The following is a 72,089-nucleotide window of genomic DNA, read 5'->3' as shown; positions in this document are numbered from 1 at the left end:
CTCGACTGGGAATTTATTTATAAATAAATTGTATAGCCGTGCGGCTATACGAGTTTTTATTTTTATTTTTTAAAATGAGTTGAGCTGGCGGCTGTACCGCCTTTTTTAAAAAATATAATAAATAGTTTAGCCGTGCGGCTATACTCGATTTTTTATTTTTTTAAAAAAATAGTATAGCCGAGCGACTTTACTGAGCTCTTTTTCTTTATTATTTTTTTTAATAAATAGTATAGCCGATCGGCTATACACTTTATATATATATATATATATATATATTGGGATCCTTTTCTTCGTTTAAATTTTTCCCTCGATTTTTGTTTATCGATGACAATCGCTTAGAGTATTATCCATTATGATTTGGCGATTACCCCAGTCTCTATTGTCCCTTTTGGATTTTTTTATTTTTCATAGTTATTACCCGTATAAAGAATTTAGCACTTTCACCTTTAATACTATATTATATGCATACGCACTTATTTTTCAATAATTGTAACACCCCGACTCCAAATTTAATCCCCTATTTAACTTATTTAAGTGAAATTACGAAATTGCCCTTGAGGTATGTGTAATTTGGTCATTTCTTATCCGGAAGAATTTTGGGACCACAAGTGGTATGGCTACGTAGGTCGTACTGAGATGAGTTCGTAGCACGTAGTGGACTCAAATCGGAGTTGTAACGAGAGAGTTACGATAAAATGAAACTCAGTGGCACAATCGTAATTAATTCAAAAAGGGATTTTTGATAAAAGTCAGAAATGCCCTCATTTCTCTCTCTCTCCTCCGGCGCTCTCTCTCTTCTCCGCGAAAACCCCTCCCGACTCTAGCGACCACGCGTTGGTGGCCACCTCCACGTCCGGCCACCACTTGGGCGGGACTCCCAAAATGATCGGCTTGGCTCCGCCGTCCTTCCCCACCGGTTCTCCGACGCGGCAGCGATACCGCGGATTTTGTAGAAAACGGCCGGATTTTGTAGAAAACCGACCGATTTTTGGAGGAAACTTCCGACCACTTGTTTTCCCTCCTCCGGTCACCGTTTCTAGTGATTGAGGTATGCTTTCTCACCTATTTTTCATGATCTAGCTGATGGTTGCATCGAATTTGAGCGTAGGATGTCTGATCTTCGAATTGGATTTTGGCCGGATTTCGGGATGAGATTCCGGCCACTTCCGGTCAGTTTTTAGGGTAGGTCTGAATAAAAGTGGTTCCAAATAGGGTGTTTTACTTAGGGTAGGAGTCTTGAGTCATGATTCGTAGTTTTTCCGGCAATAGATTATCGCTTTGGACACCCACGCGATGCCAGCGCATGTGGCGTTGCTTGGGCACTGTAGCAGAGGGGCATTTTTGGACCGTTGGATGGTCCTGAGTTTATAATATGTTAATCTAGACATCCTTAGAATCATGTAGGATTCAACGGATCGTAAAATGGTGTCTCGGATACTCCGAAAATGCCAACCCTATGTTAGGTTTATAGTAATCGTCTGATCGTGCGATCGTGAGCGATCCGACCTTTCGATCTGGACTAAACTTGTAGGACATGTGTCCTAAACTTTGTAGAACCTATAGGAACTGTCATATCATAATTTGGAGGTCGTGGACCCAGCAGGCCCGTTTGACCAAGGTTGGGTAGTTTGACTCTGGGTTGAGTGTGAGACTTTTGAGATAGTTCTACCTTCCCATGAGGGTTAGAATGACCGTAGAGACAGGTCTTGATCGATAGTTGAGTTATGTGGATATTTTGGGTTTAGGATATTAATTGATGATTTTTAATGGAGGGTTTATCGGATGCTATATTGTGTTGAGGTCGCACGTGTCGTAGGAGTAGCCGGCGTGTTGACAGACCCCATACGTGGCGTTGGTATATTCGGCATATGGGGAGATATGTGATATTGTGTTGAGGTCACACGTGTTGTAGGAGTAGCCGGCGTGTTGACAGACCTCATATGTGGCGTTGGTATATCCGACGTATGGGAAGATATGTGATATTGTGTTGAGGTCGTACGTGTCGTAGGAGTAGCCAATGTGTTGACAGACCCCATACGTGGCGTTAGTATATCCGGCGTATGGGGAGATATGTGATATTGTGTTGAGGTCACACGTGTTGTAGAAGTAGCCGGCGTGTTGACAGACCTCATACATAACGTTGGTATATCCGGCGTATGGGGAGATATGTGATATTGTGTTGAGGTCGCACGTGTCGTAGGAGTAGCCGGCGTGTTGACAGACCCCATACGTGGCGTTGGTATATCCGGCATATGAGGAGATATGTGATATTGTGTTGAGGTTACACGTGTCGTAGGAGTAGCCGGCGTGTTGACAGACCCCATACATGGCGTTGGTATATCCGGCGTATGGGAAGATATGTGATATTGTGATTTAAAGTAAAAGGTTTTTTTAGGAAGAACTACGTGTGGCTTGATCCCTCAGTAAGGATACGTAGGCAGCCTAGGATTACTAGGTGCAGCCGCGGGTTAAACCTCGGTCCTTGTCGATGGTCCTGAAACTCGGATGGAAACGAGGCTTGATTGAATAAATATTTATTATATTGTTAATTTATGGAGGTGATCGAGTTAGATATTTGGGGGAGTTAGATGATAGTGGATGCATGCTAAAAATTTGGGAAGTTAATTTATGTTATGTGATGGCCGGAGGCCGATCATTTGGATTGCATGAAATTATAGTGCATGCTGTCGGTTGGGTTATAAAAAAGTATTTTATGCAGGTTGAAATTCTGGGAAATGATCAACAAGGGAGACTCTGCTGAAATTTTGGTAGAAAGTCTCATACCCTTACTCCTTTTAAGGAAAAGAAATCTGATTTGAGTGGGCCTGACATCGAGGTGATGTCGGAATTTCACAAGATTCGTCTTGGGTTTCCAGAAATTCGGGCAGGTCCTATCAATAATAGATTCCTATTCTGTACGTGTCTTAAAAACTCAGTAAAATTCACGTTTTGAAAAAATCAAACTTACAATACTCGTATTGTACATGTACGAATATATTTTTGATGTAAATACAAGTATTTTTAATAAAATTTTCAATAATACACGCAAAATTCACATATTATACACATAATTCACACATTTTTTTTAATGTATTAATTATAAGTCAAGACAGCCTAAGATGCAATCCCGTTAGAACTATATTGGTGTGTGATATATATATATATATATATAGTTGGAAATCTAAGAGATAAACTACGTGTCTCATATTTTTCCAGAATTTTATAGGAAGTGTAACGATCCCAAAGATTCCGTGCAAGTCAACTGACGTGTGTCCTAGTCAAAAAAGGATTCTTTCCTAGTTTGTTTCCATAATTGTTTAGGGTTTTGTTTTGTTTTAGGAGAGTTTTTCCAGTTCTTTTGAGATTAGAGTGTAGTTATGTTGCAGTGTAGTTATTTTGCACTATATAAGGCTAGCCTAGCTTTCTGATGGTTGGAGGCATATGTTTGGTTAGCTTTTTGCTAAACGCAAACGGCAATCATGGAAGCATGAAAGTTATATGTTCAGGATTGAGGGTTGGAAGGGTTGCATGACTGTGTCCAGCCAACCAATTTGCTACTGAGTTTCCTTCCTTCACGAATTGTTTTCATGAAACAATAATGTCATGCTCAACGGCTACATGTGTGCTCCCAATTTAAGACTTTAGTGAACTAATTATATATTTGTATTCTCTTGACATGAACGAACGGAACATTGAAAGTGCTTTCTGGAGTGCTTCTTCAGGAAACACTTGAATTTTTAATAAAAGTTTCAATGTACTTCTAATAAAAGCACTTATAATAAGTAGAAGTGTTTCCTACATAACCAATATTTAACTAATTTGAAAAGCTGTCATTATTCAGCATAATGAACTAATAAAGTTTGAATATGATTCTGAAAGTGAACTTAGTTACCACTTGGGTCGATATATTACATTTATTTCTTTACCAAATCCATATGACATGCCAGTTATAGAAAATAATTCCCAACTTCAGGTATATATATATATATCTATATCTATATATATATATATATATATAGTAGGTTTTAGTTTGGGGAGGCGCTACAACCCTCATAGTTTCTTCCCTCTAGCTATCAACAAATTGAACAGATATGGAGAAATAATCACTAAAGTTAACTTTCCTGGTTGTGCTCTTGGTTGTTGCCTCTTCTGGTAAAATACTTTTCCCAAATAATTTTACTAAGTAGCAACAATATACATGTATGTATGTATGCAAATATTTTTTTGGGAGTGGAGTGAAATCTTTTATAAACACACCCAAAACCCATCATACATCTTTATAAACAATTTTTATTTTGGGTGTGTTTCATGTATTGCTAAGTAGTTTTGTATACAAGTATATTTAGATATAAATAATTGAAGGAAAATTTTGTGGTAGGGATACAATATGGAGCTGAAGCAAGGTATAAAGTAATTAGATTTCCCTGCAAATCATCATCGTCTGAATGCCCTGACCCAAATAGATACCATTGCAGCCACACTCTCTGCATCTGTAAGCGAGAAAGACTACTGTACTTCTTTTCTCAAGCCTTCTCTACACACTCGTAAGCCTACAAAGACATTCCATAAGGAATATGTTAGACATTTGCAGGTGTCATAGCACCAAAAAAAATCTTGAAATAATTGGGACTTCAGTAAACGCACAGAAGTCTGAGATGTGATCAAAACTATTTGAATAAAATAAATAAATAACATCAAATTATGTTTACCAAAAGTAAAATAAAGATGAACTTATATGTCAACAGGAGTGCATGAAATTTATATGTCCAGGATTGAGGGTTCTGCATAAGAACAATGTCATGCTCAATGGCTGGGATGTCAATGAGTGTGTTGAGCGGGGCGTATCCCACAGGAGAGATGTAAAGTCATGCGCCTTACCGAGGTTATAATTTCTCAGTCCTCGTGGATTATTGGTCTATCTAAAATCACTTCCAAACGAGCCCTAAATCTGTATATACTTTCCCTGAGAAAGATATAAACTAGGGTTCAATATTTTTATTGTTGGCAAGATCTTAGTTTGATTGAGAGATTTATTTCCTATTTTATAAAGATTTTATTTCTTTCTCTTTTATACAAATCTTGTGTAATTAGGAGTTTATTGTTTCCTTGTATAACCCTGCTATCTTTTTCTTTTAAACCTATCTTTGTTGTGTGTTTTATCTTTCTTTCTTTTAATTCTTGCAATTTAAGTTTTCTTGAATTCATCACTCAAATCAATCAATCGTTCGTTTAATTGGGTTTAATGTGATTTAATTAATTAAGTTCTTTTTTTTAAAAGTAAATTTAGATTTTTATCAGTCCTTGTGGATTCAACCTCGTACTTACATATCTCCATACTATATTATTGATTTGTGTACTTGCGAGTAATTTAATTTGTGATTTTTGAATACTTGTGTTCGAAAATCTACATCAATTTGAACCCATCCCTATAAAAGTTCTCTTTATTCCATGCAGGGGATGTGAAATGGGCCCAAACATCTTCTAATATGGACCTGAGTTTGTTCTACGAATCAGATTTGGAAGGTTAACGTTCCTGGTTGTGCTCTTGGTTGTTACCTCTTCTGGTAAAATACTTTACCCAAATAATTTTACCAAGTAGCAACAATATACATGTATGTATGTATGTATGCAAAAAAAAAATTGTGTGTGTGTTTTTATCTAATCTCAATTTTTACTTGTCTTGTTAGTAGTTTTGTAGACAAGATATTTAGTTAATAATTGAAGGAAATTTTTTTGGTAGGGATACAATATGGAGCTGAAGCAAGGTATAAAGTAATTAGATTTCCCTGCAAATCATCATCGTCTGAATGCCCTAACCCAAATAGATGCCATTGCAGCCATACTCTCTGCATCTGTAAGCGAGAAAGACTACTGGATTTTTTTTCTCTAGCCTTCTCTACACACTCGTAAGCCTATCAAGACATTCCATAGGAATATGTTAGACATTTGCAGGTGTCATAGCACCAAAAAAAATATCTTGAAATAATTGGGACTTCAGGAAACACACAGAAGTCTGAGATGTGATCAGAACTATTTGAAAAAAATAAATAAATAAATAACATCAAATTATGTTTACCAAAAGTAAAATAAAGATGAACTTATATGTCAACAGGTGTGCATGAAATTTATATGTCCAGGATTGAGGGTTCTGCATAAGAACAATATCATGCTCAATGGCTGGGATGTCAGTGAGTGTTGAGGGGGGAACATCCCACAGGAGAGATGTAAAGTCATGCGCCTTACTGAGCTTATAATTTCTCCACCAATTTCAATTAGTTTTGAGTTGAATGCTACGATTTTATCAACCACAAGGCTCTCACAAAAGGGAAATCGCCGAAACACGTTATGATTTAACTCCTCCAGCTGCTGCAGACAGAAAACACAAGCAAAAATTTGCATTAGCATCACAGTTATAAAGTAAATTCTTCCCACCCTCTCCAGTTGTAGACGTTGGTCCTTGAATCTCACATGAGAGAAAAGAGAGCAAACGTGAACCAAGGACAGCTTGCCAGAAGATAAACAAGTGGAAAGGCCATATGCTTTTGGCAAGTCATCCTTGGCTCATATCTACTCTCCATCTCCTCATGCAAGACTCCTGAACAAATGGTATTTTTATTAATCTGAACCACTTCAGTTCATTTACATAATGCAGCATTGTCATCCTATTTATAGCCATAGACTGCATGCAGACAACTCATACCTCAAAAATTAAAGGTATGATTCTATTCCATCGTGTGACAGTTAAAGCTCTTCCACTTTTGGAATATATGTACCTTTTTTTTTTGGGAAGCTCATATTTTACATAATTTTCCTTCTATATATAGTTGGAAAGAAAAGAAGGGCGTTGACTTGTTCAGATTGAGTGCTTGAGTTGAGTGGGAGCCATGCATGTGCATGTAGTTGTGGCATGATAAAGTCAATGAGAATTTGTTCTTAAAATATGAAGGTTAATCATCTGAGCCATAATTTCTCGACACATGCTGCAGGTTAAGGCATCTCTGTCTCTGCAGAGGATAAGTTCGATTTTCTCTATTTCTTTATGTTGGTTTTCTACAAAGACACTACGTACAGTAGTGCCCCGAATCATATTCTATTTAAATCTTATTAAAGTGTTTGCTAAGGATTGTATTTTTTTTTTTCATTATTTTCTTCTTTCTTCGGTAGGGTCATGATCGGGACTTTGGCCACTATTAATACATGATGTTGTGATTAATTTTGCAAGACCAGCAGCTTCCAAGTCACGTATTTTCTTAAGATGCTGCGTGGAGCAGGGTCACGGGACTACTAACACATAATGTTGAGCTATCCGCAAAGAATTCACTGCTAATATAATGTAGCTTTAAATGTATATCCTTGACCACACATAACATAACCGCTAAAAATATATAAGGTGAGAAATCGTTTTCATGTGATCAAGAGTATACATCTATACGAACACGATCAGACACAATTATATATGTGTAACACAAAACATATAACCCGTATACTTATCCTGTACAACATAAAATATTTAGAGAAAAAAAAAAGTTTGACAATCCTCACATCATTATAATGAGAGTGAGTCAAACTTGGCTATGTTGGGCTCTCTTCGTTCCATGCAATGCCATGACATACGAGATGTGGAATTCGCAGACAAATTTCTTATTAATTAGTTGTAAATGTCCAGAGGTAGCTACCTGCTCACTAACAGTATCATTTAGATCAATTGGTAAGGTTAATGCTAAGATGTTTTGGTGAAAAACCATTGTGAAATTTGTGATATAGAAAGTCAATTTTTGCAAACTAAAGGCAAAAAATGATACATTAAAAAAATGATTTATAGGCTTATGATATTATTTCATTTATATATATAAAGCAAAAGGCGAGAATGGTGAGACATGATAATTTACAGGGAAAAACATTATAAAAGAAAAGGGTCATGACATAAAATGAGATTCATAAAATAATTTGGGTGGCAAAATAATAATTAATCCAAAATTATGGTGTAATCTTGTTTTTTGTTGGAGCAAATGCTCTATAAAATATAAGCACCCTAAAAGAGTATAAAAGATAACAAGAAAACTGTTTAAAACTCAAATGTGAGAGGTAGGGACAATAACATAATCTTTATAAAAAAAATTGTGGACTGAACCAAACACATGGAAACAAGAGAAAGAGAGAAAAAATAATAATAATAATAAAAGAGGAATCTTGGACACCCATTTAATTTGCACATAGAAATATGTCTGTGCTGTTGCGTTCTTTGCCTCTGCTGGGAATTCAATATGCTCATTGGGTAAATATTATTTGTCGTTTATTTAAAAGTATTAATGTAAATTCATACTAACGGTATTAATTTTGTTCTCATTATATATATTTGTAATTTGCGTTTGTGAAGAACGATTGAGAAGGTATGTTATTCATTTTATATTAAATTATTTACATTATGTTGAACTTAGTTTGTTATATTTATATTTTTTGTTGTGAAATTATATTTATATTATGTTGTTAAATTGTGCGTGTCGTAGCACAATGTATTGTGATGTACGAAGTTAATTGAAATTAACTTCGTACTTTTATTATTATTTTTTAGTAACACTTAGTTTCCCGTTAGAGATTAGTTGGATTTCGTGCATGAATGCGTAAAGCATGACTGCGGTCCAATTAATTCTTGAATTGTCCCATTATTTGGACAGTTTGGTAATGCATAGTGTTGTCACGTAATCTACGGCTACAGGATTAGGTTTCGATTGTGGAGATTTCAGTGTCATCTCAGTATGTTCTTCAAGTGGTACGTAGGTATTTATACCTATGGCCATCTCAAGAACTGTATCGAGATGCTGGCGAAATTCATCCACGTCGAAATCTAATCTCATGTAGCCGTAGGTTATGTGGCAGGACTATGCATTCCCGAATGGGATAGGGCCCTTACAGGAGGCATAAGGTGACATTATAATTTCGTATGAAGTTGTTGTGATTGTTGTGTTGTGATTCTAGTTTCAGGAATTATGAGGAGAAGGTGGATACAAAACCCGAATAGATGCGCAGACGAATACTTGGATGGAATCGAGGATTTTATTGAGTTTGCAACCTGGGTGCAACTAGAATCCGTTGTCCTTGTAGGAGGTGTAACAACACGTTGTGAGAGACAATTGAAAATGTTAGATTTCATTTAGTAAGGAATGGAATGATTGAGACATATAGCATTTGGAACCTTCACGGGGAACAATTAGACCATGCTTCGTCTTCAAATGCCACAAGAGTAGACAATGTTGAACCTATTGTGGATCCTAATGATCAAGTCATGGATATTATACAGGATGCTTTTCCATTTGCATCGACCAACATCAATCAAGAAGGGGAAGATGATGTGCCTACACCAATAGACAATGCGGAGTTTGAACAATATGAAAAATTGTTAAAAAATGCAAACCAAGAGTTATACCCGGGGTACGAGAGCTTTTCCGTTCTTACGGCCATTGTAGAGCTAATGCACAGAAAAATAAAGCATCGTATGTCGAACCTGTGTTCCGATTACTTTTGGGGGTTTTCAAGAGAATGCTTCCGACGGACAATTGTTTGCCAAAAGATCCACAAACATGCGCAGAAGGTGTTGAATGGTCTGGGATTGGGTTATGAAAAAATTCAGGCTTGCAAAAACAATTGCATGTTATTCTACAAAGAGCATGAAACGTTGGATACATGCCCTATATTCAATGAGTCGAGGTTCAAAATGACATCTCAGAATAGAACGACTAAGATCCCTCAAAAATTCATGCATTAGGTTGCAGCGATTGTATATGTCGACGCATATTGCCACAGACATGAGATGACAAAAGGAAAAACGGGAAGACGATGATGTGATGCGGCATCCTGTAGATGGGGAGGCATGGAAAGAGTTCCATCGAACGTTCCCGAGTTTGCTGCTGATCCCGAAATGTTAGATTGGGACTTGCCGTGATTCAATTCGTATGGGGTTCTAAACCAACACCACAACAATTGGTGACAGGACCGTCCCGAATTTTTCGGAACCGAAGCGAACCTGCGGAGACCGGCATCACACCCACGCCGGGTTCACTCCTTAAATCTATGTCCTCGTTTACTAGAGAGGATTAAGGGCACGAGACTTTCTGCGAAATTTGTGAGTCTCCCCTGTAAATTGAACATTTCCCAAAATTTCCACCTGCATAAAACACATTTTATAACCCAACCGGCAGCACGCACAATATAATCTCATGCAATTTACAAACAAATGGCCTCCGGCCTTCAAATGATTCTAGCAGAGCTGCCCACAATGTTTTTAAAATAACTTAATGCATCAAACATGCATATAATGAATTCAAAATCTATTTATGCACACCTTCGCTCTCTTAGTCCCCAGGACAAGCCTCAATTCAACCAAGTTTCGGGACCAACAACAAGGTCCGAACCAATCTCAATAAGACCACCTAAGTGGGGTCTAATCTGTGGCTGCACCTAGTAACTTCAGGCTGCCTACGTACCCTACTAAGGGATCAAGCCACACGTAGCTCTTTCATATCTATCCTGGCTCCTAATATCAAATAAACCATTACCGCCATACAATTTCATACATTCTAGGATTTATCCATCACAACACACCAAACACAATCATATCTCCCCTCATACGTCGGAACGCACCCGGCCACATATGGGGTCTGTCAACACGCCGGCTAATCCAAAGACGCGTGCGACCTCACACCGGGCCTGGCTACATTCTCACCAGCCCTCACACAATCATATCTCCCCTCATACGTCGGGACACACCGCCACGTATGGGGCCTGTCAACACGCCGGCTAATTCAAAGACGCGTGCGACCTCCCGGGCTCGCTACATTCTCACTAGCCCTTACACAATCATATCTCCCATCATCGTCGGGACGCACCCGCCACGTATGGGGTCTGCATCAACACGTCGGCTAATCCAAAGGCGCGTGCGACCTCCTGGGGCCGACTATATTCTCACCAGCCCTCACACAATCATATCTCCTCATACGCGGACGCACCCGCCACGTATGGGAGTCATCAACTCGCCGCTAATCCAAAGACGCGCGTGCGACCTCACACCGGGCAGCTACATTCTCACAGTCCTCACACAATCATATCTCTCCTCATATGTCGGGGCGCACCCGCCACGTATGGGTCCGTCAACACGCGGCTAATCCAAAGGCGTGTGCGACCTCACACCGGGCACGCTACATTCTCACCACCCTCACACAATCATATCTCCTCATCGTCCGGAAGCACCCGCCACGTATGTGGTGCAACACGCCGGCTAATCCAAAGACCCGTGCGACCTCACACTAGGCCCGGCTACATTCTCACCAGCCCTCACACAATCATATCTCCTCATCGTCGGACGCACCGCCACGTGGGTCCGCCAACACGCCGACTAATCCAAAGGCGCGTGCGACCTCACACCGGGCACCGGCTACATTCTCACCATCCTCACACAATCATATCTCCTCATACGTCGGACGCACCGACCACGTATGGGGTCTCTCAACTGCCGGTTAATCCAAAGACGCGTGCGACCTCACACCGGGCACAGCTACATTCTCACCACCTCATCATTCACTTTGGCTGGCTACATTCTCACGACCATCATACTGTTCACTTTGGCTGGCTACATTCTCACCAGCCAGACGGGTTTAAAGGCCTCAACATGATCACAATATGGACGTGGGGTAGTGCGTATAGCACTGTAAGCTAACATTCAATCGCTTTATTTACCTTTATACATCCACACAATTTAATATATAATGTATAATTTCTACTCCTATACAAACCTCAACCCTGGCATAGCATCTGATAATTCCGCAATTTAAATTATATAATAATATCCTAAATTCGCATAATAACCATTTAACTCGACAACGCTCAAGACCTATCGCTAAGGTCATTCTAACCCTCCTGGGATGGTAGAACTACAACGAAAGTCTAGCGGTCAACCCAGGGTCAAACTACCCAAACTCGGTCAAACAGGCCCGCGGGGCCCACGACCTCCAAATTATGATCCGAAAGTTCTTATAGGTTCTACAAGGTCTAGCACACACGTCCTGCAAGTTTGGTCCAGATCGGACGGTCGGATCACTCACGATCCCACGATCGGACGGTCACTAAAACCCTAACCCTAGGGTTGGCATTTCTGGAGTATCCGGGACTCCATTTTACGATCCGTCAAATCCTACATGATCCTGGTAATGCCTAGATCAACATATTATAACATCAGGACCATCCAATGGTCCAAACCTAGCGACCCCGGAAAATACGCGATATGCGATATCCGTTCGAAACTCTAACGGTATCCAAATGAGATCCGAGCACACCTACGCGCTCGTGACATCGAGAGGATCACAGTGGGACAAAAATACCCTCAGCCACGGTGCCCACGCGCCGCCACACGTGCGGCGTGGGTGTCTAAAGCGATATCGTATCGCCGGAAAACTTCCAAATCGTGAGCCAAGACTCCTACCCTAGGTAATACACCTAATTTGGAGTCACTTTTGTTCTTGGGCATACCCCAAAAATTGACAAGAGGTGGCCAGAATCGCGATGGCAAAACCGGCCGAACCCTAAATCGAAAATCGGATGATCTACACTCAAAATCAATGCAAACCTACCCAACCATCAGCTAGAGCTCGGAAAATAGGTGAGAAACCATACCTCACTTGCCGGAATCGGTGGCGGACGACGGAGAACGAAGCCGGCGGTTTCGGGTGAAACAGAGCTGTTTTCTTCGATTTTCGATGAAATCCCGGGTGGCGGCGAGACTGGGAGTAGGAAGAGGGCGGTGGCGGTCATTTTGGTACCGGCCCATCAAGTTTGATGGCGGACGAGAGCACGGCCGCCAAAACGTGGCGCCATCGTGGTTGTCGCGAAAACCAGGAGAGAGAGAGAGAGCGGGGTAATTCCGTCTTTTAACCAAAAACTCATTTCAAAATATTTACGATTATGCCACTGAGCTTCATTTGATCATATCTTTCTCATTACAACTCCGATTCGAGCCCACTCGTGTCTACGGACTCATCTCACCGTGCTCTACGCATAGCGGTAGCACCGGAATTTCCAAATTCCTTCCAGATAAGAAAATGACTAAAATACCCCTATCCCACGGGTAATTTCTCAATTCCACTTAAATCAATTAAAACATGGGATAAATTTGGGGTCGGGGTGTTACACTTGGCCAATTTTTGTATTCCCATATAATTTGCCGCCTTGGAAATGCATGAAAAAGAATACATGATGATGACTGTTTTGATAACTGAGGATCCTAGCAGGTCAATCGATGTTTACATAAGGCCGCTGGTTGATGGCTGAAGGATATATGGACAAATGGTGTTCTCACGCACGATAAATCAATCGGGAAGATGTTCACTTTGCGGGCAGCAGTTATGTGGACTGTGAATGATTTCCCAGCATATGCAATGGTTTTTAGGTGGAGCACAAAGGGTTATATGGCATGTCATGTATGCAAGGAAGATGTAACTTCTGGCTGGCACGCTGGAAAAGTTTGTTACCTTGGTCATCGGAGATGGTTGCCATGGGACCACGAGTGGAGGGAAAAAGATAAAGAGTTCGACGAGAACACAGAGCGTCGCCTCAGACCTAGAGAATGGTCCGGTGATAGATATTGGACCAGCTTAATCGTTTGGATTTTGCTCCGTTCGGGAAAATAATTAGTCAAATTAGACCTTCTACACATATGAACTGGACGCACAAGCCAATGTTTTTTGAGCTCCCATATTGGTCGAAACTCAAATTGAGGCGCAATCCAGATGTGATGCGTGTTGAGAAAAATGTATTCGACACATTGGTGGGCACGATTCTAGATATCGAGGGCAAGACAAAAGACACAATCAAAGCTTGTCTTAATTTGGAAAGAATGGGCATACAAAGGGGTTTATGGATGAATAGGGACAGTGATAAAGCTAGAAGGGATCTTGCATTCTTTTCTATGAAACCGAATAACAAGAAAGAGTTTCTAAAGTTTGTATCGTCTATAAAGTTTCCCGATGGGTATGCTTCTAATATCGCACGTTGCATGAATGTTGACGGGGGTAAATTTACTGGACTTAAGAGCCATGACTGCCATGTGTTTATGCAACGCCTACTTCCTATGGGTATTTGACACCTATTACCGGAAGATATAGTGAAGCCAATCATGTTGTTATCCATATTTTTTTCCCAAATGACGGCAAAAACATTGCGAAAGACGGACATATTTCAGTTGCGCCATGACATTGTCCAAGTCTTATGCAAGTTTGAGATGATATTTCCTCCAGCTTTCTTCACAAGTATGATGCATGTGATGGTTCACTTGCCAGAATAGGCATTGCTTGCAGGTCCTGTCAACTATCACTGATGTATCCAATAGAAAGGTATATAATCTTTATCGTTTGTGTATGCATCATTATCACATGCTTGCTAATTTGTATCATATCGTTTTATTTTGGCAGGCTTCTCGGAGAGCTGAAAAAAAGTGTACACAACAAGCGAAGCTCAAAGGATCAATTATAGAGGCTTGGGTTCAATATGAGTCGCTTACTTTCTGTGGAATGTATTTAAAATATGTGGAGACGTCTTTCACTCGTCCTCAGCGCAATAATGACAGAGGTATGAGAAATGAAAAACTTTCTGGTTTTGCCCAAAGCACACGACCCTTTGGAGATCCTGGACGAGAAGAGTCGTTTTCTAGAAATGACATGGAGGTAGCTCATTGGTTCGTACAGAACAATTGTGATGAGATCATGGCATACTTATATGAGCATGAAGAGATGATGAAGCGAGAACATCCATCACATTTGATTGCCCAGAAAGACCGTGAATTGTTTCCACAATGGTTTTTGGATTCTGTAAGTTATAAGTGTTTTTTATTTGAGAAATATAAATTGTAGTATTTAATTTTGTCAGACTAACATGTGAATGGTTTTGTATAATATTAGGTGAATAAGTTGAAATCATCGAATTTCCCCACTTACAGTGATGAGTTATATAACTTGGCGTTCGGCCCGATTCGCACTGAATTGTTCTCGAGTTGTAATGTTAACGGCATCAAATTTTTGGGGGTTGCACAAGATGACAAGTTGTGTATGTAAAACAGCGGTGTTCATTTCCCAGGTGGAGGCGAAAGTACAGACATTGATTTCTATAGCAAACTCACAATTGTCGTGCAATTCCTTTACAAAGATCGATACCAAGTGATCATGTTTAAGTGTCGATGGTTTGACACCAACCCAAATAGGCCGAGAAGTGTTAAAATTGATCATGGCTTACTATCTGTGAACATTAACATAACTTTGTATGATGACGACCCTTATATTTTGACAAACATGGCAACACAAATTGTGTATCTAGATGACCCTAAAGCCAGGAGCGGTTGGAATGTTGTTCAGAAGATGGATCATAGGAACGTGTATGCTATACCAGAACTAGACCCAACTGACAACGACGTCGACAATGTGGCTGACCAACGTTTAGAATCTTCAATGGAAAATGATGCGGAAATACTTCGAGATACAAATGTTATATAAGAACCGTTTCAAATAAAAGGAGTGTCTTCAATCGAAATACCGATTCAGTCAATTACAATTGACCTCGGTGATCTTCCACGATATGATGTTGCAGTGGGCCCGAGCAACAACAATGATGTAGTTATAGAGTTGGTGGAGGAGGAGCATTGGGAGATCGAAAGTGATGATAGCGACGATAACGAAAGTTATTATAAGGAGGTGATGACTACACCGAGTTCGGAGCCCCGGCTCGGCCGGCATCGATTCTGCTCCGAAAGATCGATGGACCAGGACCACGTGCTAGTTGGTCCCGGGATCGAGCGCTGCATCATCGCCTTCATCGGTGGTGCAGCATGTTAGTGGTAGGCGGCGGCACCGCCCGCTAGCACCGCCGACACCACATCGACCGACTGGGTGCCTCGGGTCACAGTATATATATCCTTCAACTGTAGTTCTTTTTTTAATTTTTTTAATTGGGAATTTTATAGTTAAATTTGTCATTTATTTAACATTATTGTCATATCTCTTTGCAGCCAAGAAGAACACCCGAGGGCCGTGTCGGCAGGTGAAGACGCCAAGGTCACCCGGGTGACCAACAGTCGTATCAAGCATCGGATACGATTAGCGCCATCGGACTGCACCTATGGCGGAGTTGCATAGCTCCTTAGCCCACGACATTGGCCAGGTCGTTCGGACCCATTGCCCGATGCAATAGAAGTCTTGGAAGATCATGTCTGACGAGATCAAGATAGAGGTTCAGGCGCCCGATTATGTGGTATTTTTTTAATAATATTTGTTTAATTATTACATATTTCTTATTAATGTTTATTTTATTTTTTATATTTCATTATTATTTAATTTTTTATATTTCAACTAATACGTTTTATTTTTTGTATAACAGAATAAAGCCCAAGTGAATAAGGGCAATAGGAAGAAGAAGACTCTTCTCCACCATTCCGACTCCAGGCCATTCTCATATAGGATGGATGCACGGCGGCGGGTAAGAATAAATAATTTATATTTAATTTTTAATACGTCATTACTATTAATTTATTTTGTTCATACTAATATTTTTTTTTCTCTTGTTCAATTTAAGAGGGGGTCGAAATTCCCGGAGATCGACGTCTTTGCTGACGTTTATGTTCGACCTAGGAATGAGTTGGCCAAGTCCCTTCATGGAAGTATTATTTAATTTTAATTCTTATGTTACGCATTCAATTTATATGCATGTTTTAATTTATATTTTATGTAATGTTAAACAGACGACGATGGTGGAGAGGAGCCAGTTGGTTCTTTAAGAGTTCGCCTCCCAACTTCCTCCCGAGACTCTGATCGAGTTTGTGGATCCTCCACAGGATGCTGGATTTTAGATTTTGACGGAGATGTTAGATCAGACTCTCGGGAGGAGGCCGGGACTATATTGTAGGGGGATGGGAATGCCCGATAGAGGGAACCTCGACCGCGGTCATCGTCGCAAGCAAACAGCGATTAGCGACTATTTTGACATCGCCGGTTGCCGAGCTTGAGGGTCGATGTCGGTGATTCTGCAGTCCCTCGCGCGGTCCGGCATTCCAATCCCGAATTTTGGTGAGCTGACCATCGAGCCCGTCCCCCCGAGCATCCCCACCAGACCATGGCCCCTGTAGACGCCCAAACCTCCGAGCCACATGTGGCAGAAGACCATGTAGATTTTGGAACATTATTTGATTAGTTTTTTATTTTCATAATTATTTTTAAAATGTTTCTTTTGTATACATTTATTTTATTTTGTATAATAAATGTTTTCTTTACGATTAATCTTTTTATTGCAATTTCATTTTAATTAAAAAAAAATTATTTTTTTTCAAAATTAAAAAATATATATTAATTTTGCGCGACGAAATGTATCTCGTCGCAAAAAATCACTTTTAGAAAAAAAACTTTAAAAATTATTTTTAAATACACTTAATTTAATCATGCGCGACAAAGTCTTTCGTCTCTCAAAATGTGTATGCGCGACGATGACTTTCATCGCGCAAATAGTAATTGCTCAACGAAGGACTTTTCGTCGCGCAAATGTCTGGGACATGAATCTCGCGCGAAATTGTCCGTCGCTCGATCTTCTTGAGACGAATACCCTTTCGTCACGCAAAGTTTGTCGTCGGACATTTGTGTCATCCCAAACATTTTCTGTAACGAAGGTGCTACGTCGCACTTTTTGCGCGACGAATGAAATAAATTGGTCGCGCAAAGTCTTTCTTCACGATATTTGCGCGATGGAATGTGCGCGATGAAACTTTTGTCGCGCAGAATTATGTGCGACTAAAGTTAACTTTGCACGACGAACTTGCCTTCGTCGCGCAAAGCCTAAAATGTAGTAGTGAGTATCATTTAGATCAATTGGTAAGGTTAATGCTAAGATGTTTTGGTGAAAAACCATTGTGAAATTTGTGTTTTAGTCTCTTTTTTACTGAAAATGATTTTAATCCAAGGAAATGAACCCTATAAATACAAGTTTTTAAGAACATAGAAGGGACCGCACATCACGCTTTCTTTATTAAATTTTACTGCTTTCTATGAGTAGAAGTAATAGGTTTTCAACGTATCTTTCCTTCGAAGAAGTAATCCATTTTGCTTAGGGTTTTGCTAGTCATGGCACAATTAGGGCATGTCCATTGATTTTGAAAGCCCTGTACAAAGAGAAATATTGAGACCCCACCCCCCGGCACCCACCCAGGATTGAACCCTAGGTGGGGTTTCTTTCTCCAATGTAATAATAACGAAGCTTATGTCTTCGGTGAAAAGATAATAATACAAAGTACATCAACATGGTATCCATAATCGATGAATGAATTAATGGTGGTGTATCAACAGCACGCTAGAACCTCTTTTTCTGGATTTAATATTATATTTGGACTTTCATATTTTATAAGATTTTGTTAGGGAATTGAAAACAAAAAGAAGCCCATTTCTTATTTTCTTTTGTCAAAAGGCCTTTATTTTTCAGAAAGTGAAATATGGATAAGTAAAGGGCCTGTTTTGGTTTCTTTTATAAGTGGGCTTTAAAAAATTTAGAGACTCATAAAATAATTTGGGCGGCAAAATAATTAATCAAAAAATTATGGTGTAAACCTTTTTGGAGCAAATGCTCTATAAAATAGAAGCACCCTAAAAGTTGATACATAAGTACTTACAAATGCAGTTGCCTTCCCCTTACTGTTTCGATAGCCTCTAATCAAACCAGTGAATAGTAAACAAGACTGCAAAATAGAGGTTATAAATTGACAAAATGGAAAGCATCATCTAAACCTGTTTGAAGAAGACCTAAGAAGCTGCCACCGATACCAACAACAATGACATCCTTCAGGGCTTTTCCTGTGGCACCAACAACAATGACATCAGACCATTGCCAATTACTTCACAATTCAGGCAATATGGACCCAAAATGGATACTAAAAACAATTGTAGTGATTATCCAAAATCTACTTCGAATACTCTCGGAAAACTTTTGGATCTTGTCCAGAACTTCCCAAACCTCTGGGACCACATTTTTCCCATCACTCTGTATAACTGCATCCCTTGGAGCATGAAGAGCTACATGAAGCACTGATCTATTTTCTGTGCTGTTTATCTGAAGGCACCACACAGAAAAAGAAAAACAGAATGCAAAAGAATCACATGATAATGGTTTCAGAAATAAGCTGGTCTCATCTTTACAATAAATCCTATAAAGCTATCAAATACAAGTTTTTTGTGATTTCAGACAGTTAAAAGGTCAGATATTTGGGCATCCTAATTTTAATTAGGAGACACCAACTAGCTATTGTTCTACTGCTAGTTCTCTCCACTTTGTTGGAAGAGGTTCCAAATTTTAATCCCTTCCCCTAGATCCGAAAAATAAATAGGAAACACATCTTGCTGATTGCAGATAAAACGTGTTTAAATTAGCATTTTAATTCCATATTTATCCACATAATACTCGACCAAAGGAAGATAAACGGTTAATCTTTTCTTTGAGGGATGCAGCCTGCATTGTGGCATAGACAGCATCAATTAGAAAACACTATATTCACCCAATCCCTCCCCCCACAAGACAGGAGTGTGAAATTGCCTGAGAGTGGGGGTGCATTTGTGGATGGGGACATGAGCCTTGAGGCATGTAAAGAGAAGTGTTTGGAGAACTGTTCTTGCACTGCTTATTGTTACATGGAGATTTCAAACGGAGGGAGAGGTTGCGTCATGTGGTTTGGGGAGCTAATGGACATGAGGGTATATGCAGATGGTGGCCAAGATCTCTATGTTCTAGGCTGGGGCTAGGCTCGCTAGGAGGTCTAGGCGGCCTCTAGGCGGTCTAGGCGGGCGACATTAGGGTATATGCAGATGGTGGCCAAGATCTCTATGTTCTGGGCGGGGGTTAGGCGGGCTAGGCGGTCGCTAGGCGGGGTCTAGGCGGTCTAGGCGGTCTAGGCGGGCGCTGCGCCTAGAAAAAAAAAACGCCATTTTGGAATCTCCAAGGTCAGGGAAGAGATCACGATGGTGCTATGAGCGAGAGACAGAGAGATGAGGATTGAAGAAGAAGTCTGAGCGAGAGAGAGGGGCTGGAAGACGCCTCTTGTTAGAGTTAGGGTTTGAGAAGGAAAATTGCATTTATATGTTGAAGGAAAAAAAAAACAAAAGAAGAGATGGGCCCCGATTACTTCTCATTCTGAAACCCCTTTTATTTTTCTCTCGTGTTTTGTTCCACTATTCAGTTCTGTCCTCTTTTATGTTGGTTGGTAGATCTTCATCAATCATCAAAGTTCTTTTTTCTCGTGATATTTGTGTGATCTTTTTTTTTCTTTTTTTTTTCTTTTGTGTGTGTGTATGCAGTGCAGTGCAGGTGCCAAAGACTGGAAAAGGCAAGAAAAAAGGCTCGACCCGTTAACAAGGAAGGATAGATTCTCGTGATACCCATGTTTTTTTTTTTTTTTGGAGGACCTAAGAAGCTGCCACCGACAGCAATGACATCCTTCAGGGCTTTTCCTGTGGCACCAACCTACCAGAATTGCCAATTACTTCACAATTCAGGAAATATGGACCCAAAATGGATACTAAAAAAATCGTAGTGATTACCCAAACTCACAAGGTTCACCCTAATTTATGGAAACCAAGGAGTGGCTTAGAGCTGATGAACAATGACCTTCCCAGCACCAACCCTGAAGAGGCTATGTCCTGCTTTGATTTGTCCAAGAATGATTCATCTCTCATATCTGCAACAGGAGGGATGATCTCCATTTTTGACATGACAACATTTAAGGTAAACCCAACACAAATAGTATTCTTGAAATTTTCTTTTCCCATCCAAAACTTCCCAAATCTTGTTTGTCAATATGCGTAGGTTCTGTTTGCAAATTTCTCATGATCTAACTCATTGTACTCATAAACATCTGTTGCGTAAAAATGCAGACAATGAAAAAAGTCATGCCACCGCCACCTGTGGCAACATGTCTTGCTTTTCACCCCTGAGATGACAGTATAGTTGCTATTGGCATGGACAATTCCACCATTGTAATATACAATCTCCACTCAGACGAGGTAGTTTGTTTGTTCTTGTAAAAAAAACAAATCATGCTCGATGTTGTGATGAAGCAAACCTGAAAAGTTTGTCATTGCCTTGATTTATATATTTTGCAGGTTACAAGGAAGCTTGAGGGTCACGCCAAAAGAATCACTAGCCTTTCCTTGAGGCCACTGACAAGTGAGAACATCATTTTTTTTAAGCTTCTTATAATCTATACATAAACAATCTCTTAAAAAATAACATGTTCTGCAAGTTTTTGGTTCATTCTTGACAGCAATTGTCACGCCAAGGCATTAGATATCCTCATGAAGGATCTCAAAATTTTTGGCGAAGGTAATGAGGAGCTGTTCAAAAAAATGCATCACATGTGTACGGGTTCAATCCAACAGGGATCATAAGACACCCTCTATATGCGGAGATATAATGTCCATGAGGAAGACTATGATGAAAGAACTGAGGCAAATCCAGTTTTCCGTGGCAAACTGAAGTATCCTAGCATCAAAAGTCATAGATTAAATAATCTCATTAACCAAAGGTAATGCTTCCTCCTAGTTTTTGTCTTCCTTTCTATTTTGTGATTGCATATGTTCATACATATTTAGTAAAAGATTTAGTCACTTTCCAGTTTTTGTAACTGGGAGAGAGACTGACTTGTGTGTTTAACTTGACAGCTTGAATTGGCAGCATAAACAGTGTAAAAACCCTCGTCCAAATCCAGTCATTAATACTCTTTTCGTTGATCATGTTTGTGAACCACAGGATACCAATTGAAAACAATTTGGAAGTAAGATATGTTCTGGTGACATAAATTTATTTTTCCTAAGTATTTGTCCTCATTAACCAATGATCCTGCTCAGTGTCTACACTTACTGATTTTTGTCCAAATCCAGTTATTGTTGAGAATTAAGCTGCATACTTAGCTTAAATCAACCTGCAGATGACAATCCTGCAGATTGGAAGTGAAGAGAATGAAGTATTTGCCTTTTTTAGAAATAGCCGTTAGTTTAAATTTGTAACAGCTAGCTTTATTTCTGTTTTTAGAAACCTTCACAGCTGTTATTCTTATCCCATTTAGATTGTACTGTGCCATCCGATCTTTCTCCAAGTGGAAAGATCGTAGCCTCCTATGGTCTGTATGGCTGGAGATGAGTCCATGCTCCCTAAAAAATAGGATCTGAATTTTGACTGAGAAGAGGAATATAGTCATGTCTCATGTAATTCCTCTGTGTTTTTTTATAGTGAAAATATACTGAACATTTCAAAATACTCTGCTTTCTATCCTTCTTTCTCTGCAGTTTCAGCTTTTGTTTTCAACCTAAAATATAAAGGTTGATACCGATTCAACAGTAATTGAAACCCTTTTCATTGATCATGTTTGTGAATGGCAGGACTGTTTGTCTTTGTCTCTATCGACTGGGAACAGTTTGCAAGTAACATATGTTCTGGTAAACTGAAATTCTTTTCTTGTTGGTCCCCATTAACCAATGCTTCCTGCTCATCAGCCACACTAACCTTCTGTATTATCCTTCACAGGCAACACCAAATTCAATTCCAACTTCTTCTGCTGAGCCAAAAATTTATCTGTAACACAAGATGCGCTCTCTCCGGGAGCAGTATCTCTCAATGCTGCAAAGAGCCCAGGTATTTTATTTTAGTTCTTCAAGTGATGTTGTTGGGTACTGGTACCCTCTAATTTATGCTTGAAGTGTGTCGTACGTCATTTTATACTTTGCATAGTTGTTATTATTAACTTTTGGTTACATTTTTGTGGCTACAGCTATAGTGGTTATTGACTATCCATGTTTGTCCAAAAAAATCTTGTTTCCGATTTCGGATGAGGTAATCTGAATCAAATTTATGTACAGAATTACATAATAGAACTTGTGTTTCTTGACCTTGGTTTCCTTTCATTCGTTTAGGTAAAATCAACTGTTACTGATCCTGGCCAAAGTCACATGTCCACAGTTGCCATACCCAATGGTTTGCCCACTACTGTTGCCCTGACACTAAATGAGGGCTCATCTCCAATGAGCACGGATTTTCATCCCATTTGGCAGACAATTCTTCTATGTTAAGTAATGAGAAACTATGTTCTTTTTCTTTTTCCCATCGTTATAAATTTCTTGTCTTTTTAGGATGATCGTGTGCTGTAACTTCTTTTGATAGTTCACTCATGAATCCTGCTAATGTGATTCTTCAGTTGGAACTTGTGTTGGAGACATAGGACCACCATGGGATGTTAGTTCCGGGGAATGCTTTTGAGAAATTTTAGAGTCTGGAATCTTGACACAGGCCCGATGGCCTTAAAGGTGCGTCTACTTCTGGATTATGCACTACTCTTTCGACCTTACTGATATGATCCGAAATTTGAACCAATATCAATTATTTCAGGAAGCTCTGGTCAAAGAGTCATATGTATTTGTTAAATATATCCGATGGAGTCCTGATGGCACTGGCGGATCCATAAATTTTTTAGCGGAGGTGCAATATTGACTAAGTAAGAAAAATGGTTTTTCGGAATAATCATTTTCTCAAGACAATTTTTGGCGGCTTTTATTCCTTACACATCAAATAAGAAAACTTGATTTTATGAGATTTTAGTATGAAATATATATTGACTTAATGAGCCATCATTTTTTGCCTAAATCGTATTTTGCACTAAAACCGAATTTTCATATTTTGATTTGGTAGGAATTTGATTTTCTAGTATTTTTATTTGAATCCAAATATGGGGTACTTCCTTATTTACATTATAAACTTAAGTAAATGAAGTAATATAAAAATAAATAAAAGTAAAAGGACAAAGATTTGAAGGTAATCTATACACTAGTTGAGCAAATGAGCAATTTGAAGCATCTACAATGATTTTTCTGGTAAGGGGAGATGCAGCTCCTTGTGCCTTACTAGATCTGCCAGTGCGGATGGTTCTATATTTGGTGAGAATGTTCTCATACTTAAATGGCATGTAGTTGCTGATTTTCATTTCTTGTAGTTCATATTCACTGCCGTCGTCTTCTTCATTGAACAGGGGTTACATGTGCAATTATATTCTTATAATGGAGGCAACAACATTTTTGTAAAAACAGTATAGCCGGGCGGCAATACCTGCCTTTTTTAATGTTTTTGAAAATAGTATAGCCGGGCGGAGATACTTTTTTTGACACGTGAGCGTCTAATAGAAGCGGGTCCTCTTTCTTTTACATGTATAAATAGTATAGCCGATCGGCTATACTTGGGTTTTTTGTAAAAATGGTATAGTCAGGCGGCTATACTCGCTTTTTAGTATAGCCAAATCCGTTATACTTATTTTGACCGGTGGCGCAAGGGGTCCACTTTTTCACATAGTATAGCCGCACGACTATACTCGGTTTTTTGGCTTTTGTTTTAAAAATAGTATGGTCGGTCGGCTGCACTCAGTTTTTCTTTTTAAGAAAATAAAAATACAAATTTATAAATAAACTCAATCCTAGACATGTATTTATAAAAAAACTCAAGCACTATTTAAACATAGAAACACACCCAAAATCAACCCCAAAGTCAACTTTTTGGGTGTGTTTATAAATGGGTTTTGAGTGTGTGTAATGATGGGTTTTGGGTGTGTTTATAAAGTGTTTTGGGTGTTGGGTTTTTTTATAATTTCAACCTCCATTTTGGGTGTTTTAGTGAAACTCCCAAATAAAAAACCTCTCCCAACGAACTATCGTCGGCAGAGATCTATGCCGGCAAAGTTTTGCCAAATTAGACATCTCCTGACGAAAGTTACTTCTACCAATGAAGTTTTGTCTGGAAATGTCTAATATGGCAAATTTCACCGGGATAGAAATTTGCCGACGAACTTTCATTGGAACAGATTTTTAAAAATTTAAATAAATATAAACTTAGTATGTTTAGGTTAATTAATTTTTTAAAATTTTATTTTTATTAATAAATATTATCTTTGTCTTATTTTATTTATTATTTCTTTAGTGAATAATTAGTATTAAATATTTTAATTAACTTGATGAGTTATATTACTCAATAAATAGTAATTCAATTTTTCAATTTTTAGAGTATAGTTGCATGACTATATTGTTTAAATATATTTCCACATTGCATCAACAATAAAAATAAGGATTTTTATGTAGGCTTATCTTTTGAGGTGCCCTTTTTGGTAAAAATTCTACATAGAAAATCCACACTCCTATAAAGGTATTTACAAATAAAGCATTAAGATGGTTTAGTAAGTGTGGTTAACATTGGAAAGTTGGGCTAATGGGCTGGGCTGTAGGCTCGACTTTGATTAATAATAATTATATCAATCAAAGACTAGGGCCTTGTGCCTTGGGGCTCTTGGGATCTGGATAAATTTATTTAAGACACCCAAACGAAAATAAGTAATTTAATGGGATCCTTTTTTTCTTTTAAATATTTTCCCCGATTATCGATAAGAGTAGTTTAAGACACCCAGAGTAATTACCTGAACAAAGAATTTAGCACTTTTACGTTTAATAGTGTACATGTATGCATGTATTTTTCATGTTTAATACACGTATTTTTAACAAAAGTTTCCATAAGACACATAGAATTAACGTATTATACAAATAATTCTCACCTATTATTGAATAAAAATAATATATATTAAAATATTGTATAGAGAATAACTTATAAGTTGTAAAGTGGTACCTTTTTTAATAAAAAGAAATTATTTTTCTGATTTTGTTTTTTCAAACATAGTATAGCCGGCCGGCTGTACTCACTTTTTTTTACCAAATTTTTAAAAAATAGTATAGCCGGCGGCTATACTTATTTTGACACGTGGGCACCTAATCGCAGGGGTTCTTTTCTTATGATATAGTATAGCCGCACGGCTATACTCGGTTTTAATTTTTTTTCAAAAAACGTATAGCCAAGCGGCGATACTCGCTTTTTAAAATAGTATAGCCGTGCGGCTATACGTATTTCGTGGGCTAAAAGGGCTATTATCGGTTGCTCTTGTTTTTTGTTTTAAAAATAGTATAGCCGGTCGGCTGTACAGGGCTGCTTTTTTGCTAATATTTTATGCGTCATTCATTTGTTAAAACGGAGGACCCTGTTCATGTGCAACATTTACTTGTAAATGGTTGTGGTGGGGATTTTGTACATCCCACCCACACCTTTAGTAATTTTAAGAAATTTTATGGAGCTTCTAATGAGAGCAAAGCTGCTTATCCTTCATTTGAAGATTCAAGCAGGGCAAGTTTCGGTTTTGAAGTTTTGTAATTTCATTGTCTGTCAGGGTGTCTATAGAAAGTTCACTTCTTTATTTATTTCCTCTCAACTCTTGGTTCTGCTACAGATACATGCTGGGGCAGTCTTATGTATCTGTGGTATTGCTAATTGTAGCAATTGTGTTGGTCCCCGAAGAAACGATTGATGATTAATTGGAGTTCTTCATGTGTCTGCACACCTGGCTGCAGCACTGATTCTTATGTTACGTACTGTTGGAACTGGGTGTTGAGATGTGTATCCAGCATAAACTGCTGGGAACTTCAGGTCAGCTTTAAGTCTCTTGTTTACCATTTTCAAGACCTAGATGAACAGAGAAGAAGCACACCTTTCTCATCCTGTATACTAATGTGATTTATGATCTTGGCAGTTATTCTGTCCTTGCCTGTTATATTTGTTCATCTATTATTTTAAATTTCAGATAATTCAATCATTTTTGTTTCTGTTGAGAATTGCCTAAAAAGATAGCCATATGACATTGGGATACAATGGACTTTTGGCCTTCATCCAGCATGCATCAAGTATTTCATCTCTGCATTTGATGTTCCAGAGGTATGGATAGCTGTTTTTTCTCTTCTTTGTTGCATTCTGACGATGAAGAAATCTTATCAGGTTATGGCTGTCACCCGAAACATATATGCAAGAATGGGATGGAATCACTATCTAGAGCGGGTGCCATAATCTATTATGCTTCTGTCTTCCTTTATTTCTGGGTGTTCTCAACTCCTGTAGTTTCTTTAGTATTTGGAAGTTACTTATTTATCTGCATTAACTGGCTTCGCATACACTTTGATGAAGCCTTCTCCTCCCTCCGAATTGCTAATTACAAGTCATTCACCCTATTCCACATCAAAAGTGACGGCCGGTGATCTTGAAGTCCACACTCTTGCAGTTGATAATGTAAGAATGTGATGCGTGTTCAATTTCAAGTGCCGTATTTGGGACTTTTAAGAGTTTAAAACTGATTAAAACATGCAGGTCCCGAAAGAGTGGAAGCTAGATCCTGAATGGGATGGGGAGCCAAGACAGCCACAACAAATGAGCCACCTTAGAAAGTTTCCTAACAAGTGGAGTGCAGCTGCCGCTCAACTGGATCCGTTAAACACCGTTAAAATTGTTGATCACTTTGTTATTCGACAAACAGATAAAACTGTTAATGGAGCAAGTGATGGATCAGTAATTAGCTGATCTGGGCTTGTGTTCTATCTGTAACATTATTGTAGTTCCCTTCGCTTAGATAGCAATGAAAGGAAAAAAAAAAAAAGGTATAGCCGTACGGCTATACGCTTTAAATATATTATTTAAGGAGGGCAGCCGGCCGATATAGCCTAGCGACCATACTTTTTAAATATATTATTTAAAGAGTCTAGCCGTTCGGCTATACAATTTATAAAATAAAATAAGAAGTACCCGCCTAGCCCGCCTAGGCGGCCGATTTTTCGTAAACTTGAATGGCGTTTTTGTTCTTCAGATTTCTTTGATCCAAAGCATCGACCTCAGACAGATAAGGACTTGAAACCACATGATGACTACTTGGATCAATATTATTATTATTATTTCTCTGATCTTGTTCCCCAATTTTGAATCCTTGTCTTCCTCAGTGAACACAAAACCCAAATCCATAAAACCCTTGACCTCATCAGACAGATAAGCTCTTGCTGGGCCCTACTCTTCTTCTACTTCTGTTTCTTTCACCATGAACGTGGACCCTTTTTGTCTGAGCTGCTGGTACTTGTTCTTGTTTCACACTTTGTTTGGAGAACTCTATGACTTGTTTACCAGAGAAAACTGTTTGGAATTTCGGTGTGGTGCTCATGAGGATTGAGTGTGGGGAGAGAGAATCAGAAGGGAAGAGGCTCCCTTTGGTGTATAAAGATTGGTCTTCACTTCGAGACCTTGGCAAGCATGAAAGGCTGGGGAAATTTGGTACTTATTGTTGGGTTGCTTCTTGGGCTGATTGGTCCACTTGGAGACTTGGGTTTGTTGCTTCTTAGGGTTTTGAAGGGGATTTCTTGCTCAAAATTCCATGTTCAAACCAGTATGAATCAAAGAGGCTGAGAAGCACTTCTTCTTCTTCTTCTTCTTCTTCTGCAGCCGTTTTTTTTTTAATGGGTATAGCCGCTTGGTTATACGTTTAAATATATTATTGAAGGCATACCGCCCCGCGCCTACACCTTTTAAATATATTATTTAACGGGTATATCCATGCGGCCATACTGTTTAAATATATTATTTCAAAAGTTTAGTCGTTCGGCTATACTATTTATATATAAAAATAAAAAGGACCCGCCTAGCCCGCCTAGGCGGCCCATTTTTGGAAAACTTGAATGGCGTTTCTTTTTTTTGCAGATTTCTTTTTTCCTGGTGGGTCTGGCATCTCTGCAAATACATCAAGCTAGGGTTTATCAACAACGTAAAGGCGTCTCTGAAAATCAGTATTTTCCATTTTCTGTTTTGGTTTATGTTATGTTTGGTTGCTAGGAAGCTGATGATGAACAAATATTCTCTTACTTAAATATTCAGTTTCACGTTTCTTTTGTTGTATTCATTAGTTTGGTTACAAACTGAGTTGGTCTGGTTAACTGACCCAAAAGGAGTATGCTGCTTTCTGGGGCTCCAGTTGTTGAGTCATCTCTTCTTCTGAATTTTTTCTTTTTAAATTTCAGATTCAGTTCAGGTTTACCGTATATTTTGGTTTTAATTTATGTTTCAATTACTGGGCATATGAAGTCTCATCTGATCCTGAGTTTGAAATGACCTTGGGATGCTTTGGATCAAAGAAATCTGAAGAGAAAAAACCCCATTCAAGTTTTCCAAAAATCGGCCGCCTAGGCGGGTCCTTTTTATTTTATTTTGTATAGCCGCGCGGCTATACCTATTTTGCACTCCTTTAATAATATATTTAAAGAGTATAGCCAAACGGCTATACCCATAAAAAAAAAAATTTAAGAGGACCTAAGGCCAATGACATCCTTCAGGGCTTTTCCTGTGACCCAAAATGGATTCTAAAAAATTTGTAGTGATTACCCAAAATTCACTTCGAATACTCTCAAAAATTGTAGTGATTACCCAAACTCACAAGGTTCACCCTAACATATGGAAACCAAGGAGTGGCTTAGGGCCAGTTTGGCATTCTGTCTTGTGAAAATAATCACAGATTTGCTGTGAGAGAAATCAGCTGTGAAAGAAAGCGTTTGACGTTTGGTAAAATTTTTGTTAAAAGTGTTGTTGGTATTGATTTTACGCAAAATCAGAAAATGATTGCTGCATAATCATTAAACCCAACACCTCTTTGAAATGATTCCTGCATAATCAGAAAATGAAAGCACCTCATTAGCTGCTTTCCCTTATAGCTTTCTCTCACAGCAATTTTTAATAATAAGTGATTTTTTCGCAGTTTACCAAACAGGTTGGGCTTCTCAAAATTTTTTAAAAATCACTTATCACCCCAAATAAGCAATGCCAAAGGCACTTAGAGTGATGAACAATGACCTTCCCAGCACCAACAAGAGGCTATGTCCTGCTTTGATTTGTCCAAGAATGATTTATATCTCATATCAGCAACAGGAGGGATGATCTCCATTTTTGACATGACAACATTTAAGGTGAACCCAACACAAACAGTATTCTTGAAATTTTCTTTTCCATCCAAAACTCCCAAATCTTGTTTGTCAATATCGTAGGTTCTGTTTGCAAATTTCTCATGATCTAACCCATTGTACTCATAAAATCTGTTTGCGTAAAAAAGCGACGATGAAAAAGTCATGCCACCGCCACTGCGGCAACATGTCTTGCTTTTCACCCCCGAGATAATGATATAGTTGCTATTGGCATGGATAATTCCACCATTGTATTATACAATCTCCACTCAGACGAGGTAGTTTGTTTGTTCTTGTGAAAAAAACAAATCATGCTCGATGTTGTGATAAGCTAACCGAAAAGTTTGTCAATGCCTCGATTTATATATTTTGCAGGTTACAAGGAAGCTTGAGGGTCACGCCAAAAGAGTCACTAGCCTTTCCTTCTCGAACACTCTGAATGTACTAGTTTCTACTGGTGCTGATGCATATTGGAAACTACAATTACTTTCAGACATGGCTCATACTCTAATGTGACTTCTGTTATTTAACGATGTCATTTTGACCCTGCAGATTTTTGTGTGGGGTGCTGCTGCTGGGTGGGAAAAACAGAGAAGCAAACTGAAAGGGATGAAATAATGATCAAAACCAATATTCTAGATGCAGTGAATGTTGGATATTTATCCATTATTGTTATTTGATTTATTTAGTTAATTTGCTTATGCTAATAATCCCTATTTGTCAGGAAACATGGTTAGTGTTTGACCTAATCTTTAGGAGAATCCCAATAGTCTAGGGTTGTTAGACGTGGGATATTTTGTTGCTTATTTTTCTGATTACTTGTTTCTTGTATGGCTATTTATGCCAGTCTTTGGAGTCAATGAAAGGTGAACATTCTCTCATACTTTTCCACTCTTTAGCTTTCGAATTTCTAGTTCTTAACAGTTAACTGGAGCTGGAGTCAAACTTATGAGCAATGAAAAAGAACCATTTTGCAGTCCAGGTAAACTAAGTTTAATTTTTCAAAAAATGACCCTCACAATTTTTCCTATCAACCTGATTTGATGTCTCCAATATGTCAATATGAAACAGAAATAACAATCGCTACTCGACGAAGATCTATTTCCAGATCAGAAAGGAAAATTTCCTTGAGGCCATTGACAAGTGAGAACATCATTTTTTTTTTAAAGCTTCTTATAATCTATGCATAAACAATATCTTCAAAAATACCATGTTCTGCATGTTTTTGGTTCATTCTTGACAGCAATTGTCGCACCAAGGTGTTAGATATCCTCATGAAGGATCTCAAAGTTTTTGCCGAAGGTAATGAGGAGCTTTTCAAAGAAATGCATCACATGTGTATGGGTTCAATCCAACAAGGATCATAAGGCAATCTCTATATATGGAGATATAATGTCTATGAGGAAGACTATGATGAAAGAACTTAGGCAAATAATTGAGGCAAATCCAGTTTTCCGTGGCAAACTGAAGTATCCTAGCATCAAAAGTCGTAGATTACATAATCTCATTAACCAAAGATAATGCTTCCTCCTAGTTTTGGTATTCCTTTCTATTTTGTGATTGCATATGTTTATACATATGCGTGTGTGCGTTTGTGAGAGAGAGAGAGAGAGAGTACTTGTTATTCTCATATTTAGTAAAAGATTTAGTCACTTTCTGGTTTTTGTAATTGGGAGAGAGACTGACTTGTGTGTTTAACTTGACAGCTTGAATTGGCAGCATAAACAATGTAAAGACCCTCGTCCAAATCCAGTCATTAAGACTCTTTTCCTTGATCATGTTTGTGAACCACGGGAAAATGTTCCTTTGCTTCTACCAATTGAAAACAATTTGGAAGTAAGATATGTTCTGGTGACATAAAATTTATTTTTCCTAAGTATTTGTCCTCATTAACCAATGATCCTACTCGGTGTCTATACTTACTGATTTTTGTCCAAATCCAGTTATTAAAACCCTTTTCATTGATCATGTTTGTGAATGGCATGACTGTTTTGACAATTTAAAGTCTTTCTGAAAAAGTGTATATCTATTCATCAAGAATTTCCCATTATATGGACAGAATACAAGTTAATTAGGAAAGAACACAGGCTGATCTTTAGCCCCTAAAATCAGCTAACCTGCCATATATACATTTATCTAATTATAGCCTATAGCTAGTATATCCTAATTAAGGAAAGAATCTGCTGGTATTTAAATCTGTAAATCTGTATAATCGGCTGTCAATCTGCTGGCATTAATCATGTAGTTATTTCCTTTGACATCACCCCTCAAATTGATGCTTTGGTGAATCGAGAAGCATCAATTTGCCAATGAGGAAATGATGGCGCTGACATGGCATGGATTTGGTGAAGATATCGGCAATCTGTAGAGTAGTGGAGACATGTGGAAGGGTGATAACCTGATGATCATAGGCTTCTCGGATTAAGTGACAGTCTACCTCAATGTGCTTGGTGCGTTCGTGATAGACGGGGTTGGCTGCAATTTGGATGGCACTTGTGTTGTCAGCATGCAGTGGAGTAGGATGAAGTGGACTGAACCCAAGCTCGTGAGGAGACCACTCACCAAATGATCTCGAGCACGCAGCAAACATGGCGCGATACTCTGCCTCGATGGATGATTTAGAGACGTGGTCTTGCTTCTTGCGTTTCCAAAAGATAAGGGCATCACCAAGAAACATACACCAGCGTAGTAGACCTCCGGTGTTTGGGCAACCGCCCAATCAGCCACTATAGGCTTGGAGCTGAAGGGAAGAACCTATAGGGAAGAACAAGCCACGACTAGGTGTGCCAAGAATATAGCGAATGATGCGGCGAATGGTAGAGAGATGGTGATGCCTTGGGGCTTGCATGAACTTGCGGTGTGAGCGCATAAGAGATGTCAGGTCGGGTGATGGTTAGATAGATAAGACTACCAACCAGCTTCCGATAGGTAGTAGGATCCTCAAGAAGCTCCCCATCATCACGTCGATATTTCACATTAAGTTCCATGGGGGTGTCAACTGAAGTAGTGTTGGTAAGGCTAACTGAACCAGATCTTGGTGTACTTGTCTGATGCAAGAAGAGACCATGAGGTTGATGATGGACCTCTAAACCCAAGAAATAAGTGAGCTGACCAAGATCTTTCATGTGGAAAGTAGAATGCAACAAAGTCTGAACTGCAGAGATTGCCTTCAAGTCAGAGTCGGTGATGACGATATCATCCACATAAACAAGGAGGACAATGATACCCATGAATGTCCATTGTAGAAAAAGAGAGGAGTCATACTGACTGAGTGAAAGAAAAACCAAGCAAAGTGGAGCGAAACTTTTCAAACCATACTCGGGGGCCTGCTTCAAACCATCCAAAGAACGTTTCAGGTTTGCAAACATCATTAGGTGAGGAAGTAGGCATACCAGAGGGAAGTTTCAAGTAAACTTCTTCCTTGAGATCACCGTGGAGGAATGCGTTCTTGACATCCATTTGATGTAAGGGCCATGATTGGGATGCAGCTAGGGCGAGTATGGTGCGGACAGTGGTCATTTTGGTGACTGGTGCGAAGGTTTCATCATAGTCGAGACCATATTCTTGTTTGTTGCCAAGTGCCACTAACCGAGCCTTATAACGGTCTATGGACCCATCAGAACGAAGCTTGACAGAAAATACGAACTTACTGCCAAGGGTTTCACGGAGGAGGACATGGAACAACGTCGAGTTTGGTTTTCCTCAAGTCTGAAGCTCGGTTTAAACGACTTTTTGCCAACACTCATGCTTCATGGCCTGTGTATAAGACGAAGGAAGAGAAATAGAAGACAATGTGGCAGTAAAGGATGAAAGAGGAGAGGAACCAAACCTATCCGTGGTCTCGAACCCAGTACTTTGTCCGAGAGGGAGGTGCATTCTTTGGAGCAGGAATAGCGATCGGGAAGGAGCCAGGGGCTGGGAGGTCTTTGGAGGCAGTGGGAAGTGGAGGAGGAGCGTCGTTGATACACTAAGAGAGGCTTAGAAGGGACTGGTGTTGGAGAAGAGGTATTAAAACAGGAGTTGCATAAGAGTTAGTAAACATTGGCAAAACAGAAAATGAAGGAGAAACGGGGTCCTGATGCGTGGGAAAAAAATACTGATTTTCTAGAAAGATTACATTTATAGAAACTAGAATCCGTTGCAAAGTTGGATCATAGCAAAGAAAACCTTTCTGGTGGACTGAATATCCTAGGAAAGCACACTGAATCAATTGAGCTGTGAGTTTTGTGCGTTCATATGCAGGAAGATGAACATAATAGACACAACCAAAGGTACAAAGGTTGGAATAAGATGGAGGGCAACCAAATAACTTGGTGAAAGGAGAGTTGTGGTGCAATGTGGGAAAAGGCAACCTGTTGATGAGATGGACAGCAGTGGAGAGAGCTTCACACCAAAAACGAGAGGGCGTAGATGACTCTAACAGGAGAGTGCGAACAACATCAAGAAGGTGACGGTTCTTCCTTTCAGCCACCCCATTTTGTTGAGGTGTTGAAGGGCAAGACCGTTGAGAGATGATGTCGTGAGTCTGTAGGAAGTCCTGAAACAAATGAGACATATACTCACCCCCATTGTCAGAACGAAGGATTTTGATATGGGCCAAAAATTGGGTCTGAATATATGCATGAAAAATCTTAAAAACAGAAAAGACTTCATCTTTAGAATGTAGAAAATATATCCATGTGAAACGGCTATAGTCGTCAATAAAAGTGACAAAGTATTTGTAATTAGCATGAGAAGTGACTGGTGCCATACCCCACACATCACTATGTATCAAATCAAATTGTTGGACTACATGTGGTGTGTGAATAGGAAATGGGAGAGTCTTACTTTTGCCAAGTTTGCAAGAATTGCAATCAAATTGAACAGCACTAAGAGATGGTGATTCTTTATTTCCAAGAAAACCAGATTTCAGTAAATCATGAAGTACATTAGAGTTTGGATGTCCGAGACGTTTATGCCATGCTCGGTAATCAACATGAGCAGAATTACAAGAGACAAAGGGTAAAAAGGAAGACAAAGGAAATTGAAGAGGAAAAAGACGTCCCACTTTAGGCCCCCTCACGATCATCCTCCCTGACTATTGATCCTGCACAACACAACCAGATTTAGATAATTCCACTTTGCAATCATTATCAACCAACTGACCGATAGACACAAGATTGGTGGTAAGACCAGGAGATACAAAGACATCAGTGAGAGAGGAAGAATGGACTTTTGGCCTATGACATTGGGATACAATGGACTTTTGGCCTTCATCCAGCATGCATCAAGTATTTCATCTCTGCATTTGATGTTCCAGAGGTATGGATAGCTGTTTTTTCTCTTCTTTGTTGCATTCTGACGATGAAGAAATCTTATCAGGTTATGGCTGTCACCCGAAACATATATGCAAGAATGGGATGGAATCACTATCTAGAGCGGGTGCCATAATCTATTATGCTTCATCTTCCTTTATTTAGGTGTTCTCAACTCCTGTAGTTTCTTTAGTATTTGGAAGTTACTTATTTATCTGCATTAATCAAGCCAGCATACACTTTGATGAAGCCTTCTCCTCCTCCAATTGCTAATTACAAGTCATTCACCCTATTCCACATCAAAAGTGACGGCGGTGATCTTGAAGTCCACACTCTTGCGATTGATAATGTAAGAATGTGATCGTGTTCAATTTCAAGTGCCGTATTTGGGACTTTAAGAGTTTAAAAGTAATTAAAACATGCAGTCCCGAAAGAGTGGAAGCTAGACCACTGAATGGGATAGGGAGCCAAGACAGCCACAACAAATGAGCCACCTTAGAAAGTTTCCTAACAAGTGGAGTCACATTGCCGCTCATTGGATCCGTTAAATACTTAGAATTGTTGATCACTTTGTCATTCGACAAACAGATAAAACTGTTAATGGAGCAAGTGATGGATCAGTAATTAGCTGATCTGGGCTTGTGTTCTATCTGTAACATTATTGTAGTTCCCTTCGCTTAGATAGCAATGAAAGGAAAAAAAAGGGTATAGCCGTGCTATCGCTTGAAATATATTATTTAAAGGAGGACAGCCGTGCCGCTGTACGGTTTAATTATAGTACAGCCGAGCGGCTATACCTTTCAAATATATTATTGAAGGAGTATAGCCTAGCGACCATACTTTTTAAATATATTATTTAAAGAGTATAGCCGCGCGGCTATACAATTTATAAAAATAAAATAAAAAGTACCCGCCTAGCCCGCCTAGGAGGCCCATTTTTGGAAAACTTGAATGGCGTTTATTTTTCTTCAGATTTCTTTGATCCAAAGCATCGGCCTCAGACAGATAAGGACTTGAAACCACGTGATGACTACTTGGATCAATATTATTATTATTATTATTATTTCTCTGATCCTCTTCATCTCTATCTTGTTCCCCAATACTTCCAAGCCTTTGCAAACCAGGAATTATGGAAACAAATTTTGAATTCTTGTCTTCCTCAGTGAACACAAAACTCAAATCCATAAAACCTTTGAGCTCATCAAACTCCAGGTCAGACAAGCTCTTGCTGGGCCCTACTCTTCTTCTACTTCTGTTTCTTTCACCATGACCATGGACCATTTTTGTCTGAGCTGCTGGTACTTGTTCTTGTTTCACACTTTGTTTGGAGAACTCTATGACTTGTTTACCAGAGAAAACTGTTTGGAATTTTGGTGTGGTGCTCATGAGGATTGAGTGTGGGGAGAGAGAATCAGAAGAGAAGAGGCTCCCTTTGGTGTTTAAAGATTGGTCATCACTTAGAGACTGTTAAAAAATAATGCACACTTGTACTAGAATAATATAGAAAAGTCTAGAAAAATTGAGAAAAGATGACAAGTCAAATTTGAGCTCTACACTAGAAACATCTTATTAATTATATAATGTATTGTAACTAGACTATTCTAGGCTCATGTTATAACTAGTGGCTGAAATTACTTAGACAAAGTCGGTTATTGTGCAAACCGATTTAACTAAGCAAAAAGCCAACTTAGATAGTCGGTTCAGCAACTCTATATATAGCTATGACAGCCCACTAATGTATTCAAGTTAAGAAAGCAGAAAAACCACCAGCTGTCTAAACTCACATCAGTCACCTCTTGTATCCAATCAACTCTAAAGCCCTTGTACCCTTCTTATTTCAATCAATAAAATAAGAGAGAGAAAAAAAAAATGGTATAGCCGTACGGCTATACTCTTTAAATATATTATTTAAGGAGGGCAGCCGGCCGACCGGCTATATAGCCTAGCGACCATACTTTTTAAATATATTATTTAAAGAGTCTAGCCGCTCGGCTATACAATTTATAAAATAAAATAAGAAGTACCCGCCTAGCCCGCCTAGGCGGCCGATTTTTCGTAAACTTGAATGGCGTTTTTGTTCTTCAGATTTCTTTGATCCAAAGCATCGACCTCAGACAGATAAGGACTTGAAACCACATGATGACTACTTGGATCAATATTATTATTATTATTTCTCTGATCCTCTTCATCTCTATCTTGTTCCCCAATTTTGAATTCTTGTCTTCCTCAGTGAACACAAAACTCAAATCCATAAAACCTTTGAGCTCATCAAACTCCAGGTCGGATAAGCTCTTGCTGGGCCCTACTCTTCTTCTACTTCTGTTTCTTTCACCATGACCGTGGACCCTTTTTGTCTGAGCTGCTGGTACTTGTTCTTGTTTCACACTTTGTTTGGAGAACTCTATGACTTGTTTACCAGAGAAAACTGTTTGGAATTTCGGTGTGGTGCTCATGAGGATTGAGTGTGGGGAGAGAGAATCAGAAGGGAAGAGGCTCCCTTTGGTGTATAAAGAATGGTCTTCACTTCGAGACCTTAGCAAGCATGAAAGGCTGGGGAAATTTGGTACTTATTGTTGGGTTGCTTCTTGGGCTGATTGGTCCACTTGGAGACTTGGGTTTGTTGCTTCTTAGGGTTTTGAAGGGGATTTCTTGCTCAAAATTCCATGTTCAAACCAGTATGAATCAAAGAGGCTGAGAAGCACTTCTTCTTCTTCTGCAGCCGTTTTTTTTTTTAATGGGTATAGCCGCCTGGTTATACGTTTAAATATATTATTGAAGGCATACCGCCCCGCGCCTACACCTTTTAAATATATTATTTAACGGGTATATCCGTGCGGCCATACTGTTTAAATATATTATTTCAAACGTTTAGCCGTTCGGCTATACTATTTATATATAAAAAATAAAAGGACCCGCCTAGCCCGCCTAGGCGGCCCATTTTTGGAAAACTTGAATGGCGTTTTTTTTTTCCAGATTTCTTTTTTCCTGGTGGGTCTGGCATCTCTGCAAATACATCAAGCTAGGGTTTATCAACAACATAAAGGCGTCTCTGAAAATCAGTATTTTCCATTTTCTGTTTTGGTTTATGTTATGTTTGGTTGCTAGGATGCTGTTGATGAACAAATATTCTCTTACCTAAATATTCAGTTTCATGTTTCTTTTGTTGTATTCATAAGTTTGGTTACAAACTGAGTTGGTCTGCTTTCTGGGGCTCCAATTGTTGAGTCATCTTTTCTTCTGAATTTTTTCTTTTTAAATTTCAGATTCAGTTCAGGTTTACGTAAATATTTTGGTTTCAATTACTGGGCATATGAAGTCTCATCTGATCCTGAGTTTGAACAATGACCTTGGGATGCTTTGGATCAAAGAAATCTGAAGAGAAAAAACGCCATTCAAGTTTTCCAAAAATCGGCCGCCTAGGCGGGTCCTTTTTATTTTATTTTATAAATTGTATAGCCGGGCGGCTATACCTCATAAATAATATATTTTGTACTCCTTTAATAATATTTAAAGAGTATAGCCGAACGGCTATACCTTTTAAATTTTTTTTTAAAAAAAAAAATTTTAAGAGGACCTAAGGCCAATGACATCCTTCAGGGCTTTTCCTGTGACCCAAAATGGATACTAACAAATTTGTAGTGATTACCCAAAATCCACTTCGAATACTCTCAAAAATTGTGGAAACCAATTTTGAATTCTTGTCTTCCTCAGTGAACACAAAACTCAAATCCATAAAACCTTTGAGCTCATCAAACTCCAGGTCAGGCAAGCTCTTGCTGGGCCCTACTCTTCTTCTACTCTGTTTCTTTCACCTTGACCATGGACCATTTTTGTCTGAGCTGCTGGTACTTGTTCTTGTTTCACACTGAAAATACCTGCAGGATGACTCAAAATGCCTCTAGGAGGGTGAATAGGCCAATTTAAGATTCTAATCAAATAAATAAAAATAAACTTCGGTAGCAGGATTGATATGGCTTATCAATCCTGTAACGTGCTGGGCATAAAATAAAAGACCACGCACAGAATTATTTTACGTGGTAAAACCCCACCTCTAGGGAAAATCCACGGGACTCCTCAGTCCAACACAAATCCACTATAGAACGATGATTACAAGAAGTACTCACACACTTATCCTAGACACATTCTAGATAATGTTTACCGACTTCTTCGTAACTCAACTTCAGTCACGGGATGATCTTCGACACTCCTTATGTTGAACGCAATACTGGCCACGATTGCTTCAAGCTCACCGGAGGAAAACCGCCACCACGGTCTTGGTGCCCTCAACCATATGAGTCACCGACATGCATATGAATGCAATATGAATGATTAAAGTGTTTGATAAATCACCAAGTAAACATTGAACACTTGATGATTTATCTCAAATATACGCACAGCAGCTTTTCTTAGAATTCTATATGCTCAAAACAAATATCTCAAAAGCTGTGTGTGTGAAAATAAAGACCCTAATTTATTCAAAGCAGGTTCTCTCTAGTAAGAGAGAAACCCAATAGTCCAACAATTCTATTCCAATGTGATTGTCAAGCTTGATCCAATATGGACTCAAGTCAATCACGTCAAAACCAAGACACACTACCATGCAATTAAGAATGATAACTTTGATTCAATATCAACTACCTATAAGGACGCCAAACATGAGACTACAAATAGTATCAATCATGAATATCATATTTGATCTAGTGTGGACTCTAAATGATAATGCCAAACAACCAATCTTTGTGCGAGAAACAATATCTCCTAAAACAAACTAATTTGACCAATCAAGTAGGAGATGAGCAACGTGCAAGTCATAACGGGAAAAGATAAAACTTAAATCAAAATAGAGTCCAACTAGGAAAGTAATCTCAAGAGATAAAATCTAATCCTATTAAAAATAAGATTAAGATAAAAATACTTTGAGTGAAAATAACTCCAATTAGAAATCTTATAATGAATGCATGATTATGTCATGATTTACCTGAAATCAGTTTTTCATACCGGTCAAGTCATGCTTCAGAAACTTGGGATTGAATGTGTTGCGCCAAAACGTCTAGTAAACGATATTCACACACTAACTCCCAACCTATGCTAGAGTCTAGGAAATGACAATACAATTTTCGTACTAACACACACTTTGTTTGGAGAACTCTATGACTTGTTTACCAGAGAAAACTGTTTGGAATTTTGGTGTGGTGCTCATGAGGATTGAGTGTGGGGAGAGAGAATCAGAAGAGAAGAGGCTCCCTTTGGTGTTTAAAGATTGGTCATCACTTAGAGACCTTGGCAAGCATGAAAGGCTGGGGAAATTTGGTACTTCTTGGGCTTATTGGTCCACTTGGAGGCTTGGGTTTGTTGCTTCTTGGGGTTTTGAAGGGGATTTCTTGCTCAAAATTCCATGTTCAAACCAGTATGAATCAAAGAGGCTGAGAAGCACTTTCTTCTTCTTCTTCTTCTACTGCAGCCCTTTTTTTGGGTATAGCCGTCTGGCTATACGTTTAAATATATTATTGAAGGCATAGCGCCGCGCGCCTACACCTTTTAAATATATTATTTAACGGGTATAGCTGTGCGGCCATACTGTTTAAATATATTATTTCAAACGTTTAGCCGTTCGGCTATACTATTTATATAAAAAAAATTAAAAGGACCCGCCTAGCCCTCCTAGGCGGCCCATTTTTGGAAAACTTGAAAGGCGTCTCTGAAAATCAGTATTTTCCATTTTCTGTTTTGGTTTATGTTATGTTTGGTTGCTAGGAAGCTGATGATGAACAAATATTCTCTTACCTAAATATTCAATTTCATGTTTCTTTTGTTGTATTCATTAGTTTGGTTACAAACTGAGTTGGTCTGGTTAACTGACCCAAAAGGAGTATGCTGCTTTCTGGGGCTCCAGTTCTTGAGTCATCTCTTCTTTTGAATTTTTTCTTTTTAAATTTCAGATTCAGTTCAGGTTTACCGTATATTTTGGTTTTAATTTATGTTTCAATTACTGGGCATATGAAGTCTCATCTGATCCTGAGTTTGAAATGACCTTGGGATGCTTTGGATCGAAGAAATCTGAAGAGAAAAAACGCTATTCAAGTTTTCCAAAAATCGGCCGCCTAGGCGGGCTAGGCGGGTCCTTTTTATTTTATTTTATAAATTGTATAGCCGAGCGGCTATACCTCTTAAATAATATATTTTGTACTCCTATTTTCAAGAGTATAGCCGCACGGCTATACTGTTTTTTTTTAAAAAAAAAATTTAAGAGGACCTAAGGCCAATGACATCCTTCAGGGCTTTTCCTGTGACCCAAAATGGATACTAAAAAATTTGTAGTGATTACCCAAAATCCACTTCGAATACCCTCAAAAATTGTAGTGATTACCCAAACTCACAAGGTTCACCCTAATATATGGAAACCAAGGAGTGGCTTAGAGCTGATGAACAATGACCTTCCCAGCACCAACCCCGAAGAGGCTATGTCCTGCTTTGATTTGTCCAAGAATGATTTATATCTCATATCAGCAACAGGAGGGATGATCTCCATTTTTGACATGACAACATTTAAGGTGAACCCAACACAAACAGTATTCTTGAAATTTTCTTTTCCCATCCAAAACTTCCCAAATCTTGTTTGTCAATATGCGTAGGTTCTGTTTGCAAATTTCTCATGATCTAACCCATTGTACTCATAAAAATCTGTTGCGTAAAAAAGCAGACGATGAAAAAAGTCATGCCACCGCCACCTGCGGCAACATGTCTTGCTTTTCACCCCCGAGATGACAGTATAGTTGCTATTGGCATGGACAATTCCACCATTGTATTATACAATCTCCACTCAGACGAGGTAGTTTGTTTGTTCTTGTAAAAAAAACAAATCATGCTCGATGTTGTGATGAAGCTAACCCGAAAAGTTTGTCATTGCCTCGATTTATATATTTTGCAGGTTACAAGGAAGCTTGAGGGTCACGCCAAAAGAGTCACTAGCCTTTCCTTCTCGAACACTCTGAATGTACTAGTTTCTACTGGTGCTGATGCATATTGGAAACTACAATTACTTTCATACATTTCTTATACTCTAACGTGACTTCTGTTATTTAATGATGTCATTTTGGCCCTGCAGATTTTTGTGTGGGGTGCTGCTGCTGGGTGGGAAAAACAGAGAAGCAAACTGAAAGGGATGAAATAATGATCAAAACCAATATTCTAGATGCAGTTAACTGGAGCTGGAGTCAAACTTATGAGCAATGAAAAAGAACCATTTTGCAATCTAGGTGAACTAAGTTTAATTTTTCAAAAAATGACCCTCACAATTTTTCCTCTCAACCTGATTTGATGTCTCCAATAAGTAATGAGAAACTATGTTTTTTTTTTTCCTCCCATCATTATAAATTTCCTGTCTTTTTAGGATGATCATGTGCGGTAACTACTTTTGATAGTTCACTCATGAATCCTGCTAATGTGATTCTTCAGTTGGAACTTGTGTTGGAGACATAAGACCACCATGGGATGTTAGTTCCAGGGAAAAGTTGCTTTCGAGAAATTTTTGAGTCTGGAATCTTGACGCAGGCCCGATGGCCTTAAAGGTGCGTCTGCTTCTGGATTATGCACTACTCTTTCAACCTTACTGATATGGTCCGAAATTTGAACCAGTGTCAATTATTTCAGGAAGCTCTGGTCAAAGATTCATCTGCATCTGTTAATCATATCCGATGGAGTCCTGATGGTTCTATATTTGGTGAGAATGTTCTCATACTTAAATGGTGTGTAGTTGCTGATTTTCATTTCATGTAGTTCATATTCACTGCCGTCATGTTCTTCATTGAACAGGGGTTGCATATGCAAAGCACATTGCGCAATTATATTCTTATAATGGAGGCAACAACAATTGGAAGTAAGTTATGAAAACTTTTGAGTATGTGACTTTAAACCTAACCCATCATTTTTCTTGCGTAGATTGATGCTCACTTGGGAAGTGTAAATGATTTGGCATTCTTTTCCCCTCACAACCAACTTTTGGTCAAAACTTGTGCTGATGACAAGACCTCAAGGTTGGTTTCATAAACATATGTATAAGGTTTGGGATGTGTTTTGTGGCCAAAGACTGTTTACTTTTGAAGGTCATGAAGCTCATGTCTGTTCTGTCTGTCCTCATGCCAAAGAAAATGTCCATGTAAGGGCCACTTTGGGTATTGATGTTGTGGTTCTAATGATGTTTTAAGTTTTGAATCATCTGATTTACTTTCCGTTTCCTGCATAATATTATCCTACACTTTTTTTAATGCTTCATGCCTCAGTTTGTCTTTTCAACATCAGTGGATGGCAAGATCAAAATATGGTTATATGATAGCTTTGGAGGCAATGCTGTACCAAACTGGCTCGTAGTGCTGATGTCCAAAGGCTCAACTTATATGGCCTGCACTGCAAAACTGCAATTGCCATCTTTTATTTCCTAATTGATATCTTAGGGTGAAATATAGTCATGTTAGTTTTGATTGAGATCATGTAGGCTTTTTTCATGTGGGATCAGCCAAGGAGGGAAACAATCAGAGTCACGAGCAACCAAGTGTAAAAACATGGATTCGTTTTTTGCTTTTGATATTAAGAGAGATTACATGAGCCTCAACTAAACCAACATCTTCCATTGCAAAAATGCGATGAAGTGAACATTGAACACCTATCAAAGACTGTTTCGATATTTGTTTTGTTCGAACTACACCAATATAAGAAATCCAGGCCTTAGGTAGAAAACATTCAAGTTCCAACTTACGCCCTCATCTTGGAAGGACTTGTTCCATCAGCACCACCAATAATTGAAATGCTCTTGATCTTGACATCTGTTCTAACCAAAAAAAAAAAAAAGGGGGTGAGTTTTGGTCATTAATTGGGATCAGAGAGGACCTTTCTTATAGTTTGGTGACGGAAATAAACTTCTTCCTCTTAAAAAAAAAGGGAGTAAATAACTGAATTCTGCGACAACAACAACAAAAACAACAAAAACAAAAAAACAAAAAAAAACAAAAAAAACAAGAAATTTGTAGCTCAAGTAATTAAAGAGTATATACGCTTCCACTCTCCCCTGATAACACTAAAACAATCCCAAGTCTCAGAGGCTGACATGAGAAGAAGAGAGCAAAATGTAGCCAAAGACAACTTGCCGGCAAACCTCAGATGCATAAAGCAAGAGTACTGTAAATGCCGGCAAGTCATCCTTGGCTGCAATCCAATCTCTTGTGCTTCATGTAAACACTCTGAGACTGCACAAAAGAATTAATGGCTACATATACAAACGATCTACAGTTATTGAATTTTTTTCTCCCTCACATTCACAGATGTATCTCTGATATTGATATATCAATTGCAATGCATTTGCTTCTAATTATATAGGCAGAAATGGTGATGATAGTTTCACAGTACGGAAACCAGCTTTACAGTAAAGAAAAGAAAAAGAAAAAGAAAACACTTTGCAGTGTGGATATGATTATGCCTCCCAAAGGCCATAACCAATATTCTAATATTTTTTGCAACCTTTTTGCCTCATCTGATTAGCAGAAGAAACTCAGGCTCCGCACATGATCTTTGGGCCCAACTTCACATCCACTGCATCGAATAAAGAAACATATAATAGGGATGGGCTAAAAATTTTGATTGCTGTTCTCAGAATAGATTCTTAGACAAGGAAAGGGCCTGTGTGAGATGTTTGGAAGGATAACTTACTCACATACCAAGCATGGGAAGAAAATGGCACAACTTGCATAACACAGATCGAATCATGGTAAACCTTGAGACCCATCTTTCTTCTAGATGTGCATTGAAAGTGAAATAAGTTGTGCAATGCACTGAAGGGATCCATCCACTGGTCATTTGGTATTTTATCTTCTCAGAGGTTGTGGGAGCAAGAATGGTTCGCGGAACAATAGAAAACATGAATTTAAAACTATAACACATTCACATTTAATATTGTATTATACAAGTAAGCACATATTTTTCAATAATATATAGATCAATGTTCTGTACATGTCTTAAAGACTCGGTAAAATTCATGTTTTTAAAAAAAAGCAAACTTACAATACTCGTATTGTACATGTACGTACATATTTTTCATGTTTAAAACACATATTTTTTTTAATAAAATTTTCAATAGTACACACAAAATTCGTGTATTATACACATAATTCTCACATATTATTGAATAAAAATAATATATATATATATATTAAATTAATTATACCACATTTTGACATAGTATAGCCCACCGGCTATACCTGCTAAATATAATTATTTAACGGGTATAGCCGCCCGGCTATACTACGGTTTTTTTAAATAAAATAAAATAGTATCTCCTTACAGCTATACTGTTTTTTACACGTGCACACATAGGCGCTAGGCAGGTTCTGTTTTCTTTTTCCTTTTTTATTTATTTTATAAATAGAATAACGCAGCTGTTCTGGGCTTTTTAAAATTTGTTTTTATCAAAGATAGTTTAGCCGTGCGGCTATACATGGTTTTTATAATTTTTTAAAATAATATAGCGGCACGGCTGTACGGGGCTTTTTCATTTTTTAAATAAAATAGTACAGCTGCTTGGCTAACTCCCCTTTTTTTTATGTTAAATAGTATAGCCGCTCGGCCTTACTGGGCTCTTTTTCTTTATAATTTTTTTAATAAATAGTATAGCCGATCGGCTATACGCTTTATGTATATATTGGGATCCTTTTTTTCTTTTAAATTTTTCCCCTATTTTGGTTTGTTGATGAGAGTGGTTTATAGCATTATCTATTTCGATTAAGCCATTACCCGAGTCTATATTGTCCCATTTTGGATTTTTTAATTTTTCATAGTTATTACCTGTATAAAGAATTTAGCACTTTCACATTTAATACTATATTATACATGTACGCATATATTTTTTAATAATAAATTTGTGTTTTGTATACGTCTTAAAGACTTGGTAAAATTCACGTTTTCTAAAAATCAAACTTACAATACTCGTATATTACATGTACATACATATCTTTCATGTCAAATACACATTGTTTTTTATAAAAAAATTGACAATATACATAAAATTCACGTATTATACACATAATTCTCACATACTATTGAATAAAAATAATATATGTTAAAAAAAATTAAATTAATTATACTCTTTTTTTTTTTCATGACATAGTATAGCTGCACGGCGATACCTTCTAAATATAATATAGTTAAAGAGCATAGCCATGCAGCTATACGATGGTTTGTTTTTAAATAAAATCGTATAGCCGTGCGCCTATACTGTTTTTCACACGTGGGCACCTAGGCTCTAGGCAGGTTCTCTTTTCTTTTCATTTTTTAATTTTATAAATAGTATAGCCACGCGGCGATACTTTATTTTTTCTTTTTTTTAAGTAGTATACCAACGTGGCTTTATTGGGCTCTTTTTGCACCCACAAGTATGGCTAATGTCACCATGTGGTACAAGAACCACTTCCCTACCCGTGTCAGTGCTCTCCTCTGTTTACCTCGCTCCTCCACTAATACTGGAGTAACTCGCAACATCAAGGACATTACATAAGGAATTCTATGTTACACACAGCAGGTGTTATTTGTTTTTCATATACTATGCCACTAGAAGTGCATGTGCTACATATCCAGAAAGTGTCCGATTTCCAAATTTCATAGCACCACAAAAATGAGATTTTCTCGACATCCTTGTGCTTTAGTGAGTGCAGATTTTTTGTTGATTTCATTGTCCCCATGGTACCTCTTGACATATGAAATATTCACATACCACATATCCATTTACAATTTTATTAGTCTGTTCGGTTTACTGTATTTTATTTTTCTGTTGGTCTGGTCCAATGTGATTAGTCAATCTAATATGAATAATATTTTTTTCTACTGCTTTTCTATGTATCACTAAGGGCTCATTTAGGCCAAAATCACTTCTAGGGAGAAGCATCTCCCATGTAATTCTCCATACGATCACTTTTAGTGATTTTAAGTGATTCTGGAGAGAAGCACCTCCCATGTGCTTTTCCACAAAATCACTTCAAATCACTTAAAATGATTATATGGAGAAGTGATTCTTCGTAAAAGTGATTCTTGGCCTATCTAAAATCACTTCCAAACGAGTCCTAAATCTGTATATATATACTTTCCCTAAGAAAGATATAAACTAGGGTTCAATATTTTTATTGTTGGAGATAGCTTAGTTTGATTGGGAGATTTATTCCCTATTTTATTAGGATTTTATTTCTTTCTCTTTTGTACAAATCTTGTGTAATTATGAGTTTATTGTTTCCTTGTATAACCCAACTATCTTTTTCTTTTAACCTATCTTTGTTGTGTGTTTTATTTTTCCTTCTTTTAATTCTTGCAATTTAAGTTTTCTTGAATTCATCACTCAAATCAATCAATCGTTCGTTTAATTGGGTTTAGTGTGATTTAATTAATTAAGTTATTTTTATCTGTCATTCTGGATTCAACATTGTACTTACATCTCTCCATACTATTATTGATTTGTGTACTTGCAAGTAATTTAATTTGTAATTTTTGAATACTTGTGTTCGAAAATCTACATCAGTTTGAACCCATCCCTATAAAAGTTCTCTTTAGACCATCTTCAACCATGTTGGGGCTAAACTCAAATTTTCACCCTCCAAAATACAACAAGTCATGTATTTTTAGGACTCAAACTGTTTTTTCCTCCAACCTTGCGGACTCATAATTTGAGTCCGCAACTTTATTAAATTATTAAAGAATAATATAATCCTATTTTGTTTTTGTGGTTAATTTTTTTAAAATTAATTTTTGAATATTACTTCGTGATTTATTTTTTTGAACATTTTGACATAAATTTTTTGAAATTTCACAAACATAATTTTATTAACAAATTGATGGGTATTTATAGAGTTTAGGATATGTTTTGAGGTTGCATCCAACTTATAATAATATATTTACTTATTTTGACCTTTGGATTTAAATTTCAGCTGTTGGATTAATTTTTTTCCCTTTGATCCTGCCAAAATTTAATATCAGCCGTTGATTTCTAGCCTTTAGGTTTGAAAAAAAAATTAAAAGAAGCCCATTTTAAATGCAGCCATAGAAGTCCAATTTTTAAGTTGCCTAGGCTTTGACAAGAGGCCAGCAACTTGGGGTAGTGGGCAACAGCCCATCATTTGCTTCAAATGTGGCCTCACGTGTCTCTTGTCTTTTGTGAAATGACCTCCCATGGTTGGAGATGGTCTTATTCCATGCAAGGGATGTGAAATGGGCCCAAACATCTTCTGATACGGAAAGGCTATAATGAGGGCTTAAAGTGAGGAGGTTATTTGAGGAGATCAAATCTCACCACCAACAAATGTAAAGAAATCATGGGACTTAAATATTTTAAATGTTTTGATGGTCGGATCGGTCTCCTCACTTTAACTCCTCATTGTAGAAGCTCCCTCTTCTGATATGGACCTGAGTTTGTTCTCCTAATCAGATTTGGAAGGCTAACGTTCCAGGTTGTGCTCTTGGTTGTTACCTCTTCTGGTAAAATACTTCACCCAAATAATTTTACCAAGTAGCAACAATATACATGTATGTATGTATGTATGCAAAAAAAAAAAAAAATTGTGTGTGTGTTTTTATCTAATCTCAATTTTTACATGTATTGTTAGTAGTTTTGTAGACAAGATATTTAGTTAATAATTGAAGGAAAATTTTGTGGTAGGGATACAATATGGAGCTGAAGCAAGGTATAAAGTAATTAGATTTCCCTGCAAATCATCATCGTCTGAATGCCCTGACCCAAATAGATGCCACTGCAGCCACACTCTCTGCATCTGTAAGCGAGAAAGACTACTGGACTTCTTTTCTCTAGCCTTCTCTACACACTCGTAAGCCTACAAAGACATTCCATAAGGAATATGTTAGACATTTGCAGGTGTCATAGCACCAAAAAAAATCTTGAAATAATTGGGACTTCAGTAAACGCACAGAAGTCTGAGATGTGATCAGAACTATTTGAATAAAATAAATAAATAAATAACATCAAATTATGTTTACCAAAAGTAAAATAAAGATGAACTTGTCAACAGGAGTGCATGAAATTTATGTGTCCAGGATTGAGGGTTCTGCATAAGAACAATGTCATGCTCAATGGCTGGGATGTCAGTGAGTGTGTTGAGGGGGGCATATCCCACAGGAGAGATGTAAAGTCATGCGCCTTACTGAGCTTATAATTTCTCCACCAATTTCAATTAGTTTTGAGTTGAATGCTACGATTTTATCGACCACAAGGCTCTCACAAAAGGGAAATCGCCGAAACACGTTATGATTTAACTCCTCCAGCTGCTGCAGACAGAAAACACAAGCAAAAACTTGCATTAGCATCACAATTATAAAGTAAATTCTTCTCACCCTCTCCAGTTGTAGGCGTTGGTCCTTGAATCTCACATGAGAGAAAAGAGAGCAAACGTGAACCAAGGACAGCTTGCCAGAAGATAAACAAGTGGAAAGGCCATATGCTTTGGCAAGTCATCCTTGGCTCATATCTACTCTCCATCTCCTCATGCAAGACTCTTGAACAAATGATATTTTTATTAATCTGAACCACTTCAGTTCATTTACATAATGCAGCATTGTCATCCTATTTATAGCCATAGACTGCATGCAGACAACTCATACCTCAAAAATTAAAGGTATGATTCTATTCCATCGTGTGACAGTTAAAGCTCTTCCACTTTTGGAATATATGTACCTTTTTTTTATGGGAAGCTCATATTTTACATCATTTTCCTTCTATATATAGTTGGAAAGAAAAGAAGGGCGTTGACTTGTTCAGATTGAGTGCTTGAGTTGAGTGGGAGCCATGCATGCATGTAGTTGTGGCATGATAAGGCATCTCTGTCTCTGCAGAGGATAAGTTCGATTTTCTCTATTTCTTTATGTGGGTTTTCAACAAAGACACTACGTACAGTAGTGCCCCGAATCATATTCTATTTAAATCTTATTAAAGTGTTTGCTAAGGATTGTATCATGATCGGGACTTTGGCCACTATTAATACATGATGTTGTGATTAATTTTGCAAGACCAGCAGCTTCCAAGTCACGTATTTTCTTAAGATGCTGCGTGGAGCAGGGTCACGGGACTACTAACACATAATCTTGAACTATCCGCAAAGAATTCACTGCTAATATAATGTAGCTTTAAATGTATATCCTTGACGACATGGTACATAACCACTAAAAATATGTAGGGTGAGAATTCGTTTTCGTGTGATCAAAAGTATACATCTACACGAACACGATCAGACACAATTATATATGTGTAACACAAGACATATAACCCGTATACTTATCCTGTACAACATAAAATATTTAGAGAAAAACAAAGTTTGACAATCCTCACATCATTATAATGAGAGTGAGTCAAACTTGGTACACAAGTGCGCCTTAAATGGCAAAAACTTGGTTTTCTTGTAGTGTTTATCAGATGCTATATTCTACAATTATTTACTAGCATGTCAACCATTTCCAAATCTAATTTCGATACACAAGTGCGCTGACCCAGGTGATGAGATAGAGGTCGATCTGGAGATATATCATATATATATTACATTGTCTTTTTTGTTACAAATAAGGCTTCAAGTACTTTAAAGTGCAATTTGGACAGCATGGCAGTATGGCACCCAACATGCTCATGTTTTACCCGACTTTTTAGAAAGAATAATGTGCAATTTCACTAAACTTTGTCAAATTTTTGGTCCTAATAAGATGGCAGAGCATTTTTATATGTGCATTTAAATCAAAAGAATGATCACCTGCAAAATTTTATAATGAAATTGCTTCTTAAACTTAATTAAAAATCTAAAGGCTTTTATATAGCCATGGTACGTACTTCTCTTTCCAATGTTAGAAGAGGTTCCAAGTTCGAACCACTCCAAACTCAACCCTATTGATCAAAAAACCAATCAAACACTTTGTTTTAATAAAGAAAAAAAAGTCTTATTAGGGCATCAATTTTATTTTCACTATAGAAACCTTCTTTTGAGAAACCAACGTAGTTGCCATTCTTAACAAAATGATTGTGTTTCTCATTGATATAAGGTGTCCCAAACCAACGTACTCTCTCTCTCAAATTTCAAGACCTCCAATCAGATTCTATATTCTGCAAAATATGATCTCCCATGCAGCATGTCAACCATATTCCCAAATCTGATCAGTGCTGACCAGAAGAGATAACGATATCGCGGTGTCAAAGAGATACATTCAAACAACTCCCTTTTAACTTTTTGGATGGCAAGGCATAAGAATGCATGGCACTCACATGTTCATTTCTCTGAGAGGGTTCAACGTGTACACAGAATATTAATATATGTTCATTTCTCTCCTCATTTTTTTCTTCAACTTTCTGTGGCTATATATAGCATTCGCATCCCCACCATTTCTAATGCAAGAAACAATGGAAACTTAGATTGGCAAGCAATGATTTTTCTAAAGCATTGCATGGAAAAGAATAGAGTCTAACTGAGCCAAGGATGAATTGCCGGCATTGTATATATACGCCTCAAAATGCAATCTATATTTGTCGACCGGCAATTTGTTCTTGGCTATGTTGGGCTCTCTTCGTTCCATGCAATGCCATGACATAAGAGATGTGGAATTCGCAGATGAATTTCTTTTTCATTAGTTGTAAATGTCCAGAGGTAGCTACCTGCTCACTAACAGTATCATTTAGATCAATTGGTAAGGTTAATGCTAAGATGTTTTGGTGAAAAACCATTGTGAAATTTGTGATATAGAAAGTCAATTTTTGCAAACTACAGGCAAAATGGTCAATCCAGCCCATAAAACATGCACCTACCTTATTGCTCTAAAACTAATGGGAGATGAAAAACTATTGAGCAGGCCCGAAGAAAATAAACCCAATAGCAAATTTAAAATATAGATTGAATTTTACCTATTTTTTATTTTTAATTTTTTTTTTCACTTTCTTCTTATATTTAGATAGATTAAAAAAATGATTTATAGGCTTATGATATTATTTCATTTATATATATATAAAGCAAAAGGCGAGAATGGTGAGACATGAAAATTTAAGGGGAAAAACATTATAAAAGAAAAGGTTCATGACGTAAAATGAGATTCATAAAATAATTTGGGTGGCAAAATAATAATTAATCCAAAATTATGGTGTAATCCTGTTTTTTGTTGGAGCAAATGCTCTATAAAATATAAGCACCCTAAAAGAGTATAAAAGATAACAAGAAAACTGTTTAAAACTCAAATGTGAGAGGTAGGGACAATAACATAATCTTTATAAAAAATTGTGGACTGAACCAAACACATGGAAACAAAAGAAAGAGAGAAAAAATAATAATAATAATAAAAGAGGAATCTTGGACACCCATTTAATTTGCACAATGGTGTAATCCGTCTCCATATATAATATAGTTGGACGACAAAGTTAGTAATTTTCACTTTCATAGTATAATATCAATAAGTATCCACTTACATTACAACACGTAGACAAATATGTGACTATAGTTTTTGGTTATTAGTAAAACACTATTTAGTTGTACCTAGTACATTGTACAATGGGCCTACTTGGTATAAATTTTCAAGTTTTGAGCGCCTGAGACTCTCACTTGGATCAACATGGTATCAATAATCGATGAATGAATTAATGGTGGTGTATCAACAGAACGTTGGAACCCTTTTTTTTGTTGGATTTAATCTATACTAGCCCCTTGGCACATGCCTATTTTCTTTTTTCTTTTTTATTTTATTTTTAAAATTAAGACAAAATAATATGGGTAGTTATTTTCCATAAAAGTATGACCTATTATCTGATTTTGTTTTTATTTTTATTTTTTTTAATATGAAAAAATGTGAATTTACCATATTATCCTAATTTAATTAATAATTTCAATTCTTAATATTTGAATTAACCAAGGGTATTTTCTGGTATTTTGAATATTTTACCATTCTTTGCATTTTGCTTTATATATATATAGATATATAGCAAAAGGGAGAGAATTGTAAAACATCCAAAATACCATAAAATACACTTGGTTAATATAAACAAGAATTGAAATTATTAATTAAATAAAGATGATATGGTAAATTCACACTTTTTAATATTAAAAAAATTAAATTTAAAAGAAAAATCAGATCATAAATCTTATTTTTATGGAACACAACTATCCATTATCTTTTTTAATTCTAAAATAAATTTAAAAATTTTTAAAAAGTCTCTCATGACGAAACACTTGTAAAGAGACTATGAAAGTATATGTTTTATAAGATTGGGTAGGGAATTGAAACAAAAAGAAGCCCATTTTCTTATTTTCTTTTGTCAAAAGGCCTTTATTTTTCAAAAAGTGACATATGAATAAGTAAAGGGCCTGTTTTGGTTTTTCTTTTATGAGTGGGCTAAAAAAAATTTGGAGGCCCAGATGTTTTGTACATAAAATGAGATTCATAAAATAATTTGGGTGGCAAAATAATTAATCAAAAAATTATGGTATAAACCTTTTTTTTTTTTTTTAGCAAATGCTCTATAAAATAGAATCACCTAAAAGAGTATAAAAGATAGCAAGGAAACTATCTAAAATCCAATGTGAGAGGCAAGAATAATAGCATAATCTTTATAAATAAAAATTTGTGGCCTAAACTAAACACATGGAAACAAGAGAAAGAGGAGAAAGAAAGAAAGAAAGAAAAATAAAAAAAGTAATCTTGGACACCCCTTCAATTTGCACACAGAAATCGCAATGGTGTAATCCTTCTCCATATATAATATAGTTGAACGACAAAATTAGTATTTCTCACTTTCACGGTATAGTATCAATAGGTATCCAATTATACTATAGACAAGTATGTGGTTATTAGTAAAACATTATTTATTTGCACCTAGTACATTGTACAATGGGCCAACTTACTTGGTATAAATTTTCAAGTTTTGAGCGCCTCTGAGACTCACTTGGAAAAGCGTTTGTTTCTTTCTTTCATCAGTGATCACTGCACTCTTGGTTGTCCAAATTCCCTCATGGCAACCTCTAAGATTTTGGTCTTCTCCATATTCTTATCCCTATTATTCAGCAGAATTACTGCAGACCCACCGCTTCCAAACGACGGCGCTTCCGCTTCTGCTCCAGAGGTTGCTGGTTCGTCTCTGAAACTGAAACTTGAGTTACTCCAATTGAAGGTTTCACTTCTAGGTGATCATTTTCACACCTTCATTCTCATGTACTTTCTGGGTTTGTTTGCTTTCTGAGAAAATGTACGAAGCGAAAAAAATAAAAATCAACTTCAAAATTTTGAATTTTACGCTTGGTTGTTGCAATCATAATTTTTTTTGTTTTTTGGGTGAATGAATATTGAATGGGAATAACAGTCCCATGGTCTTAATGAATTGAATGTATAGTGAATATACAATTCCATATATCAGATTTTTATATGGCATTGGGTTTGTAATATTGTTTTTCCTTTTTGTTATAAGTAAAATAATCGTATGTTCTGTACATTTTGTTACTTGGAGGTTGTAGGAAAATAAAATATTTTTTACTATTGCACGTTTTCCTTACGTTGGGATTTGAATATGTGAAAATCCAATAGAAGGAATATATGGGATTGAAGTTTTTTTCTAGTGTTTTGGTATGGGTGGAGCAAAGTTTTTTGTTTTCTGGAAACCAATTGCAAACTGCAGAGTGTTCAGTTAGTTTCATTCGGTTTCTCAGAGTCCTGAAGAGGGTTGAGCCGTAAAGATGCAATTGAAAGAAGAAGTGTTTGTAGTACGAGTTAGTCCTGCATTCCTCTTCTGCAATTGAACTCAATACTGACTCCCCATTATATTTGTAGTGTTAACATTTTGATAAAATAGGTTAGTCCATTGAGGTGCTCCCAGATTCAATGATTCTAGACCTGAGATAGTATGTCTTATAAAACAAAATAATTATTAGGGAACTCAAACGATCGATAATGTAGTAAGTGCACTAACTTGAAACTTTGTTTTACATAATTGGCTACTATTTCAGTTCATTCTTTTGTCTATTTTCATGACGTTCCTATTCTCATGTTGTTGAAGAATCAAGCCTTGATGAGAAAAACCATGAACTGAAAGAAAAGGATGAAAGTATTAGACAGATGGAGAAGATTATTCAAGAGAAATCAAACAGCATTGCATCAATACAAAGTGGGATAGAGTCTGTCCAGGTGAGGTTATAGTATATTCTTACATTGTCTTTCAGTTTCAAGGCTAAAATCACTCTCTGGTACCATATAGTTCAGTTCACAGAGCTGTTAAATCATGAAGCCACTGTTTGGTTCCATTAGTTTTGTGGCAGAAGTATGGAAAGTGATTAAGATGTGTTTTCTTAGTGGAATAAAGTGGTTAAGAAGTGTGTCTTTGTTAACATTATCGATCCTTCACTGGAGGGTCCATTTCTGTTTTTTTTACTCATTCTATTTAGTCAACAAGTGGGGTGTAGATTATGTCTCTATGTAAACAATGGGCCTCTGTTTCTGGAAAATAAGATAGGCTTGCTACACCCCATTTGACAAGATTCTGATTTATCTGTTCTCTCTTTTCTTTTGGTTAGGGAAGAGACTCTTTAGATGTTGTGGTACTTACAGATAAGTCACATGTGAAGGCTGGTGGGCTTGAGAAGCAGGTTAGTTTTCCTTAAACTAGCTCTAATATCAATATCATGTCTTCTTGCATAGCTAATGTTTTAGTCTTCATGACAGGTTAAAAGACTTAGGGAGGACATCATAATGCAAAATAAGAGAAAAGATGAACTGGAAACCCGAGCAAGTATAGCTGAGCAGAAAATCCATGAACTGAGTTTGAAATTAGAAAATGTAAGTACTGTGCTTTTTCCTTCTTTCTTGGAAGGCCTATATTACAGTTTCTGTCTTAGTAACTTTCACTTTCCTTCTCTTTCCACATTAATGACTTTCAAGTTGGGGTTACAATCCATAATTTGTTATTCACAGAAAACATAGTTTTATCCGACATACATACATACATGATAGAATCAGAACAGAATTCTGAGATATTGAACAGTGAATTCATGAAATTATGTGTCTAGCTATTCCATTTAATTAAGCTGAACTTTTAGTTCATATTAGTGCTTTACTTTATAACTAAAAAGGGTTATGCTGGACCAAATAGATAATCTTAACAGACAAAAACTTTGATACAGTTTAAAGGGCCTTTTGATTGATTGAAGTAATGGACTGCTCAGTATACATTACTTATCTCCATAATCCAATAAATTGAGCCAAAATTCAGAACTATGATGCTAATTTGTGATCAAGGTCCTACATATAACTAGACTTAACTTGTAATCAAGTTCAGTTTTCCATGGATGCAAAACAAAAAATTGTGGAAGGGGACTTTGGTATGAGAAATTTTCCTCTCTAATTCTCTTTCTATTCCTTCTCAGCTTCAAAAAGTTAATGATGGACAGAAGATCGGAATTCGCAGAACTGAACGTGATCTTCAAGCGGCAGAGGTTTTCTGTCCGTTTATTTGCTACATGAAATTTTCTATTGCTAGATTATGGTATTAATTTTATGATATCTCAGGAAGAAATGATGAAGGAAAAATTTGGGATCTCTTCAATATCTAGAGATTTTACAGAGGTAAGCAAATGGCAATGTTATAATTTTCTAATGCCTGGTGTTTTTTGCAACATTTTTATTGTTATCTCTCTAGTTACACCCCATTTGTTCAAAAACTTGTGGCCTTTCACCTCTGTCAATCAAACTAGTGGAACAATAAACTTATCGATTGCCTACCGTGCAGATTTGGTTATAGCCTTATCTTATTATTCACTGGTAAATTTTGAACTTGGATAGCATTGAAGCATGTCATATTCTTGTTATCATCTAAATCTATTTTCTTAATTAAGTTTTCCATATCACTGATAGTAATATCTTGGATCCATAATCAGGCCCATGGAGGATGGCTTCTGCATACGTTTGCAGTTCATATAGGCAATTTTCAGGTAAATTTTATGCAGTTTAGTGGGTTCACAATATCAGCCTAATTCATGACTAAGTGTTTACATGCAGTCATACATCGCGACTTACTGGAACGAGCTTGGAAGACCAGCCTTGGATCTGGGAATTGAAAAGGTGTGTCTGTGGTTTTCCACAAATTGTATTTGCTAAGCTTCTGTCAATAAAGATGTTGAGTTTCCAGGTGAATCTTTAACTAAAGAGAACTAGCGTCTTGTAAGCTAGAATTGCTAAGCTTTTTTTTCAAACAATGGGAAACAGCTAAGCATTTATTTATTTATTTGCGCTTCTCAGGCCTTAGAGATGAAAACTCAAGTTGAGGTTTGGGCTGAGCTCAACATTGAAAGCTTCAGAACAGTATGTTATCCCCAACATTTCTTATGAATTCTCAACAAATGATTTGATGTTGTCTTTGCTTCATCAGTCCAGACTATGGTTTGATTTTGAAATGCTAATTCTCAAGCTTTATAGTTTTCCTTCTATTGAGGCGCTAATGCATTACTACTGTCTTGATTCCTACAAAAGTTGTTATTCAAAGTCTATCGTTGCTTTAGCTAATAGAGGAACTGATAGCGTCTTACTAGATTCCTTCCATTTTCATGTTTATCCGTTTTATGAATTTGAAGATTATTATCTTCTATGTTTATCTAGGTATTTGTTGGTGTTTATCTTAGTTAATTTACAAATGTCTATCCCGTTGTGCTAGCCTATATAACTAGGCCATTATGTTTCAGTGTATTCTGACTTGGTTAATGAATTAAGATTACACTTTTTTCTGATATCAATGTCAATCTCCCAACCATTTCTTCTAATTCTCTGAGTGTTATCTTTTTCTTTACTAATCTACACCAGGAACGTTTCAGAAAGTATCATGTGGAGCTTTCATTCCAGTTTCAAGATGTTTATAATGTAACTTGGCATCAGTTATGAATCAAAACTTTGTAGATACCCTATACTAAAAATGGATTATGGTAGTAGATGATGAATTTGAGTATGCTAGTATAAACCATGAGATATGGTTCTTACTTGGACAACTAATATGAGCGTTGCCAATATTCCAAGTGTATGTGCAGAGCCTTTACAAGTATGAGAACTACTAGGGGAAATTTAGACAAATTCAGTTTCAATATGCTTTATGAATGGAATCAAACATGCAGTATTTACAGACAATGGATATGGGACCTATTGTGGGACATACAACACAATACACGTTAAGCTTCCTACATCAAATATTGGCATTGTGCTGCTATTTGTGTACATCGTTTTTGGCCAAGTTTCTGAAGGTATGATGGTCCCTCAGTTTTTGGCCAAGTTTCAGAAAAGAACTGTCCGTTTAGGGATTAAGTGGTAGATCTCGCTAAATTGCACAGAGACCTTTTGAGATAAAAACCCCACACCTGGACGGATCCATGGGCCTGATCAACCCCGGATGGACCTTGGTGGTTAATTTAGGGACAATATCGGTGCAACTATAACACAATAGACAAGCTAAGAGGATGTGTGCCCAACACCTTGGAACATATTATTTGCCAGATCAAGGTTAACTTTGTGCACCTATGAGGGTGGTCCAAAGATGAGATTCTTCGTTATAGATGTTGAATCGTAACTCTTGTAATTGTAAATGTAAAACCTTTGTATTGGGTACTAATACTATATCAAGGAAACCTTAAAATTTGAAAAGGAACGTAAAACAGGCAGAGGTTTATCTGATTCATAATCAAAGTTCTGAAGTGATAGTATCAGTCATGGTGTTTGACATGATTCTCTTTTCTGCATAGTGGGTGTTCTGTTAGCTTTTCTATTTTACATTTTGAGCGAAGTTGGTAACGTTTCTAACTCTCCCTCTGTTAATTTGAAGAAATGGATCCCAAGTTTGAAGAAACAGTCTTTTGCATTTATAGCCTATCTTAAACCACATATTCAGTCCATCGCTACAAATACTGTTGATGTCTATCATTCATCAAAGAGTTCTATAGCACCACTTGTTTTCAAGGTGCAAAAGTTGGCAGATCCTTACATTCAGGTAAGCCCTTCATGAGACTTTAGCTCATTAATTGCATAGATTAGATGGATGGAATTCCTTCTTATGGCATTTCTATGTTGTGGCAGGAAGCTAAGAAATTTACCGACCCATACATTGATCAGGTTGCAATGGTGACAAGACCACATTTAGATAAAGTATCTGTTGTTTTGCAGCCTTGTGCAGAAAAAGTAATCTATGCATATGGACAATTCATCAGAACTGCAACATTTTACCATCATGAGGTATGACTTCGTACTTATGTTTTTATGTATAACATTAATACCTAATTTAATCTTGAAACACAAGAAGGAGATGCAGCATGATATATGGTGCCGCTAGGATTTTAGTTTGGTTACAGAAACTAAAAGGGAAAAAAATCCTTGGGATGTGACAACTTTGGGGAACACAAATTTTTAAAAGGCGTCAAAGGACTAAGAAGGAACTGATGTTTTTGCTTCTGTGTATCTCAATTATTGTTTATCTGTTCATGACAGAGAAAGGAGAGGGGAATAGTAGAAAAGAATCAAAATTAAGAAAATAAAAAAGAAGGGGGCTAAAGATGAATGCTTGCATGATATATCATATACAGTATCCTTCTCTTAAGTAATTACATATTTTTATTTTGCATCTATCAATGATTTTGTTCCATGGAATTTCAAAAATGTAAACATCAACTTTTAGAAAATTATGCAGATCGAGACGTAAATACCTAAGGACCCGGCTAACTCTCCATATGAGTGGTAGCTAGATCTATGATTGTCTCATACTAGTTTATAAAATCCATTTCATTATGACAGGTTGAAGAAATGCTAAAAGGTAATGAGTTCACGCAATCGCTTGCAAGTATGGAAGTGGCATGGTTTGCGGTATGTATTTAACTAATATGGTGTAAATGTAACATCACTTATTTTATATTATATGTTCTCTAGTAAGGTTATTAAATATCAATACACAGCTACAACTTTTTGTCCTTAACTTATTTCTATTGTTGAGGGCGGGGGTGGGGTATAAATCCTGTTATTTGCTATCTGAAATATATATCTAATAGTTTCTTCTTCTTCTCTTTCCCCAATTGACATAGGCCGCTGCTTTACTAGCCCTGCCTGCAGTTTTCCTGTTTAAGTTGTATTCGGCTATTTTCAGGTTAGTTTTATTCAACATTCATCATCTTTTCAGGTTAGTTGTATTCAGTAATCTTCAGGTTAGAAGGAAGTAAAGTTGAAGTGATGTAATTTACTCTTTTTAACTATGAAGTCATGCTTGAATTGTGCAGAAAAAAGACAAAGAAGCGGAGTTATAGTTCCCAAGAAAACCACACACGTCGCAGGCTCAAGCGTTCCTATTCTGCAAAGTGAAGTACATTAGGTAACTAGATGCTTTCTAAATATTGTTTCCTATGAATATTTATCTGGGAGTAATTTTGATTTGTTTTTGGGAATGGTTTGATGCCATGCTTGCATAGCAACTGGCTTGGGATGTGCTGGGTGTTTTCATCTTTTTACCTTCTCACTTTATGGTCTGAAGCTTCTTTGCCAAAGATACTCGAGTAGTATTTGTTTTGTTTCCTTTGGTAAAGCCATGTCTATGTATATATCCTTTCAACACCTAAATTTTACATGGTTACTTTTATTTTAACAATATAATACAAAATATAAATGAACAAGATTGAAGTTTTCATTCAAAGCCGATGTTGATTCTGTTAGTAGCTCTGCTACATTAGAAATTTTGTGATTGTAGTGATCATTTTGCAGATGTTTGATCCCTTGGTTACTTTGAGGTACTTGATCATAACCTAATAAAGTTACTTTCATTTACTGCAGATGGAAAGTTTCCCATTTATCCCAAAATCAAGGCTTTGTTGAATTCGGGAGCCTTTCGTCACTTGAATCAGATGCTACATTCAAAATCAAACATTGTATTGTGCAGATAAAAAATGATTGAAATTTCTTACTTAGGAATCAACACGCCCAAGTCAATTAGAAGTTCAGGGATGACGGATATTAGACTATATGTAGTTTCTTTTTTCTTTTTCCCCTGAGAAAATTACAGATGAAATGAGGTTTATGTATTTCTAATATTTTCTATTTTTCCTTTTGCATCCCATTTAGAAAGCCTTCTCTTGAGTGAGAGTTTCTTTAGTTAGAGAGCCATCTGAGAAACGATTCTCGATATTCTGTTTTTGATACTCTAAAAAAGACTCCGATTACAAAACCAAATTATAAATTGGCTATATATTGTGTCAATGTCATAACAAAATTTCTTGGTTTTCAAACCAAAAGTTTAATATTTTATCAACAAAACCATGGGTTAATACACATTTTATCCTAAGAATATTGGAAATGCATGCTTCTACTGCTGCACAAATTGGAAGTATTGAAAGGCCAGTTTTTTTAGCATGATGGTCTGTATTAACAAGTAGGGTAGGACACTAATTAACAATGACAAGCCTAATATTTCCTAATTAAAGCATGTAAACAAGGAATTTTGAGCCTCTGCATTTAGGTTCCGTGTATTTACGTGCATTTCGATATATCTAAGCCATTTAACCAGTCTAACGATATAACTCATGACATGTCATCAAATTTTTAAATCAGATTTTTTCATTTTTTATTTATTTCCAAAATTGATGTAAACCCTAACCTTAATGCGAGTGTGTTTTTTGTTCTCTCTCGCGAGTGTACTTTTTTTTCCTTCTTCAACTTCTTTCTTCCTGGGAAGCATAGAAAAACAGTGGGAGAAACTAGCCATTTTTCCAGCTGAAACATTAAAATAAGTCGAATACAAAACCAAACTTCTCAAATTAATTGAGAAAGAGAATGAACAACTCTTTTAAACAATGAATTCATCTCCATTACACACCTAAATGCAACTAAAATTCATGATAGTCTCAAAAATCCTTCAATCTCTCATGTGGTTTACATCACCATTACACATGCTCATGTCATCTTTGCTTCATGCGTTAAAATTAACCTCAATGTGGTTGCAACACAACATTACCAAGAAGAGAGCACGTTACCAGGAAGAAATAAGTTGAAGAAGAAAAAAAAAAAGTGGGAGGGAAGAGAGCACGACCAGGAAGAAACAAGTGAAAAAACATAAGAGGAGAAAGTACGCTACAAGAGGACGCTCACGAGAGATCCAAAACAAAAACAAACAAAAAAAGGCTCGCGTTAAACTAACCTTAACGCCATTATGGTTAGGGTTTACATCAGTTTTGCAAATATAAATAAAATAAAATAACCTGATTTAAAAATTTAATGACATGTCATGTGTTAAGTCGTTAGATTGGTAGAATGGCTTAGATTTACTGAAATGCAGATAAACGCCCGGGCCTAAGAGGCTCAGGATTCGTAAAGAAGCTCAAGCTAAAAAGACTAGCTTAGAAATAACACATATTTCCTAAGATTAGTATGATCAAGCAATTAAACATATGAGCTAAAATATCAACTTCCACTTACTGAGAAAAACATGACAATCATAAATATCGTTCGTAAGTCACCTATTTCATTTCAAGTAACTAAGCCCTCTGCCATCTAACAACATTGTTTCTCATTTCTTCATAAAACAAAAATGACAGTAATCCAACACCGCATCCCATCCCCGCAAAATCATTCTCTTATACACATTTAGTGAAAACAAATTATGCAAGAAAACCACTAACTTCTATCCAACCATCTTGCTCACTTGCTATCGGTGAAATCTGCATCAATAACATCTCCATCAGGTCCCTTGCCGGACGATGATTCTGAAGGTCCACCAGCTTCGGCACCAGGTGGAGTTGGCCCTGCACCAGCACCAGCACCGGGAGCGCCAGGCTGGTTGTAAAGAGACTGGCCAAGCTGCATTACTTCCTGGTTAAGGGCAGCGATGGCATCTTTTATTGCTTGAGTTGAACCCCCGGCAACTGACTCCTTGAGCTCTCCAAGTTTTGCCTCAACCTTCTCTTTAACTCCGGCTGGAACCTTGTCTCCCAGCTCTTTCAGCTGCTTCTCAGTCTGGTAGACAACAGAATCAGCCTGGTTCTTTGTGTCAATCGCCTCTCTCTTCTCCTTGTCCTCCTTGGCAAACCGCTCGGCTTCACTAACCATCCTCTCCACCTGTATGTTTTCAGACATTTCCATCAAAATAATTCAAGACTTAGACACAGTAAAGGCATGCCTAGACTTCAGCTCCAAATATAATATCAGGAAGCTGGCAAATATTTTACTTGCTAGTTAACAACATAGACATACCTCATCACTAGGCAAGGTGCTGGCACCAGTAATTGTGATGTCTTGCTTCTTCCCTGTGCCCTTATCCACAGCAGCAACCGAGAGAATACCGTTGGCATCAATGTCAAATTTGACTTCAATTTGAGGAACCCCACGCGGCGCAGGCGGGATACCATCCAAACGGAAGCTCCCAAGAGATTTGTTATCTCTAACAAATTCTCTTTCCCCTTGAAGTACATTAATCTCCACACTTGTCTGTCCATCTGCAGCTGTTGAGAACACCTCTGACTTAGAGGTAGGTAGCGTTGTGTTTCTTGGAATGATCTTTGTCATGACCCCACCAAGGGTCTCCAAACCCAATGACAGTGGAGTCACATCCAAGAGCACAATGTCACTGACATCACCAGCTAATACACCAGCCTAGAATCATTAAAATAAAAAGTATCACAGGTCAGATATATAGTAACACAAACTGTCTCATGAATAAAAGAACCAATAACTTTAGAAAGCATTATATCCGTTAACAAAACAAAAGAAAAGAAGCTTTGTCCCCTCACAATTCAGAAAAATGCTAAATCACACCACAATGGGCATAGCCTGTAGATGGAAATCATAGACCCACCTGAACTGCAGCCCCTAAGGCAACAACTTCATCAGGATTAACTGTAACATTTGGTTCCTTCCCTGTCACCTTCCTTACAAGCTCCTGCACAGCTGGTATACGTGTTGAACCACCAACAAGTATCACCTCATCTATATCTTTCCAGGCGAGTTTTGCATCCCTCAAGGAGGTTTCAACAGGTGTTCGAAGCCTAAAATAAAATTTAAATGAAAACTTTACTATAGAATCAAATATTTCCAGGGTCCATAGAACCACAAATTATACCCCTAAATATGGCAACCAAAAAGCACCCTGCAACCCTAAGCACCAAATAGGATATCTTGATATTAGCAACAGAAGGAGCTACAGCAAAATATGCAGATATCCATAGTCTTTGCATGTTGAAACAACAGTTCACACCTGTCAAGCAGATCTGAGCACAACTCCTCAAACTTGGCCCTTGTAAGGGTTGTCTCAATGTGCTTGGGACCATCAGCAGTCGCAGTAATGAAAGGCAGACTGCAACAAAACAATTATCACCAATAAAACATTGTTAGAAATGAAAACAGCCCAGAGAGCTGCAAAACGCTTCACAGACAAAGTAAAGGTTCTCAGATATTTGCAACGAACCTAATGTTAGCCTGAGTCAAAGATGACAACTCCATCTTGGCTTTCTCAGCTGTCTCTGTCAGCCGCTGAAGAGCTTGTTTATCCTTCAACAGATCTATTCCTTCATTTCTTTTGAAGTCTGCAGCAAGCCAGTCAACAACCCTCTGTACAATAACATCATTATCAGAACCATCCTTATCACTATTTAGACCTCAAAACTTCACACAAAGGAGATAAATTTTTTTAATGTAAAAAGATTCAAGTGTACAGTCATAGCATTACATAATTAATAAATAAAAAATCCCTACCTTATCGAAATCATCACCACCCAAATGCGTATCTCCAGAAGTAGATAGCACTTCAAACACACCATCACCAACCTCCAGTACTGTAATGGAAGAAGAACAAGTTAGAAAAATTATCTATGCAATGAAAAAATTTATAAATAAATCTAATAACACCACCAAAACCAACAATTTAAATACAGAATTGGCTAGGGAACATATCCCAGGAACAAACATTATACCTGAGACATCAAAAGTACCACCTCCAAGGTCAAATACCAAGATAGTTTCATTGTTCTTCCTGTCAAATCCATATGCTAATGAGGCAGCAGTGGGCTCATTTATGATCCTAAGAACTTCCAAACCAGCAATACGACCAGCATCTTTTGTAGCAGTCCTTTGAGAATCATTGAAGTAAGCAGGCACAGTGACCACTGCTTTAGTGACTTTATCATTCAGAAACTTTGAAGCATCATCCACAAGCTTCCTCAAAACCTAAACCAGTGATAAAAGGAATTAAAAATAAGACAATCAGAGTATTACACTGGTTTTGAAAACAAATCAAATTCTATTAACAGAATCATGCAAATAGCTTCAGAAGGTAACGACATTTTTTATGGAAAACAAGTAATGCCCAAATGTTTTAATGTTTAACAAATTCACGTTAAAAGACAAGTACAAACGTCCTTAGAACTTAACTAGTTACCCCATTATACCCAGTTATCTACCGCCCACTTATTAAGTCTGGCTCAGGGTGGGCAAATGAAAATAAGAAGATTTGCCACCCATAATTCCAAGCCAGAGGTTTCCATGTGAAAAACAATCAAACTTACAACCCAGATGTGCCAAGAACACGCAATTTCCCAGCATTGCACTGAAGCATCACAATTTAGCAATCCATCCAGTCTCAGTTGTGCCTAGTTTTACTCACAGCTCATTCAATGCAAGTTATACACTGTCCATACATTACCATCCAACAAAATTACCAGTAAATTTCATGTTTTTCTTCCATTTTCCCAGCATACAAACAAACCCATATACAAATTCCACAAAACCCATCACCAAAACCATTGACTACCAAGAAATGACTTCAAAATCTTATTTTCTATAAATCAAAACAGCAGAAGACAACAGATTACTCCAAAAATTCACCCCATTTCTATTCTCTTACTTTTCCCAATACCTAAAGAGACCCAAATAAGTAAATTTGGACAAAAAATCACCAAAAACACAGAAGCAAACAAAACCCAAACACAAATATCCCACAAAATTATACCTGAGCTGAAATTTCTTCAGCGGCAAACTGTTTCCCAATAGCAGGACAATCAAGCTTAACATTCCCATTTTCATCCCTAACAACTTTGTACGACACCTGCTTAGACTCCTCGTCCACCTCAGACATCTTCCTCCCAATGAACCTCTTCACGGAGAAGAAGGTGTTCTCCGGGTTCACAACGGCTTGTCGTTTGGCAATCTGCCCCACAAGCCTATCTCCGTTCTTCGTATACGCCACCACGGACGGCGTCGTCCTCTGACCCTCAGCGTTAGTCACTATGGTGGGCTTCCCACCCTCCATAGCCCCAACAGCTGAGTTAGTCGTCCCCAAATCGATACCCACAACTTTCTCGTTGACTATGCGGAGCGGCCCGACCCTTCGAACGCCGCTGGATCTCAGGCTCATAAAGCCCTTCAACGGCGTCGTTTGGCCGAGCCTCTGGCCCAAAAACACCGTCCTCGGGGTTGTGAAATTGGGCCTCTTGAATGAAGAGCCAGGCGCAGTGCCGAGGACGTTGATTTGAGCGGTGGAGGAAGCCATTGCTGAAAGTGTTTTAAGGTGAATTAGGGTTTTTACAATCTGTATAGAAACCCTAAAACTACCCTAGGAATTGGGAGGAGGCGAAGATAGAGGACACAGAGAGAGAGAGTTGGGTGGGAGCTTAGCTTTGAGACTGGTAGAGCGGCGGAGTGTGAAGCGTGAGAAGATAAGAGAGGAAGAGAAGAGACGAGAAGAAAACGGTAGAACTTTCTTGTTATCGCCTTTTTTTATCTGTCCGTTTGCTTTTATTGGGCCTTGGCGTTCACTCTTTGGGCCCATTTCTTCTGCTATTGGGCCTGTCAGGCACATTCAATAAATGAGGGTTAGGTGGTGCCACGTGGGAGGTTGGTCTAGGGCTCAGAGAGATTTTGCCTTTTTCCGAACTTTTGTGATTCTATTTGATTCCATCCATTCACCTTTAGCTGCCATCTGACATTTTTTTGGATGTGCTAACGGGTCGGCCACGCGGCTTAGCAAGGGCCATTGATATTAGGTAAACCCTTGACTCCAATTTGCGCCAGCCTAAAGTAAATTTTTCATAAATTAAAGAGAGTTGTCCCTAAAGTTCTGGAAAATAAAAATAAAAATGTTGTCCTACAGCAATACTATATAATATACATAAGAGCAAGTCCACCGCAAGGCCTTTTGCTCAGGCAGGGTAGGGCCTAGGCCAGCGAACGGCTCCAACAGGCAAAGGCAAGCATGGGCAAGGCGTGTAACCCACCAACCTAGGCAAATCTAGCTTGTGCTGTTGCACGGGCAAAGTAACGCACTAGCAACCAATTTAAAATAACAAAAAAATTGAAATAAAAAATAAAAAATTCAGATTTTTTTTTATTATAAATACCTAGTCATATTCTTTACTTTCACACCAAAATTCTATACAAATTCATCTCCTCATATCTCATGTGAATAATAATTTACCTTGCCCTAGCCCATAGGAGTGGAAGCGCTCTAAGGGGATTTATAGCTCAAGTAGTTAAGAGTATTTACTTATGTATCCATTTTCCTTCCTTGATGTCATTTGGTTATGTTTGATTATATTATTTTTTAATATATGATCCAAACTGAAAATATTGAACCCGGTAGCGGCATTTAGATTACCTGAGAAAACTCGTCCCAAACTAATATTTAAAATTAATTTATTACACATGACAAAATATTAGTGGATCACATAACACTACAAAATATTAATGGATTGTTGAATTATTTGTTGTTTATTGTTATTTTCATGTTGGTTTGTAACTTTAAAATTAATTCATTTGATTTTTTTAATTAGATGAATTGGACCATTGGTTTTTTATTACTTACTTGGATATTTTGGACTATTGGTTTTCAGGAACTTATGTTATGTGCAAAGTCGGCCTTTAATTTTTCAAGGCCTAGGGCGACAACAAATAGAAGATAAAGCTTGGCCTCGAATATAGGCTCTTTAAAGATCAAACAAAGTTGTTGATGCTCTTTTTGGGAGGTCAACTTAGAGAGAAGTGGATTGGTGGATGATGGGTGAAGGTGAGGACCTTCAGCATGTGTCTAGAGACTTGGGCAAGTGATAAATGTAAAAAAGACAAGATATACGTGGTTCACCCTTAATGAATGAGCTATGTCCACGGAAAAATATGTTCTCATTATAATGGTGTATGCTTACATTTGTACATGGGATTGGACCCGAATATAAAGATGGTAAGTGAGATGCCCAGGCCAGGGATCTAGAAGAGAGTCCTCGGCCCTAAGGTCTAGCTATGAGACCCGGATCCTCTTCTAAGTGGAGAGAAGTCTCTCTTTCACATGGATGCTATTTCCTATTTATAAGGAGGTGAAAGTGGGAGGTTTGCATAAAATTCCTATGTGGGACTTTGTGCAAGTCGTTGTGGTGGTAACACGTGTCTTGGAGATTAGGTTCGGCAGTTTGAGAGCTTCGACAGTCGGGAGCTTAGGCAGGTGTCTGGCACCTTGGAAGAGTGTCTTCCTTCAACAGGGGAGGAGACGTGTCTACCTTGGTGCTAGTTGTTTCGAGGCTGAATATGCTCGGTTGATTATGGTGTGAACAAAAGTCACATACCAATCCCCTATTACAGGGAATTTATTGTGAAATTCTTGCGGCTTTATTATTTATAATAACTCTGGAGTATAGCCTTATAAGGGAAAAAGAATTTGGGGGATATCCTTGATGTGGGGCCTACTACATGGAGAATGCATTTTCAAAATACCAAGAAATGCATTTAGTTAATAATAAAAAATTTAAAGGGAAAATTTTGTTATCTTGCGTCATCTTTTGCTACATGTTAGAATGGCAACTTCTCTATTTTTTCCAAATCCTAGATAATCACAAATTGGGATGGAAGAGAGCATCGATATAAGAAACCAAAATCCTAACTAAATAAGGACTCGCCAACAAAATTCCTAATTTGATTGGAGTAAAATCCTAAATCTTTTTGTAAAAGGATTCTAATGATTATATATATAACATGAGAACCATGTTGTTTCTTCAATCATAATTACGCAATAGCAATTACTTTTTTCCTAGCAAAGAGAATTAACCATGTTTGGTCGTCGAGAAACACTTGCTCCTAGAAGAAGAAGAATGACAACAGGGCAGAGACTAAGAAGCATCCATGCCCTCATCATGTTATCCTTCCTTGGGATGACCTTTGTAGCAATGTTGTGTTTAATTTTCGGATTAGTTCATTCTATGATTTTTACCTAATGGATGTGAGCAAAAGTATGTCTAGATCCTCTACCTTTTCGGATCGTTACTCAATAGAGAGTTTATTTGATCTTCGAGAATAAAGTCCCATGTCGAAAATTCAGGGTTTAGGGTTTAGATATCTCCTCTCTTTGATTTTGGAGGCTGGTATTTCTTCCTTGTGGTTGGTTCGGCTTTTGCATCTGCAGGTGTAATTTTACTTTCAATTTTTAGTTTTGGTTAGTTTTATTTGTTGCTTTATTTATAAATTTGTATTATTTTTATAGGTCCTGATAACTTGTTGGACCTTTTATTATTTTCTCCAAATTTTGGTATCACTCTGTTGTTATGCCAATGTAAAAACTTTATTAGAATATGAAATTACTTGGTTTTCAAATACACAGTTTTGTTCTTGCGAGTTTTTAGCCTCATTTTCTAGAACTGCCGGCTGCTAATTTTGCAGAGTGAAATGCAGGTTTTAAAACAGTACCGCAATCAGTATTCTGATCATTCCAAACGTTAGGGTTGAGATTTTTTTTTAAGTCAAAAAATACGTTTGGTAGTGAAATACTGATGTTGAATTAAAAAAAAAATAATTGAAAGAAATTGTTTGGTTTTAAGGAAAAAGAAAACCTATTCAGCAACTCCAAATGCTATACGAACAAAACAAATACAACAAAAAGACAGAGGAAGACAATCTTTCTGAAATCAGCTAGTTCTCTGAAGCTTCAAAAAATACCACAACAGTTTCTCAATTCAATACCTTCATGGTTCGAAAACCTTGAAAACCAAATCGCCTTCAACGTTTTCAGAAAGTACAAAAGAAAATTGAAGAGGATAAATTTATATTTGTAAAGTATCAAACTTAATGAATATGTAGTTAAATTTTATTTTGAAGCTGGGTAACATATATATAAATCAAAGATATTCAAACAGAAATATGCCTGACATTGTCATGGAACAAAATTGACAAGCTAAACTAATATAATTCCAGTTACGAATGACAAAAATAGTCTACCAGACAAAACCCAGCAGGAAAAACACATCATAATATTCTCTCTTGCTACACCAATTTCCCTCCTCATCCCAACTCAAGGAAACAAAAGACATTGGTAAACCAAAAAAAGCAAAATAGACTACGAAAACGTCTTTAGAATTTTAAAGAAGTAAATTACTGGGATACTCCAAGCCACTTTGTGAAGTTGTCAAACTCTGTGTAGTCGCTGTCTGAGATCATCGTTTGGTACCATGCCTTGCCAGCTGCCTTGATGGTTGAAGCTTCCTCCTGGATAAAGAGAAATAGACAACAAAGAAATACATTATTACACAAGCCCAGATCACATAACACAGTGCAAAAGATTAAGAACAGTACTAAAGAAATTCCTCCACATAAAAAACGACGACCGTGAGTGGATATCTGGCTCGATAACATGAAGGCAGCACTCTATTAAGAATCAGGACTGATTTATGAATATGTCAATCATACTCTAAAACAGACTCCACATCGATACAATCAATCACGAAAATTATCTGCCTTATAATCAAAAGCAATTGAACATAAAATTACATATATAACATGTATAAAGCAACATGCATTCCCTAACCTTAGTATGATAAAGCAACTAAAAAAACAAAAGTATTAAAGATGCACTTACAGAGACTAACATGTGCATTCAAACAATTCAAATTTTGGAATCAAAACAATAGTGCAATTAAGCATACAACAATCAGCTTTGATTCATAGCACTAGTAGAAATACAACACCAATTAAAAATGAAAACCCCAAATTTTCTATAACAAAAACATATTCCCAATCGAACAATCTTAACCAACATGTAAATAATCAACAGGAGCAATTGACCACAAACAGAAACATATAATCTCAGAAGTTGGGGTGATTTGATTACCTTAGAAATGGGCTTCCTCTTCTTGTCAAGCTTCTCCTTCTTTGCCTTGACCCTCTCCGCCTCGGCCAACAAAGACATTCTCCTAGCTGTCTTTGCATAAGGATTCAACTTAAGCAGGGTATTCAGATTCTTCAGAGGATTCTTTTTCAATGGAGCCCTCTTCACTTCCTTCTTGATCGGCCTAACAACACTCTGAACCTCATCGGAGTTAATAATCCTCGCCAAATCAGCATTCACCATCTTCGACCTCGGCAACACATACCCATTCTTCTTCTCAGAAACCTTATCAAAAGAGCCATAGATCGAATCCAATTTCTCGAAAGCCGACTTGGTCCAGACGACAAACCGACCCAAATGCCCACCGGGAGCAAGCTTCAACAGATTAAGCCTCTCCACATTGATGATATCAATACCAGGAATGTTCCTAAACGCCTTCACGAGCTTGGCTCCCTCAGTCCCGTACACAATCAACGGCCCCTTTCGGTTAATATACCGCCTGTTCCTCATCTTACCCTTTCCAGGTCGGATCGAGTGGCTGTCCTTCGCCTTCTCGGCATCGGAGTAAGCCCCGATCTGCTTCAAAACCTTCAAAGCCGCGGAGGTCTTCTCAACACCTTCAATGGAGTCGCTAACAACCAGAGGCAATTCAGGAACAGTCTCAATCTTGTGCCCGCGGGCCAAAACAAGAGACGGCACCGCCGAGGCGGCGATCGCCGAAACGACGGCGTACCGCTTTTGGTTCACGTTGATCTTCCGGTGCCAGCGGCGCCAGATCTTGGTGGG

General features: G+C 37.5%; 4 protein-coding genes, 1 long non-coding RNA gene and 2 pseudogenes across 7 annotated transcripts in view; 2 read left to right on the top strand and 5 right to left on the bottom strand.

Annotated features, from left to right (window-relative positions):
• Nucleotides 1-22,312: 22,312 nt before the first annotated feature.
• LOC107882032 (uncharacterized) lies at nucleotides 22,313-24,161 on the top strand. Its single transcript, XR_016124274.1, has 6 exons — nucleotides 22,313-22,493; nucleotides 22,582-22,689; nucleotides 22,826-22,887; nucleotides 22,968-23,123; nucleotides 23,249-23,357; nucleotides 23,440-24,161. It is a non-coding gene; the product is annotated as an uncharacterized LOC107882032 (long non-coding RNA).
• Nucleotides 24,162-27,715: 3,554 nt separating this feature from the next.
• LOC148920037 (uncharacterized) lies at nucleotides 27,716-30,058 on the bottom strand (annotated as a pseudogene).
• A 3,091-nt stretch (nucleotides 30,059-33,149) lies between these two features.
• On the bottom strand, nucleotides 33,150-36,750 carry LOC148920036 (uncharacterized). The gene is made up of 3 exons (XM_089044523.1): nucleotides 36,742-36,750; nucleotides 36,133-36,649; nucleotides 33,150-33,496 (listed from the first exon to the last, which is right to left on the bottom strand). Exons 1-3 carry the CDS (start codon nucleotides 36,748-36,750, stop codon nucleotides 33,150-33,152), a joined length of 873 nt encoding a protein of 290 aa, XP_088900649.1.
• Nucleotides 36,751-37,222: 472 nt separating this feature from the next.
• On the bottom strand, nucleotides 37,223-38,414 carry LOC148920035 (uncharacterized; annotated as a pseudogene).
• A 15,669-nt stretch (nucleotides 38,415-54,083) lies between these two features.
• LOC103323700 (uncharacterized) lies at nucleotides 54,084-61,274 on the top strand. Of its 3 annotated transcripts, none has more exons than XM_089045741.1 (15): nucleotides 54,084-54,309; nucleotides 55,230-55,357; nucleotides 55,744-55,815; nucleotides 55,892-56,005; nucleotides 56,593-56,661; nucleotides 56,735-56,791; nucleotides 57,103-57,156; nucleotides 57,224-57,286; nucleotides 57,464-57,526; nucleotides 59,028-59,192; nucleotides 59,279-59,434; nucleotides 59,990-60,058; nucleotides 60,274-60,335; nucleotides 60,466-60,557; nucleotides 61,013-61,274. In XM_089045741.1, the coding sequence occupies exons 1-14, from the start codon at nucleotides 54,192-54,194 to the stop codon at nucleotides 60,545-60,547; spliced, it is 1,272 nt and encodes a 423-aa protein (XP_088901867.1). In that variant the 5' UTR covers nucleotides 54,084-54,191; the 3' UTR covers nucleotides 60,548-60,557; nucleotides 61,013-61,274. The 3 variants fall into 3 exon arrangements, with proteins under 3 accessions (XP_088901867.1, XP_088901866.1, XP_008223928.3); XM_089045740.1 differs by having other exon boundaries at nucleotides 54,084-54,363; nucleotides 55,795-55,815; XM_008225706.3 differs by having other exon boundaries at nucleotides 54,085-54,363.
• A 1,349-nt stretch (nucleotides 61,275-62,623) lies between these two features.
• Nucleotides 62,624-66,954, bottom strand: LOC103323674 (stromal 70 kDa heat shock-related protein, chloroplastic). Its single transcript, XM_008225683.3, has 8 exons — nucleotides 66,174-66,954; nucleotides 65,140-65,392; nucleotides 64,922-65,001; nucleotides 64,635-64,777; nucleotides 64,425-64,523; nucleotides 64,026-64,215; nucleotides 63,425-63,823; nucleotides 62,624-63,289 (listed from the first exon to the last, which is right to left on the bottom strand). Exons 1-8 carry the CDS (start codon nucleotides 66,711-66,713, stop codon nucleotides 62,873-62,875), a joined length of 2,121 nt encoding a protein of 706 aa, XP_008223905.2. The 5' UTR covers nucleotides 66,714-66,954; the 3' UTR covers nucleotides 62,624-62,872.
• Nucleotides 66,955-70,357: 3,403 nt separating this feature from the next.
• Nucleotides 70,358-72,089, bottom strand: part of LOC103323672 (large ribosomal subunit protein uL4) — a 2,154-nt gene continuing 422 nt past the window's right edge. The window contains exons 1-2 of the mRNA XM_008225682.2: nucleotides 71,307-72,089; nucleotides 70,358-70,684 (exon numbers count right to left, since the gene is read on the bottom strand). The exon at nucleotides 71,307-72,089 is cut by the window's right edge and continues 422 nt beyond it. Coding sequence (XP_008223904.1) covers nucleotides 70,571-70,684; nucleotides 71,307-72,089 — 897 coding nt within the window. The 3' untranslated portion in view covers nucleotides 70,358-70,570. The remainder of the gene's footprint in view (nucleotides 70,685-71,306) is intronic.

This window comes from Prunus mume, linkage group LG2 (genome assembly GCF_029339155.1).
Source record: "Prunus mume cultivar Tortuosa linkage group LG2, ASM2933915v1, whole genome shotgun sequence".
NCBI lineage: Eukaryota > Viridiplantae > Streptophyta > Magnoliopsida > Rosales > Rosaceae > Prunus > Prunus mume.
Note: the sequence above shows the minus strand (reverse complement) of the source record. Positions and strands in the feature narration are given on the sequence as shown.

Coding starts and splice junctions, on each gene's coding strand:
- LOC148920036 (XM_089044523.1), bottom strand. Junction 33,497..36,132: donor GAAAAATAAACGCCATTCAA/GTTTTCCAAAAA, acceptor ATGGGTCCATAG/ACCGTTATAAGGCTCGGTTA.
- LOC103323700 (XM_008225706.3), top strand. CDS start 54,192: ATGGCAACCTCTAAGATTTTGGTCTTCTCCATATTCTTATCCCTATTA. Junction 56,006..56,592: donor TGAGTTTGAAATTAGAAAAT/GTAAGTACTGTG, acceptor ATTCCTTCTCAG/CTTCAAAAAGTTAATGATGG. Junction 56,662..56,734: donor GTGATCTTCAAGCGGCAGAG/GTTTTCTGTCCG, acceptor ATGATATCTCAG/GAAGAAATGATGAAGGAAAA.
- LOC103323674 (XM_008225683.3), bottom strand. CDS start 66,713: ATGGCTTCCTCCACCGCTCAAATCAACGTCCTCGGCACTGCGCCTGGC. Junction 65,002..65,139: donor TGGTACTTTTGATGTCTCAG/GTATAATGTTTG, acceptor CTTCCATTACAG/TACTGGAGGTTGGTGATGGT. Junction 64,778..64,921: donor GTGGTGATGATTTCGATAAG/GTAGGGATTTTT, acceptor GTTATTGTACAG/AGGGTTGTTGACTGGCTTGC.